Here is a 72,089-nt window from a genome sequence, read left to right on the forward strand (position 1 = left end):
GGCAGGAACAGGAAGTCACTGTTGCAGTAAGAGTTCCGGGGCAGGCCGAGGTTAGACATCTCCACTGATGGATACAGCTCCGCGGCTATAACATTTAAAATAATAGCGATCCAAAGGGGGAGGGGAGAAGGTGCGAGGAAGTCTGGAGCTGCAGGGCCGACATTAGAGGGAGTAAGAGTTGATGGTGCCGCAGGGTCCCGCGGGGGGGGGAGGAAGGAAGGAAGAAGAGGAACCGAAGCATGGCAATTGTGGGGAAGTGCAATCCCCCCAATGCGTCCCCTTACCTTACCTCCCCTTACCTTTGCGACGCGTGTGTGCGCTGTGAAGAGAAACTTGTGCGCTGCGATGTAATATTTTGTGCGCGAACGCAGGCCAGCGCAACTTAGCGGGAACACTGACAATAACAGAACTTATTTAGAGACCAGACTGGTCATAGCGAAGAGTACTAGGAGAAGTCTATTGAGGAGGCAGTTTCTAATGGCCCAATTGGCGGAAGAGGAAGGTCATTAGCGAGTCTAGCGACCTGATCTGTGTGGGTAGTCGGTTCCATAGCTGAGGTAGGAAATGGCTGTAGGATCTTTTGTTCACCGTACTCATTCGGAGGGATCTCCCTGCGGGAATGCTGAGTCTTTGTTCTGCTTTGGAGGGGAGGGAGTGGTTAGGGGTGTATAGGCTTAGCTTGAATGCTTTTTCTCTCTTTCCCTTTCTCTTTTTCTCTTTCTTTCTCTTTCTCTCTCTCTCTCTCTCTTTCACTTTCTTTCCCTTTCTTGCTTTCTCTTTCTCTTACTCTCTCTCTTTCTTTCTTTCTCTCTCTCTCTCTTTCCCTCTCTCTTTCTCTCTGTTTTTCTCTCTTTCTTTCTCTCTCTTTATTTTATTTATTTATTTCGATTTCTGTCCTGTTCTCCCAGAAGCTCAGAACGGATTACAAGTGGACATTCACAATCGTTTGAAAACAGACTAGTCATGACAACAAATAGGTTACAGTAGACAATAACAGAACTTATTTAGAGACCAGACTGGTCATAGCGAAGAATACTAGGAGAAGTCAATTGAGGAGGCAGTTTCTAATGGCCCGATTGGCGGAAGAGAAAGTTTCTATGCACTATGTGAGTTAAGCAAGTATTTACAGCATAGTGCATAGAAAGAATTTTGGCATTTATGCATATATATGCACACACACACATGCCATTAACATTTATGAATGCAACACTCCTGTAAATTTGAGAGCTTGAATTAGCATAAGTTTTATGTTTGCAAGAGGGTCGTGGCAGTTATCCACCTGGCTTTAGACTGAATATTCTTCTAGAAATCTCTCACAGAAAAGAGACTGCAAAATTAAAACAGTGAGATGTCTGGTGAAAAGCAAATATATTTATTATGCACTTCCATATACATAGGGATCTTCGCTTAATATAATACAAGGAATAAAATAACAATTTTACAATGTGAAATTTAATTACAATATAGGCTATTTACAACTTCAAAGTATCATGGAAAACAGTCAAGCGCAGATCAAGCTAGCTGAAAAGTTCAGACTGATGATGTTCATTGTAAGCAAAACGTACATTTGCATAGCAGAATAACTGGTGGTAAAGAGTTATTTTCTAAAATAAACAATCTACTGAAATAGATCAGTGGTTTTCAATCCAGACCTCAGGGACCACCTGATTTCCGGATACCCACAATGAATATGCATGAGAGAAATTTACATGCCACAGAAGATATGCTTGCTTATAGATCTCGGTCCTTCAGGGCTGGGCTGAAAACTACTAATATAGTTAAACAAAAGTGTTTCTTATATTCTGGCATCCTCACTGATTTTGGGAAGTTGTGAGGTGTTATTCTTTGAGAACTCTGCTAGTCTTACATCTGGGTGGATAAGGAAAACACTGAATTAGACTACTGGAAACATGATTTGTGAGCACAAAAGTGGAAATGGATAAAGTCTCTCCAACCTCAAGTAAATGTCAACAGTTTGGAGGGAATGCTAAACTTTTTCCTTCACCTAACTTGCAATCCAAAATTGTCCATCTTTTGTGAGAACCACCACACCTTTGCCCCACAGACACAAGGTGCATTTAGTAACAAAATCCATAAATTAAATATGTATACTCCTGACGACGAGAGAAAATCTTTATACAGATAAAAACACTATGAACTAAAGAAGAAAGCACCATCTTTCAGGAACAATGCCTTGTAACATGCCTTTGTTCTCGTCTAGGTTTTCTGATCCTTTAACATTCTTAAGGCCATTTTGCAAGAAATCGTTTTTGCCTATTTTATAAATACTGGATGTCCCACAGGGACAAGATATTGAACACTTTGATAATATATTACACATCGCCTCAGCTGAGGCCATATTATGACTATACTAGAACTTAATGTGAATTTACATGGTTTGTTTGTTTCCAAGAATGAACTCTGATCTGACCACTGTCAGCATTGAAATTAAACTCCGCAATATGTGTGCTGATGCTCTTAATCTGATAATGAATGAGATAATATCTAGTTTAGTAAAGATTACCTTAGTAACTAAAGGTCTTTCCATGACTTCAACTGGTCATTTGCACTCCATAAAAGATAAGGAGCAGATATTCAGCATTTCTGAGTGAAGGATCGTTCTGGGCATCCTGAGGGAGGCAGGGCACAAAGTCCTCTAGCCTTTAGAGGTAAAGACTCAATGCATAAAACTTTTATGCGGGTAAATACCCGTTTGCTGTGTAAAAAGCAAGTTGAGAAATTGTTAGCCTCCAATGTGGGTAAATCTATCTGTGTGTTTGGAGCACAGGAACCTCTGCTTTCATGAAAGGGGATGAGGTTAGGTGGGCGAGGGGGCAGGAAAGAACATGTGGAGGTTGCATTTGTAAATCTGCATGCAGCTGAAATTCCACTTGCAGGCATCTGAGCACAAAGCCCATGGAGGCCGGAAAGCACAGCCCTTAATATAACATGCCAGGTAGACAACCATTCATTGATGACCTAAATCGCTCAAAGCATGCGAGAGACATCAGCAAATCCATGTGCCTTTGGGATAATCTGCTTATGCTACAGATGCTTGTTTCGTTTCTACAAAAAAAGCAGTTTCTTCTTTCCCCCTTTTAAAATAAGAAAAGAAACTCCCATAGGAATCTAATAGATATTTGAGCCAATGTCAAACGATATATATGGAGAAATAGATATTTGTTCACTTTTCAACACATCCAATTGATGTATTTTGACTATTTTCTTTCCGTTTTTTTTTGTACCAGAATGAACATAGTTGTCCTTGGGATGATTTGTAAAGCAAGATGTGGGTTTCTTTTTCCGAAGTTTGAAATATATAAGAAATTAATACCATATTCCATCACAGTAATGAAAATGTTATATACATTGTAAACGTCATGTCTTTTGTCATATAGAAATATAAAACAAATATAAATATAATTGCCCCGCAATATAGTTCATTGTAAGACATGCACATTAAGCACGGTATCAATTAAAATGTCTTATTCATTCCATTTTTTCTGCTTTTGTCAAGGAGATACGCTGCGCTCGAGAGTTCAGAGCAAGTGCTTACGTTGAGTGTCAAGTAACAGGTGCACAAAAGAAACTCCTGAAGATAGACAATGAGAAGAAGGCAGCCTTGTGGGCACGTTACGATTGCCAAGAAAAGTGGATCTACAGGGCTCCAACCTATCGGTCGATGAATCACGTCAGACAGAAGTTCCACTGGTATCTCCTAGTCTCACAGGACTGACCTGAAAATGCAAAATCCCCGGTTAATGCTTCATATATACCAAACATACGGTGCCTTAGCCAGTGGACATCAGTTTTTTACATCTCCCCACCCCTTGGACTTCTGAACCCCAAATGAAAGAAAAAGAAAAAAAGATAGAAGTATTGGGAAAGGAAGAGAAGGACAAAGAAGGGGTGAAGAGGTTTGAAAGGGGTTACTGAGTTTCTCTTCCAGCTATTTACAGTGTTCCCTCCCTTTCTTCCTTCCCCCTTCATTTGAAACATTTCCTCCTCATCCATGTGCAGCATTTCCTCCCTGTCTTCCCTTCCCCTCCATCCATATATAGCACCTTCCTTTTCTCTTCCAGCTATTTGCAGTGTTCCCTCCCTTTCTTCCTTCCCCCTTCATTTGAAACATTTCCTCCTCATCCATGTGCAGCATTTCCTCCCTGTCTTCCCTTCCCCTCCATCCATATATAGCACCTTCCTTTTCTCTTCCAGCTATTTACAGTGTTCCCTCCCTTTCTTCCTTCCCCCTTCATTTGAAACATTTCCTCCTCATCCATGTGCAGCATTTCCTCCCTGTCTTCCCTTCCCCTCCATCCATATATAGCACCTTCCTTTTCTCTTCCAGCTATTTGCAGTGTTCCCTCCCTTTCTTCCTTCCCCCTTCATTTGAAACATTTCCTCCTCATCCATGTGCATTTCCTCCCTGTCTTCCCTTCCCCTCCATCCATATATAGCACCTTCCTTTTCTCTTCCAGCTATTTGCAGTGTTCCCTCCCTTTCTTCCTTCCCCCTTCATTTGAAACATTTCCTCCTCATCCATGTGCAGCAATTTCTCCCTGTCTTCCCTTCCCCTCCATCCATATATAGCACCTTCTTTTTCTCTTCCAGCTATTTGCAGTGTTCCCACTCTCTCTTTTTTTCCCCTTAACATGAAACTTTCCCCCTCCATCCATGTTGTGGCAGACATGCTGCACACATTGATGAAACATTCCTAGTGCTCAAGCCATCTGCTATGTTAAGAGATAAAACAGCTTATATTCCTTGTCTTAGGATGCCTGCTAGTATCCTGAGCCCCAATAGGAACAAGGTTGGGGGAAGGGGAAAAAAGAGAGAAGCTAAGCAGAGCTAAATCGCCTGCATAAAACTTTCGCTGACTCAGGAGAATTCAGGTGGGGGAAGGGTAAGTTGCCCTTTACTAGCACTGTGGATCAAATGAGGGAATGCCTGAAACACCTGAGATCTGGTGGGCCAAAGGAGGTTGGGTGAAATCTGGGCCCACCTTTAGCAGCAGGGAATTTAAAAGCAACTCAGAGAGTTCAAGAGGGGAGAAGTTAAATGTGCACCTGTTTCCAACGTCCCTCCTGGTAGCTGACCTGAACTTTGAGCCGATGCAGCAAGGCTGAAATGGGGCCAGAAATCATGGAAAGGGTCTGAGCAATATATGCTGCAAGTGCAAGGCAAGAATGAAATTTAAGCTGTGTTTTTCTGGTGTTTTTCCTATTTCTTTTTTTCTGCTCAGCCATGCTGGATGGGGCGGACAGTGTTGGCTACTGGAAGCCTCGCCCTGTTTGGGAAGAAGCTTTTTGTTTCCTTTTGAACTACTGAATTGGCTAATGAACTGCACAACTACCTTAATCCAGGAAGGTGAATGAAAGGCATTGTGGGAATTGTGGTTTGGCCTAATCACTGGAGTGTTTTTCTTTTTGAGTTGAAATGAAGCATGTTTTTGTTTGGAACTGAAAAACCCAGGGTAAAAATGGGAGAAACCCTGGTGTGCAATGTTAACTGACAACAACAATTATAATAAGAATAAAACTCTGCTGAACTATGAACCGTCTGTACTCAAGTTTATGGAAACTACAGTGGCCTGTTAGGGAGGATTCCTAGGGACACACTGGCAGTAGTCGCAATGTGCAGGCATGCTTCCCCAGTATTACCCCTCTGTATCTCATAATGGTTTTGCTGTGTCCAGTTTCCCCTCTTTCCTTCCTCCCTGCTCCCCCCTCCCTGGGGCCAGAGAAATGCCTGTCGCTGTGGGAGGAAAGTTGACTCGACTATAAGCCGAGATCCAAATTTTGGGGCTTTTTTTTTGGGGGGGGGGGAGGCATAAATCTTGGCTTATAGTTGAGTATTTAAAGGTATGTGGACATCTCAGTTCCTTTCTCTACATTCTATATAAAATGAAGCTTTAAGTTCATGTTAACTGAAGAGTTTATCTACATTCAGCCGAAAGCCTGAAGTCATAATGCCGTTGTACAGGGCCATGGTGAGACCTCATCTGGAGTACTGTGTGCAATTCTGGAGGCCACATTACAGTAAAGATGTGCGCAGAATTGAATCGGTTCAACGGACGGCCACCAGGATGATCTCGGGGCTCAAGGGTCACTCGTACGAAGAGAGACTGAACAAATTGCAGCTCTACACTCTCGAGGAACGTAGGGAGAGGGGAGACATGATCGAAACATTTAAGTACCTCACGGGACGTGTCGAAGTGGAAGATGATCTTTTCTTTCTCAAGGGACCCTCGGCCACAAGAGGGCACCCGCTCAAACTCAGGGGCGGAAAATTTCATGGCGACACCAGAAAGTATTTCTTCACAGAGAGAGTGGTTGATCATTGGAACAAGCTTCCAGTGCAGGTGATCGAGGCAGACAGCGTGCCAGACTTTAAGAATAAATGGGATACCCATGTGGGATCCCTACGAGGGTCAAGATAAGGAAATTGGGTCATTAGGGCATAGACAGGGGGTGGGTAAGCAGAGTGGGCAGACTTGATGGGCTGGAGCCCTTTTCTGCCGTCATCTTCTATGTTTCTATGTAACTTCAAACAAATAAAGTAACACTTGAGAGCATGCTAGGTACACCAACTGGACCCTTGCATCTAGCTGCACACCACTGACAGCAACCGCAATGAAGGGTCCAGGTGGCAAGATCCTCTGATTAAATGCGGCATTGAAAAGGCACGACCAGCACATGTAAACGCTGCACGGGTTAAACACAGTATGTGATTCTATGCCCATGTGGAAGAAATAAACATCCTATTAAAGAATGAAGACAAATCCCGTATTCATACTGAAAATGCACATACACCACTGGTTTGGCATTGGCAGGATAAACACCATACAGTTGAGAAAGGCAGATCACTGAAAATTATGAGCAGCATTTATATTCTAAGGCAGGGGTGCCCAAAACGTCGATCGCGATCTACCGGTCGATCGCAAAGGCAATGCCGGTGGATCGCTGAGCCAGTGTTCTACCTAGCGTCTTTACCATCTTTTAGCCAGGCGCTCTGCCCAGCTAATTAGGTGAGCGCCCGGCTATCTTGCTCAGATGACATGCTTCCCCCTCAGCGTCCTCCGTTCTTCCCTCTGGACCTATCACAGTTGAAAGTTAATTACGGCAGCCTGCAGAGCAAACGTAGCAGGCTGCCATTGGTCTCTGTAGCACGTTCCCTCTGCCGCGGTCCCGCCCCTGATGTTAGAGGAGGTGTGGGACCGCGGCAGAGAGAAAGTGCTACAGAGGCCAATAGCAGCCTGCTACGTTTGCTGTGCAGGCAGCCGTAATTAACTTTCAACTGTGGTAGTTAGACCTACAGGGAAGAACGGAGACAAGAACAGTTGCAATCAAGAGGTCTGAGGTCCTGACAGTCACTGTGTGCGGGAAGCAGCAGAGGTAAAGCTGTGCCCATCACGAAGGCCCCGGTGGGATGGGGTTTCCTTAAAGACGCTGGATCGGGGGGAGGGGGGGAGATAAAAGGACCTTAGGGAGGGGAGGGAGTAAGCAGCCTTGACCCAAAAGGGAGGGGGAAGACAGGGCAGATCCTGGACTACTAGAGGGGTTAGTAAACCAAGGAAAGAGAGATGCCAGACCCTGGGGAGGGGGAATACAGAGTGAGAGAGAGAAAGACCTGAACCAAAGGTGGGAGGACTCAAAATGTTAGCAGAAGGAAGATAGGGAAGGAGAAACCTGAAACAAAGGGGAGGCAGAAAAGAGTGGGGCAGATGTTGTACTATGGAAGGTGCAGACTGAGGGAGAAGAGAGGGATGCACAATCATAACAGAGGAGGAAGAGAGAGGGAGACATGTTGCCAATAGGGGTGGAGGAGAGAGGAAGCAAAGTTGGACTCCTGGAGGGACAGAGGAATGGGGAATGGAACGAGGTCTCTGGAGGACAGAAGAGGTGCACACAGTATATATAATAAATAAATATGGGGGGTCTTTTACTAAGGCGCGCTAAATGCTAATGCGTCCATAGAATATAATGGGCGCATTAGCACACGCTAAACCGGCTAGCACACCGTCATAAAAGAGGAGGGTATATGTTTCGTATTTTTATGGTTGGTAGATCATTTTGACTTGGTCATTTGAAAAGTCGTTCACAAGCCCAAAAAGTGTGGCCACCCCTGTTGGATTTGCTGACTATTGTGACAGCATTTTGGGCTGAACCGAGTGGATGACACAGATCTGCAGCTTTGGCCAGCCCTAGGGCAGAAAATCAGGGCTAAGCGCATGACTTTTTTCCCTGCCCTAAATCCACTCACTTTTTCTGTTCCTAAATTTTAAACTTTAGTGACATTTTGAGCATAAATTTAGTCAGCTCTAGCAAATTTTGTCAAAGAGGCCAATTTAGAAGTTTATCTCAGAAGTTCAATATTTTTTACACACTTTTCTCTTAAGTTGTAAATATTTATTAATAGAAAGGAAAGTACCACTTATACTCTAATATAAGCCAAGGTTTTAGGGCCCACAAAAAATTGGGGTCTCTGCTTAAAGTTGAGTTAGAAGTCTCAACTGTGCCTCCCCCCAGGTGGCCGGCCATCTGGTCTCTCAAACTCCCCCTTCTGCCGTGGTTGCTGCAGTCACTACCTCTTTAAGATTAAATCTTTGCCGGCAGCAAGCAGTCCCCATAGCTCTTCCTTCTGACATAACTTCCTGAAGGGCTGTGGGTCTGGCACAAGCAGCGTCATCAATCACGCTGCTGGCAAAGATTTAACCTTTAAAGAAGTAGTGGCTGCAGTGGATCTGATGGCAGTGGGAAGGGGATGACTGTAAAGATCAGATGGCCTGGCTGCCTGGGTAGAAAAGGTCGACACCAGATTGCTGGTCACCTGTGAGGGAAGGGACAGTGAAGTGCCAATCATCTTTGTGGGGTAGAGGAAGGAAGGGAGAGAGACGTGCCGGCCACCATGGTCACCTGGGGGGGAGGAGGGAAGGAAATGAAACAAGAAAGAAGTGCCAGGGGGAGGGAGGAGAGGGAAGAAAACGAGAGAGAAATGCTATTCACCGCAATGGGGTAGGGGTAGGGGGCAGAAGTGAGCGAAATGGAGAAAAATACAAGATATTACAGGGTAGAAGAATTATGATAACCCTCTCCCCAGGTTTATACTCGAGTTAACAGTTTTGTCCCCTTTTTGAGGGGAAACTGTTAACTCGGCTTATACTTGGAACAGCTTATATTCAAGTATATATGGTAACATTTAAAAATCTAATATAAAAGGTAATAAAAATTAATATCACAGTTATATTTCAATTGTTACCAAGCAGGCAGTGGACGGAACCTACAGAGTATCTAGCCCCAAACATAAGTAGCAGCATATGTCTTCAATCTTATCACTGGCATAAAAAAAAAATTACAAATCACCTTGGTTCTCTCAGTTAGACTTTGCTTACTTCTATAGCGGCGTTTCTTTTTTGTAGTTGAAGCTTGGGTCCGTCCCCTCAATTTGCAGCTTTAGGGCTTGCTTAAGGCTTAGTTCAGTTTCTGCTGAAGGATAGCCATCCAAAAGTTCTTGATGTCCTTTATCCTGAACGGCTCGTGAGACAGAAACTCTTCCAAGGAAGACCTGATTTCCCTGAAGATGATAATTTGGATTTGTCATAATTCCGTTCCTTTTTTTCTGTTCTGAACTTTGCTGTTGAATTATGAATTGTTGCTGAGATCGACTAATTTCTTGCTGAGAGGGTGGGACTAAAATTTTACAGTGGGGGTCTGATGGCACAGGTTTAAGTGGTATATTCATACTGGTCCCAGATTTGGAAACTGGTGCTCGCTTGTCAAAATGAGTCATTTCATATTCCAAGACCTTAGGCTGTGAGAAGCAGTTTTGTTTGGTTTTCTTTCCTGATGGACCAGACTTGGTTGAATTTTCTGGCTTGCTTCCTTTATTTGTTTTAGTTGATTTCAAGCTGGCCTTTACTTGGCTCCATTCAAACTCACTAGTTGGTGAACTATGGCTTTGTCCTATGGATTTTGTTGTGGAAGAAGGGGACACAATAGACTGCCTACTTCGACTGCGCGGTAATGAATGCTGCTGTATTTGTTCTGTGAAAGATAAACTATGGAGATTATCAATAGGCACAGTCTGAGCAGTTGCTGTAGATGATGTGGTACGAAGGGAAGAGTTTTTCGAGCTTTTCAGGGAATTATTTGACTTATGACGGTCAACTGTTGAATCGGGGGATTCTGAAGGAGAACTGAAGGCATGAGCAGGTCCGTTAGGCAAACCACGCAGAGCAGGCTGCACATCGCCTCCAGTGCTGGATGAACTATTAGATTTTGTGGTCAATGATGGAATTTTTGCCGAGGATGGTTGTAAGGCTTTTTGCTCCATTGTATGGACGGGAGAAGGCGTGCAGCCATTTAGAGTAGTTGCTCCATATTTTTCTAGTAATTTAATGATTTGGGAATGCCCATTTTTTGCTGCAACACGCATAGCGGTGCGCCCAAATTGATCCGCATGATTTGGATCAGCACCATGCTCCAGTAACAGTTGTACAACATCAGTGTGTCCTTCCTGGGCTGCGATGCAGAGTCCTGTAGCACCTTGGTTACATGTATGATCAACCAGGGCTCCATGCTCAATTAAAAGCTGAACCACTTTTGTATGGCCTTGCCACGCGGCAGACTGCAATGCAGATCTTTTTTCATTGTCTGAAGCATTGATATTAGCACTGTATGTGATGAGAAGCTGTACCATTTCCAAATGTCCCTGCCAGCAGGAAACATGAAGCGCTGTCCTTCCCTCAGCATCACTTGCTTCTACATTTGCACTGTTTTCTAAAAAGTACTCAGCCATGCCAAGTTGATTTTCTAGTGCCAAGATGTAAAGCGTTGGACGGCCATCCGCATCTTTGTAATTGACATCTGCCCCGTGGCTGAAAAGCAACTCAACTATGTCTCTGTGTCCTTCTAAAGCTGCAACGCGCAATGCATTTCTTCCATCGTAACCCTTCTGATCAACGCCAGATTTGTTTTTCAACAATATTTGCACACAGTCATAATGGCCTTCTTGTGCAGCTAATATTAAAGGTATACGCCCATCATTATCAGTCTCATTTGTACGAGCACCTTGTTCAATAAGTGCATCACATATTAATCTATGCCCTTCAAAAGCTGCCATGTGCAACGGAGTCCATCCTGCATCATCTCTATGGTTTTCATCCAATCCTCTGTCCAGCAGAGTGCGCACCACTTCAACATTACCCTGAGCTGATGCTATACAAAGAACCGTTCTTCCTTCACTGTCAATACTGTCCACAGCTGCACCCCAAAATAACAGTGTGTTCACAACTGAAGCATGACCCATGGAAGCAGCAGCTAAAAGTGGTGTACGACCGTTGTTGTCTGTGTGATCTACATCAGCTCCTCCTTCCAAGAGCAAATCCACAACATCTACATGTCCTTCATATGCAGCCACAAGCAATGGGGTCATACCATCTTTGTCACAATGATCTACTTCAGCACCACGGTCAACTAAAAGACTAACTACTGAGGCATGCCCTTTGCTAGCAGGTACACAAAGCGCAGCAACAGAGAGCGCTGTTCTCCCATCCACGTCCTCATGATTTACTTCTGCACCATGGTCCAATAAATGCTCTACAATCTCCCTGTGACCCATGTATGCTGCTGCAATTAGGGCAGTTCTACCTTCGTTGTCCGCTTTGTTGACCTCTGCACCATGCTGAAGTAGATTCAACACAATATCTTCGTGCCCTCCCCATGCTGCTGCTCTTAATGCCGTTCGACTATCAGCATCGGCACAATCCACTTTGGCGCCAGCATATAAAAGTGCAGAGACTACTTCCGTATGGCCACCCCATGCTGCAGATCGTAGTGCTGTCCAACCATCATGGTCTGTATGATTTATATTAGATCCACATCCAATTAAACAGTTAACGACTTTTGTATGTCCTTGGCGTGCAGCTAAAGTGAGCGATGTCTGCCCATGAGTATCTTCAATCTCTAAATCTGATCCCCTAGAAATAAGCAGATTAACTACATCAAGGTTACCACTGTATGCGGCATTAGCCAACAAAGTTCTTCCATTGGAATCCGTTTGATTTACAGAAGCTCCATTGTCTAACAGGGTTCGAATGGAGTCCTCTCTCTCCAGGGCTTGGCGTATAATACAAGATGTACGGTCATCTTCGCTGCTGACATGAGCACCAGCTTTTACAAGCAATTGCAGTACTTCTTGTTCTTTAGGAACTGAAGTAGAGAGAGAGTCCTTTACAACTGTGCCATTCCAAATCATCCATAGTGCTAACTCAGAAGTCTCCAACTGAAAATTTGAGTTAATTAGGTGCAATGCAAATTCTTGAACTTCTAATGGTGTTAATTCCTTTGCTCGGCAAGTGGAACTCATAGCTAGCATTCTGTGTCCTTCAGCAGCATTGCACAAATATTTCTGAGTACAATGTTTTACATCAAGCAACCATTCTGCAAAACTGTAATGAAATAAAATTTTAGTATTTTCTAGTCCGTCAACAAGAAGTTTAGACAGCACGTCTAGTTTCCTTTGAAAATCCTCCATAGTCAATGTTGTGCTTTTGGTCCACACCGCATGATATAGTTCCATTGTTGTCAAGGGCCTGCAGGCTGCCAGGATTACATTTAGAATTGGCTGGACCTTGGCAAACTGTTTTCTCACAAAAAGTCGTTGACAAAGCCAGAGGTATAGTCCGTTTAATGTTCCTGGGATATCACGAATTTCTCTAAGCATAATAAAGTTTTCCACAACTCCATCCAAGACACGCTCTAGATACAGAAAGCATCCACTGCTTTTGATATGAAGCTGATTTAACATTTCTGCTGTTTCCTTTGTGAGGTGCTGCCTCAGTGCTTCCTCTTGGTCCAAACGATGAAGAATATATTGTTGCACATCTTTTACAATATAGGCTTTTCGGAGGTCATCTAAACTTATTTTTCGAAAACCTGTAAGAAAAAAGTTGAGAAGAAAGTTAGTGGTTAAAGGAAATAGAAAACAAAGAAAAATAATGTTACTACATCACACCAGCTGACTTTGCCTTTTGTTCCCATCTCCTTGACACAGAAATTTAATCATATGCATGGGCAGAGGGATAGAAGGGATGTCAGAAAGGCCAAACACATAAATGTTGCTTACATACTGTGATAAAATAGGGTAGTTGCCATTTTAGTCCCTATAAAAGCACATTGAGTAAACATATAAAAGCAAAGCACTGCGACAGTGACCTTGTGATCAGGATGCTTAAAGAAATGTTAAAACAATCCAGAAAAGTAGGAGTTCTGATGCTAAAATGTCATAAATCAAAGAACCGACAAGGATGAAGTCAACAAAGATCTGGGTTTTTAAACTCATTGGGATAGATTCAAGAGACAATGCACTAAACGCAAATTCTATTACGGTAAGTTTTGTGCCTAACTTTAGACATGAGCACTTATGCCCATATCAAAGACTGGTGAAAGCGCTCACGCTCCCTGTATTCTATAATTTATTTATTTTACTTAAAACATTTATATTCCGCATATCCTGCAATTCTGTGCAGAGTACAATAAGACATCCAAATGAGAAATAACAAATTACGACCTGTGAAGGTACAATAAACATATTACAATACACTTCTTCCTCAGTATTCGCGGGGTTTAGGGGCAGAGCCAGCCCACGAATGTTGAAAATTCGCAAATAACTTTTTGGCTGGCTCTAATCAACCCACACCTCCCTCCCGACTTCCCCCCGGTATCCCGACCTTACCTGGTGGTCTAGCGGGCTTTTGGGACAGGAGCGATCTTCTTATGCTCCTGCCCCGTGCAGATCACTCATAGGAAATGGCTGCTGCAAGTTCCCGTAGTCTCTTGAGACTACAATGTGAGTTCATGGCAGCCATTTCCTATGAGTGGTCTGCACGGGGCAGGAGTGTAGAAAGATCGCTCCTGCCCCTAAAGCCCGCTAGACCACCAGGTAAGGTCCGGGATGCCGGGGGGAAGGCAGGAGGGAGGCAGGGAAGGACCGTAATGCAGTTAAAAAAAAAAATTGCGAATAACCGAATGCGTGGATACTGAAATCGCAGATTTGGAGTCAGAAGTGTACAACCAACAAACAGATACTACCGACAATAAACAGCACAAACAGAACTACTTAATTGCTGTTACTTGACTGAGACCTGACTGCTGTGCATAATCTATGCATCGGACCTGTAGGCATGCCCCTCCCATGTCCATGCACCACTAGAATCAGAGCATGCAACCTAAAATAGTGACTAAGACCCAGATTCACCAAAGATAGTGGAATCAATCGCTGTTGGCCGATTCCTGGCTGATTTTAAAACAGCGATTGATTCACTATCAAGTTTGCATGCAAATGATTTGCATGCAAACTCCGACTCAAAACTGACTGAGTCGGGGCAGAGCCCTGACAATAGTGACGGGAGAAGCAGCCTCCTGTCACTGCTGTCAGGGGTTCTGCCAGTTTTTAAAAAAATTTTTTTTAATCAGGCAGATATTTAGTGTGTTTTACAGACGCAAAATATCAGCCCCATTTAAATTTTTTTTTTAAAAAAAGCCCCCCACCCTCTTCTGTTAAGTAACTCTTCCGCCTCCCTCCCCAAACCTCTGAAAAAATGTGCCCCCCCCACCACTTTAAAATGGCAGGAGGGTTCCCACTTTCTCCTGCCATCTGTAACACACTCGACTTCCCCACCCCCATAAACAAACGGCAGGAGGGACGTCGACTTCCTCCTTCCACCCAAGAACACCCCCTCGTCATTAACGGAGCAGGAGGGGTGCGCCAATGCCTCCCGTGATGATTCTGAGGCCTTAGGCCCCTCCCCGGTGCATCACGTGAAGAATTCCTTTTTTAGATATTCTGCAAAAGCGCATTGCCAGTCTGTGCTTTTAAAGGGCAGAAGAGTCGGTAAGGAAGTGAAGCGACTCGCTTCACTTTGGATCGGCAAGCCTAATCGGTGTTCCTTCTGTTTAGTGAATCGAGGGCTTCCTACTTTGCATGCCGTTTCCCCTCATTTGCATGTGCGGATCAGATCGGAGATTGATCGAACAGCTGTTTAGTGAATCGGGTCGGGGAACGATCACAAAACCATCAGTACACGATCGGTAAGTTTTGTGAATCTAGCCCTGTATGACTTGTGATTTTTTGTTGTAAACCGCCTAGAACCATTTTTTGGGTAGGCGGTATATAAAAATAAAATTATTATTATTATTGTGAGTGTAACTGCTAATTGGTATCAATTAGCGCCTATTAACAGCCAATTATTCAATTATGTTGTGTGTGCAAACGCCCTTATTCTATAAGTTGCGCACAAACATTTAAGCATTAGACAAATTTGGAAGCACAAATGCATAGAATGTGGGGGATTATGAAGTTTCAAATCCTAGGTAAAGTACAGTTACAGATGGAAAACGTCTTTATAAAATTACACGAGTCAAATTCGTAATTGTTAACTACAATGTCCTGTTGGCTCTGATATTGCTTATTAGGATGTGTCAATTTTGGAGATGTCATCATTTTAAAAAGCACTAGTAAAACAATGGCACAATTTAATGTGGAAAGTTAACCACCAGTTTTAAATTTCTAGGAAAGTATGTAAAAATACACAAATTACTGAAATATGTTTAAGCATGCTGATAATAGTTTTTATGGGTTTGCATTGCACATTAATGCCTTTCGTGCCCCAATTATCAATTTATCTTACTTATTTACCCACATTGACACTAACACGTTAATTTCATTTTGTCATTCACAAGTTTTCTACATAGTGTCGGCATACGCTCTCCTCCTCTACTTCCTGGTTTGACACTTTCTCCCCAACCCCTGAGCAAAAGAAAAACAAGAATGCAAGTTTGGATTTATTTACAACATTTGGTGGCATCAGACAACCTTAACTCCAGAAAGGTGAGATCATCTTTGAAGGGCCGGAAATTTGATGGTTTTGCAAGCTCTCTTGTGCATTAACAACATAAGAACAGCCTTACTGGGTCAGACCAATGGTCCATCTAGCCCAGTAGCCTGTCCTGACGGTGGCCAATCCAGGTCACTAGTACCTCGCAAAAACCCAAAGAGTAGCAACATTCCATCAGCTGGTTATATGTACACTTCTCCCTCCGGATTCACTGTGATAGGGGATTAACAGAACCGCAAATAACTTTTTCATATGTTATTCACCGTTTTTTTTAAATTAAAAACCATCGTGACTATGGTGAAACCGCGAATAACATGGTGGGAGACCTGGTCTGTTCCTGAAGGAGAGGCAAAACATTGTGAAGAAAGTGCTGGGAAACGGCGATTTTCTCTGTAAACGCTTGGAATCGGCGATTTCTCTATGCAAGCTGACGTAATTTGGGGGGAGGAGCCAGCAAGCAAAAAAACGTGAATAATCGAAACTGCGAATATGAGGGAGAAGTGTAGGTGAGAAATGGCTTCTGCCACAAAACGTCCTTGACAATGCTAGCTGAGCAGGAGGCAAGCAGATTTCCATGCTGTCCCACAGCATTGTCTGTGATGAGCTGAAGGAACCTGGAGCCCACACACTGTAATTTATAATTCAACACATGTACTCTCACAGGGATCTCATTCGATATGGATTGACTGACATCAGCGATTAAGAAAGACAAAATTATAGCACTGATGAACTGGCCAATGCCCTAATGCAGGGGTGTCCAACCTTTTGGCTTCGCTGGGCCGCATTGGCCGAAAAAAAAGGTTCATAGACAACCCCGCGAAAGACAAAGGCGCGCGCCGAAGAAAATTACAGTTTTTAGGCGCTCCGACAGGGGGTTTTGTTGGGGAGCCCCCCCCCCCAGTTTACTTAATAGAGATCGCGCCAGCATTGTGGGGGGTTGTAACCCTCCACATTTTACTGTAAACTTAACTTTTTCCCTAAAAACAGGGAAAAAGTGAAGTTTTAAGTAAAATGTGGGGGGTTACAACCCCCCACAACGCGGCGTGATCTCTATTAAGTAAAGTGGGGGGTTACCCCCCACGCCCCCTCCGTTGGAGCCCTAAAAACAGTAATTTTCTGCGGCGCGCGCCTCCCACTGCGCTCAATTGTCTGCGCGCGCCTTTGTCCTGGCGCGCTTTTGACCTGACACCGAAAAAAATGTTTCTGGGGCCGCACAAACATGCAGACTCTGCAGCAAGACAGAGGAGGGAGCCGGCATGATGGTAACACCCGGGGGCAGCAGAGGAAAACACTGCATCGCCCTCGACCGGGGCCGCACAAAATACTTCACGGGGCCACAGGTTGGACAACCCTGCCCTAATGTTTTGTATCATGATTTTATTATGTATTTTACTGTGATTTTTTTTTTTTTTTTCTCATTTTGCCTTGACTGCTTTGAAGTTAATTAAATGGAAGGAAGATTATAAAATTTTAACAAACAGAAACATGGTTATAAAAAAAACTTTTATAACCGGCAGTATTATTACGCAAAGTATTACCAAACTAAGCAACATGTACATACCTGTAAACAGTTTTGTAACAGCTTTACTTTGCTTCCGGGCAGAACAGATGAGGAGCAGCCAGGGAGGAAAGAGCTCATGATGAGTAGCTAAGAGCTCGGCTATAGTTCCCGAAAAGCCAGCAGGTCTCTGATCGGCCTCTGCAATGTTGCAGCCCTCGTCAATAGAATCAACAAGTAGAAAGAGGCTCTGAGAGGGTCCCTTCATTGCCAAAAGAGGGAGAAGCACACACCTGCAAGAGAAATAGAACAGTTCAGTGTTCTAAGACGGATGCCAATAGCAAATACGCCTTCAATTCAGAAAAATATTGGAAACTGAATGGAAATGAGAAATGCGTTTTATTACAATAGGGAAGGAAAGCAGAAAATATGCACTAAAGTTAACACACTTGTGAAAGTATGAAAATAGAATACAAATGGGTTGTGATCCAAAAACATGTACTAATGTGGGACAGTGTATCGGACAGTACTAGTGAAGAAACGCACGCACAAACAAATTAAACTAGTTCTTGGAACTGCATGTTTATATATGCCCATGGACTGGAATACTATTTCAGGCATTCAATTTTGCAGTACATTCACAGACATTTGGGTTACATGTGCCAATATATAATTTTTTTAAATATCAATTTTTATCAAAAGTCCAGCACTTCTTTGGTCTAGCACAGTGGTCTCAAACTCGCAGCCCGCCAGGAACTATTTTGGCGCCCTCGGTATATTTATCATAATCACAAAAGTAAAATAAAACAGTTTCTTGATCATATGACTCTTTAGCTATAAATGATAATATTATTATTAAGCCTTAGCCAAAAGGAAAGATTCATCAACTATAAAGAGTTTGACTATTTTTTCTGAGGCCCTCCAAGTATCTTACTCTCTTAGTCTTTAAGACATTAAAATCTAATACTCCTGCTTTCATAGATAGGCTCCTGATTCCATATAGTTCGTCCAGAGTTCTCAGATCAGCTTCACAATCTACTTTAAATGTTCCCTCTTTAAAAGTTATCGGAACCCGCTGTGCTTCAATTTTCTCCGTTACTGCACCAATGTTATGGAACTCTCTCCCTTTGTACTTAAGATTAGAACAAGATTTGCAAATATTTAAAAAGAACTTAAAGTGTCTTCTTTTTAAAGAAGCCTTTGACTGACAGTTTACTTATACAATATTATCAGTTAATTTCTTTTCCCTTAAATATTGACTATAAACACTCATTCTTATGACCTTTCTTGATCTCTTACTTTTCCCCCTTATTTCCCTAATTTGTTTCCCTTTTATGTACCTTTTTAACAAATATTGTATTTCTTCCCCGTTTTCCCATTGTTTCCAGTTTTCTTCTTGTCTAAAGGATGTAACCCTTGTTCGTTTAGTAGAATATTATGTATAAGTGAGTCCATTTTAAATTCTGTTTTATTTTATGTAAAACGCTTTGAAATTGGAAAAGCGTTTAATCAAACAATTTAATAAACTTGAAACTATCTACAAATCCAAAATGTGGCCCTGCAAAGGGTTTGAGTTGGAGACCACTGGTCTAGCACATACTGCACTCTCTCTCCCTCCTCCTCTTCAAGGAAGCCAGAACCAGTTGCAGGTCCTGTTTGTTCATGGTAAAGAGAAAACGCAAGCAAAAATTCCTCAGTTGACCGCAGAAGAATGAGCTAACCCTTTACCTCTCCTGGGGTTTGCGCTAAAACCCCAGCATTAGGCAACCCTGTCTTCAGCCTTCTTCTAGGCACCTATCTTCATTACCATGGCATTTAAATGTGCTGTCTACTCAGTTCACACTTAATATACTGCAAAGTAAACAGTTACAGTATTTAAGTGGTTTACAAGCAAACATAAATTGTTTTTGGAAAAGGGGAAGAGAGAGATACAAAAGGATTCTGAGGCTATATGGGGGAAAATATCAATCAAAGAGAAACATAAGGATTGCTGCTGCTGGGTCAGACCAGTGGTCCATCGTGCCCAGCAGTCAGTCCGTGGCGGCCCATAGGTCAAAGACCAGTGCCCTGTTTGAGTCTAGCCTTACCTGTTTACGTTCTGGTTCAGCAGGAACTTATCTAACCTTTTCTTGAATCCCTGGAGGGTGCTTTCCCCTATAACAACCTCTGGAAGAGTATTCCAGATTTCTACCACTCTCTGGGTGAAAACTTCCTTACATTTGTACAGAATCTATCCCCTTTTAACTTTAGAGAGGGTCCTCTTGTTCTCTCCACCTTGGAGAGGGTGAACAATCTCTCTTTCTCTACTGTCTATTCCCTTCAATATCTTGAATGTTTCGATCAGGCTTAAGAGTGATAAATCCCCGGGACCGGATGGCATCCATCCGAGCGAGGGTCATCAAGAAACTGAAAGGGACTATAGCTGAACTGCTTCAACTAATAGTCAATCTGTCGATCAAATCGGGAAAGATTCCGAAGACTGTAAGGTGGCGAATGTGACACCGATCTTCAAAAAAGGTTCGAGGGGAGATCCGGGAAACTACAGACCGGTGAGTCTCACCTCGATACTGGGAAAGATGGTAGAGGTGCTGATAAAGGACCGCATCATTGATCACCTTGACGTGCACGGTCTGATGAGAACCAGCCAGCACGGTTTCAGCAAAGGCAGATCTTATTTGATGAACTTGCTGCACTTGATCGAGGGAGTAAACAGGCAATAGACAAGGGAGATGTGGTCGACATTGGATCGACTACTTCGGAAAATTGTGAGCCATGGAATCGAGAGTAAAATACGTGGATTAAAAACTGGCTGGAGCATAGGAAACAGAGAGTGGGGGTAAATGGACGATATTCAGACTGGAAGAGCGTCAACAGTCCTGCATTAGTGATTTAACTGGTCAGGAGCCATTTCTGGCTGGTTAAATAGCTTTAAATATCGACCTTTCTAATTTTATAGACATAACTTTGAGTATTTTGGCCATATTATAGAACCTGCTAAACAGGTTTTCTAGACCTGGGTAAGCCATCTCATTGTTCTTTTTATTTTTAAGGGAGCAGCTCTGTAAGCCTGTAGCAGCTATAAAGAACTTGTGTGCCATAGCTCCTTATGGACTAATCAACTTATTCAGGATGAATTTTCAAGAAGCATCTGAGAATTCATGTTTCAATAAATCACTTAGTTTAAATGGACCACAAGCTCTCTATTAGGGAACTGGAGGGAGGTGTTACAGCCTAACACAGGGATCTCAAAGTCCCTCCTTGAGGGCCGCAATCCAGTCGGGTTTTCAGGATTTCCCCAATGAATATGCATTGAAAGCAGTGCATGCAAATAGATCTCATGCCATATTCATTGTGGAAATCCTGAAAACCCGACTGGATTGCGGCCCTCAAGGAGGGACTTTGAGACCCTTGCTAACATGTTAACAGGTTGTTTTCAAACACTAACCTAACTAGTTTTGTTTCTTTTTTTTTTTGGTAGGAACAGCATAAACCACATAAAAGGAATTGCTAAACAGGAAATTAGGCATAGGAGCTGCAGGCCATTAAATGTTTGCACAGCTCAGATGCTTCACATTTCTTCTACGTGTCCTTACATCATCTCCTCCCAATCTGATCTGTAAGGTCAGAGAGAACTGATGAAGCAGCTTGCTCACACCAACAGTGAAAAAACCTGCTAAGAAAAATGCAAAAATGGATAAAAATCAGCGATTCAAAAATTAATAAAATCAGATTTTATGATTTAAATCAGAAATTTTTTATTTAAATTGGATTTTTAATTAAAATTAAAAATGTTGAGGATAAATCTAGATAGTTTTCTATTTAAGATATATTATTGTCTAAAAGTTATCCATCATAAGAAATAAGAATTTGTTTTTCACTATGTAGCATTCATGTAACGTTTAAGGGCTCCTTTACCATAGCCACAGTAGAGAGGTTTGTACCGCAGGCTGGCGAGGTAAATGCTCCAACGTTCACGGGAATTCTATGAGTGTCGGAGCATTTACGTTGCTGGCCTATGGTAGAAACCTCTACCGCAGCTTTGTAAAAGTCAGCCTAAATTTTTTGGTAAATAAATTCCATTAATCCATTCATAATGTCACGGGCAAATTTTTTATCTAGAAGATATCACAGATGCTTGGTTTTCCATTCTCAAAACTGGATTTGTGTCTGTAGCGATAACATACTGCTTCTTCACAGCAAAAATGATATAAAGTATACAGAGCTGAGAAAAAGACCTTAGCCCCATTGTTCCTTTGCAAATCGATATACAGTCAAACCTCGGTTTGTGAGTGTTCTGCAAGACGAGAAAACTTTAACTCGCAAACCGAGCATTGACTCGATCAACGAGCTACCTGGCCTGCCTGAAAGGGAGGTGTGTGTCTGTGGGTCGCCTCTGCGGGTCTCCTTCCGCTTCCGAGAGGCGTGCAATCGTATAATCTCTCTCCTTGCAACAGCCAAACAAACTTTTAGAACTTTGAAGTTGGAATCGGATAACTCCGTCAGTTGCCATTCCAAAAGCTTCTCCACTTTCTCTCTCCTAGTCAAACTTGATTTTTCCCAGCCGAGGACACGCGCCCGACTGTGCCCCTGCTGTAGCTTTTCCCCTGCGGTGTCGTGCTCTGAGAGTGCAAGTCGGGCGATCGCTCTTGTTCGGGTGCGAGAGGGGGGAAGGAATCTGCCACACCTCCTCCTCCATGCCGTCTGCAACCGATTAAGAAGCCATATCAGGAAGGGGAGAGGGTGAAGCTGCAGCAGACCCAGTTTGGGATGGCCATGGACCGCAGATGTCAGAATGCTGCCGGAGAATGGCTCAGTGCTGCCTGCCCCCGAGTCCCGCCTCTCCCTCCACTGCCCATGCGCCCCTGTCGCTGCTCGATTATGATGGCCGCGTACTGCAGTGCCTGCTCCTGGATGCCGGCGCTCATCGACTTCACCCAGTTTGGACAATTTTTTGCTTGACTTGCTGGAGAGACAATGACAGCTACCTTCAGCACCCGTGAGGGAGGTGAGGAAAAAAAAAGGAGGGATGGGGTGAAGCGAAGAGAGAAAGATGATTGGGAAATAAGAAAAGGGAAAGATTGTCTGTGGTAATGGAAAGAAAGGGGAGAAAAGGGAGAAATGCTGAAACAGGGAATGGGAGAAGTGTTGGACCACAAAAAGACATAGGCCTGTTTTGGGGATCAGGAACGAATCAAGCAAGCTTCCTTTACTTTCTATGGGGAAACTCGCTTTGATATACGAGCACTTTGGTTTATGAGCATGCTTCTGGAACGAATTATGCTCGTAAACCAAGGTTCCTCTGTAACAGAGTCAACTCCTTACTGCTTAAGTGATAAGTTTATATATCTGCACAAAGAGATAAGTGTGAGGAAGGAGAGGCAAGCAGTAAAAATGAAAAGTGAAGCCTTTTAAGCAGAATACTCCACAAGTCTTGGGATCTTTGTGTGTGCAGCCTGAGGTTTATCATATTATTGTCTCCTTAGAGGAGAAAACCTATAATGACTGCAGTCTCTGCTCTTTTTGTTCTTCAAAATATGGCCATCAGATAACTTTGTCATGCTTGTAAATATGATGTTTCCCCATTATTACATCGCCATCATTTGCTCCCTGTTAAACCACACATAATTTTTAAGTTGCTATCGCTGACTTTTAAAGCCTATAGACTGACACTTGCAGACTATAAAGCAAATTTCACTATCCTTTACACCCTGTCTGCCTGCTCCATTCAAGGAATGGGGGATTATGTCAAGGAATTGTCCGGATGGAAACATCTGGAAGGAATAGAAATGGGGGAGAGTGTGGCGCAGTGGTTAAAGCTACAGCCTCAGCACCCTGGGGTTGTGGGTTCAAGCCCACACTGCTCCCTGTAACCCTGGGCAAGTCTCTTGATTTCAGCAAAGCTTTTGACAGCGTCCCACACCGCAGGTTACTAAACAAGATGAAATCAATGGGGTTGGGTGAGACGATAACTGCATGGGTCAATGATTGGCTAAGTGGTAGACTTCAGAGGGTGATGGTCAACGGTACCCTCTCTGAAACATCAGAGGTGACCAGCGGAGTGCCACAGGGCTCGGTCCTGGGTCCTCTCCTTTTTAATATATTCATAAGGGATTTGACACGAGGGCTACAGGGTAAAGTGACATTATTCGCCGACGACGCAAAACTGTGCAACATAGTAAGTGATAGCGTTTTACATGATAGTATGACACAGGACCTTCGTACGTTGGAAAACTGGTCCTCGACATGGCAGCTAGGCTTCAATGCTACGAAGTGTAAGGTCATGCACCTCGGTAGCAGAAATCCGTGCAGAACTTACACCTTAAATGGAGTAACATTAGCTAGAACCTCAGTAGAAAGAGATTTGGGAGTAGTCATCAGTGCAGACATGAAGGCTGCCAAGCAGGTAGAGAAGGCCACATCCAAGGCAAGGCAAATGATGGGATGTATCAATAGAAGTTTTGTCAGTCGGAAACCAGGAGTCATAATGCCGCTGTACAAGACCATGGTGAGACCTCATCTGGAATACTGTGTGCAATTCTGGAGGCCACATTACCGTAAGGACGTGCTTAGAGTCGAGTCGGTTCAGCGGATGGCCACTAGGACGATCTTGGGATACAAGGGTCTCTCGTACGAAGAGAGACTGAGCAGACTGCGGCTCTACACTCTTGAGGAGCGCAGGGAGAGGGGGGACATGATTGAGACATTTAAATACATCACAGGACGTGTCGAGGTGGAAGATGACATCCTCTTCCCCAGAGGACCCTCGACCATAAGAGGGCATCCGCTTAAACTCAAAGGGGGGAAATTTAGGAGTGACACCAGGAAGTATTTTTTCACGGAAAGGGTGGTAGATCACTGGAATAAGCTTCCGGTGCAGGTAGTCAAGGCCACAGGCGTGCTTGACTTTAAGAGCAAATGGGACATGTACGTGGGATCCCTACGTAAGACAATTCACTAGCATCTAGACTTATTGGGGTGGGTCAGTAGTGTGGGCAGACTTGATGGGCTATGGCCCTTTTCTGCCGTCATCTTTCTATGTTTCTATGAACTCATGGTAGCCATTTTGTATGAGTGATCTGCATGGGACAAGAGCGTAGGAAGATTGCTCCTGCCCGGAAAGACTGCTAGACCACCAGGTAAGGTCCAGGGAGGTCTGGGAGGCGGGAGGGAGGTGGGGGTGATTCCAGTTTTAGGAAATCACAAATAATCAAAATTGCGAGTCCTAAAACCGTGAATCAGGAGGGGGAAGTATATAAACTATAATATATCTACACAGTGGTCCTCTGAATGAGGATGATTTATTTTCTTATTTCATGGTAAGATAAGGACCAGATTTTTTAAGCTTTGGTAATTTTTATGCTGGTCCAATAAAAAATATCAAAAACTTCCAAAAATTGAATTCCCCAAAGGCAAAGGTGAAACATCCCATATAAACTTCCACTGAAAAAGAAATATGTTTGCATTTTACAATATTTTCCACTGCAGTAGAGGAAAAAGTTCACAATTATAAGAGGATGCAAAAGGAGGAATTCCCATGCCAATCCCTTACAGCAATTAAAGACCCAAAGATGGAAACAGACTCCTAAATTATACTTTAAACTATAACATAGAAATGACTGTGAAAGCTAATTTTGCAGAGGGATGAGTTTCCTTTAATCTTAAGGTTTATGTGTCCCATAGCAGAGCTAATTTGGTTCAACAAAATAAAATATCTTGTCTCAGTTGCTTGCTCCGTTGGTCTCATTTATAGGAGACTTCTTTCTCTCCTTTCTCACCCCCTCCCCAAATGTAACAAAAAAAAATCATTAAAAACAAAAACTTCTATTTTTTTTCTAAAGATCGACAAATTTATTTCTTGATATAATTCAGTTTGTAGACTGTTCCACAACTGACCTTAATCAAAACCTAACATAGTTATCATTAATCAAAACATATAAAAGCAGAACAATACTTCACTTATATTCAAACAAACCTATTTTTTAAAGCAATTTCAGTCCCAGAGGAGCCAAAGTTGGGCATCTGTAGCCTGGAAGTACAAAGAACAAAAGAATAGCCCTCCTGGGTCAGACCTATGGTCCATCTAGCCCAGTATCCTTTTTCTACAGTGGCCAATTCAGGTCACAAGTACCTGGCAGAGACTCAAAGAGCATGCTACCGATCCCAGGGCAAGCAGTGGCTTTCCCAATCCATCATACAATGTTTTGCCATTTTTTGTCATCCTATAGGTCGTATTTACCATGCTACTACTATGACTTTGTACATTTGTATAGTCCTACCACCATGTAAGTTAATATTGTAACCCTGCAATTTTGTATAGCCATAGAAACATAGAAATATGATGGCAGATAAAAGGCCAAATGGCCCATCCAGTCTGCCTATCACCAAGTAAGATAAGATACCACCACATGCTTTGATCTGAAAGTATCCTTAGGTGATGATGCATTGTAATGCTACGACTATTAATTTGTAACTCGTTCTGAGCTCTTTGGAGAAGACGGGATATAAAACTAAATAAAATGTTTGCCATACTATTATTATTATTATTATCATCATCCACTCAAGGATTTTTAACTAAAAAACCCTGGTACACACAGTATGAAATAGAGATATACATTACCAAGACAAAACTGTACATAGTAAAGCAATTTCCCTCCCTCTAGTATAATCTCTAGGCTTGGCATGTAATCATGTGTACAAAGAATGAGGTTACCAAATATAAAAAAACAAATCATAACACAAATAAAAATATATAGTACTAGAAGGACATCAAAGAAACATCAGAGCAATTATTGGTTCACTGATCAGTTCACCAATCTCCTAAGCAAAGGGGGTTTGGATCAGTATCTATAATTCAAATACCGTCAAATGTGGCACCAGAAGAGTTAGCTGACAGCCCACCATCAATCATAATGCAGCTCAATCATAGAAACGATCAGTTAGCTGCTTTCAAACTGCCTCTAGTCTAGAGCGAGAAAACATCAAAGTGCAGTCAGTAATACATAAGCGTTATTTTTTTCAGGCTGGTGGATATACAGAGTATTATAGTCTGAAACCTATAGGTAAAAGGTACACATATAAGGCTCCTTTTACAAAGGTGGGTTAGGGCCTTAACACGCTAAATAGCGCGCACTAGCCGCTACCGCATTCTTTTGAGCAGGCAGTTTTTTGGCTAATCTGGTGCGTGCGCTAAAAACGCTAGCGCATCTTTGTAAAAGGAGCCCATAGTGGACAATTCTATTAACTTGGAGGGGTATCAGGCCTCCCAGAGGAAACTCCAAAGGAAATCCATGAATGTATAATGCAAAAAGTGAGTGACAAATGCTCATCATATTTCACATGAAGAAGTGGTGTGCAAACTTTCAGCGTGGAGATTTCAAGACCGAAGATGTAGCAAGGTCTGGGAGGCCTCAAACGGTGTCAACTCCTGAAACTGTTGGCCATGTCCATAATCTGATTTTGGCAAATCAGCAAATATCAGCTAAAACAATTGCCGAGACATTACAGATATCCAGGGAACGTGTTGGGTGTATAATCCACGAGCAGAAGCTGTCAGCCAAGTGGGTGGCCAAATGTTTGAATGCTGACAAGAAATGACGTCGAGTGAAAACTTCCCAAGTTGATTTTGCAGCATTTTCAGCAAGCAGGTGCCAACATTTTGGGAATGACTAGTTACTACATCACTATGATCCTGAGACAAAGCAACAGTCCATGCAATGGCGTCACCCAGGTTCTTCAAGGCCAAGGAAATTCAAGACCCAAAAGTCAGCAGGAAAGGTCAAGGGCACAGTATTTTGCGATCAGGAAGGCATTGTAATGACTGACTATCTTCAAAGGGGCCAAATGGTTAATGCAGAATACTACTGTAACTTGCTGTGCCGAGTAAAGGAGGCATTGAAAGAAAAAAGGAGAGAGAAGCTGTGGAAAGGAGTTCTTTTTGCAAGACAATACACCTGCTCACAAGGCTGGCCAAACAACGGATGTTTCTGTGCATAGTCTATCCACCCTACTCACCAGATCTTGCTCCATCTCACTATTTTCTGTTTCCAAACCTTAAAAAGAGTTTGAGAGGGCGACAATATTGGAGTGATTCAGAGATGAATGCAGCAGCCGAGCAGTATTTCAGTGACCAGACATCAAGGTTACAAAAACTTCAGACATGATATGCTAAGTGTGTTGAACTTAAGAGCTGAATATGTGGAATAACTTGTAAATGTCAGGCTCCATGTCATTCCCTTCTTGGTTGGGCTGACAATTTTTCAACACCCCCTCGTAAACTTGCTTTGCACACACAAAATGCTTTATAAAATTAAACTGATAAGAGTAAGTTGACTTTCAGAAATCATTTGATAACGTCCCTCATTAGAGACTCCTGAGAGAATAAAAAAAAATGTCACGGGATAGGATTCAATGTCCTATGGTAAAAATTTAAAAGATAGGAAATGGAGTGGGAGTAAATGGTCACTTTTCCCAATTGAGAAAGGGATATAGTGGATTGCTCCAGATATCATTACTGGGACCAGTGCTGTTTAAATTTCATAAATGATCTGGAAAAAAAGAGCTGATCCAATATCCAGACAAAACAAAGCTATTCAAAGCAGTTAAAACACAAAAGAGTAAACATGCAGTAGAATAGCCACAGTTTAAAACCTAATCATATGGCTGGCCATTCAAAGTTTAATGTATTGATATACAAGTGCTGCCTCGAATGTACAATTTTTGGACTGGAAGTCATGAATTTAGAAAGTACACCTGCTATTTAGCTGTCAGCACTTTGAAGGATATGTTATATGCTCAGTGGCTGAATTTCATTTGCCACACTTACCCCAACCCTGCATCACGTCCCTTTTTCCAGATTTGATCATTTTGGAAGTACATTTGTAAATCAGTTTTCATATGTTAAACTTTTCACCCCGTCTATGGCATATTTGATATTGATTTCACTGAGCACACATCCTATATAATAAAAGCTTACCGGTGCATGCGCTGTTAAAACAGCCTGATCCCTGCCGCTGTGGTGTGTGATCTGTGGCCATGTTCCATTTTAGAACCCAGCGGCAAGGAACATTCTGGCCACTCCCCTCCTCCCGCCCTCACTCACCAACCAGAAGCGCAGGCAAGCTCACTCCCTGCCTGTATCCTCGGCAGGGAACACACCTCTCGCCCTCACTCACCACTGCCGCTGATGATCCTCCTCTTCAGAGCAGCCTGCGATCGTGGCCGGCTTTAAAGAACCTCGCAGGCCGCTCTCCAAACCTCAGTAGCACGTTCCCTCTGACGCACTGGATCGCATCAGAGGGAACATGCTACCGAGTTGGAGAGCGGCTTGTGAGGTACGCTAAAGCCGGCAACCACGATCGCAGGCTGCTTTGAAGAGGAGCAGGCCAGAAGATGCCGGAATGGATGGAGGGTAAAAAGGGGATCAATACCGGGGGCCAGGGGGAGAGGGAAAGGGAAAAAGGGCTGCTTTGGAGGGAGGGGTGTGCTGGGGGGAGACAAAAGGGGCCATGGAGAGATAGGAAGAGGGAAAGGGGGCTGCTTTGGGGGGGGGAGGTTTGCTGGGGACAGACAGCTTTGCTCTGGGAGGAGACAGAAGGGGCCATGGAGACAGGGAGAGGGAAAGGGGGCTGCTTTGAAGGGAGGGGTTTGCTGGGGGGAGACAGAAGGGGCCATGGAGCGATAGGAAGAGGGAGAGGGGGCTGCTTTGGGGGAGAGGTGTGCTGGGGACAGACAGCTTTGCTCTGGGGGGGAAGACAGAAGAGGGCCATGGAGAGACAGTTAGGGAGAGGGAAAGGGGGCTGCTTTTGGTGGAGGTTTGTGCTGGGGGCAGACAGCTTTGCTCAGGGGGGGATAGACAGAAGGACACAGACAGCGGCCAAGGAGAGAGAGAAAAACAGACAGATAGACACATCTATTCTAGCACCCGTTAATGTAACGGGCTTAAAGACTAGTCTATAATAATAAAACCCTAGAGCGCGCATGCGCTCTTGAAAATTCATGATTCCTGGCGCCGTGAGGTGTGCTTCTGTGGCAGTATTCTATTTGACACCTCATGGCGCTTGCAGAGGCTGGAGGCGCGTGCAGTGGCTGAAGGTGCGCGACTGTGCTCTCTCCCTGCCCGCATCCGCGGCGCGTCACCGCCCGCCCTCACTTGCCGCTGCCTCTCACTCGCCGCCTGCCCTCACTCACGCAACTGTGCTCTCTCCCTGCCCGCATCACCTCCCGCCATCACTCGCCGCCGCCACCACCACCGCTGCTGCTGATCCTCCTCTTCAGAACAGCCTGCGATCATGGTAGGCTTTAAAGAACCTCGCAGGCCGCTCTCCAACCTCAGTAGCACGCTCCCTCTGATGCACGGGATCGCATCAGAGGGAACGTGCTACCGAGCGGCCTGCTAGGTTCGCTAAAGCCGGCCACCACGATCGCAGGCTGCTTTGAAGAGGAGCAGACCAGAAGACGCCGGGAGAGAGGGTAAGAAGGGGATCAATACCAGGAGCCAGGGGGAGAGGGAAAGGGGGCTACTTTGGGGGGGAGGTGTGCAGGGGACAAACAGCTTTGCTCTGGGAGGAGACAAGGGGCCATGGAGAGATAGGGAGAGGGAAAGGGGGCTGCTTTGGGGGGAGGTGTGCTGGGGACAGACAGCTTTGCTCTAGGGAAAGACAGAAGGGGCCCTGGAGAGACAGGGAGAGGGAAAGGGGGCTGTTTTGGGAGGAGGGGTGTACTTGGGGCAAACAGCTTTGCTCTGGGGGGGGGGGGAGACAGAAGGGGCCATGGAGAGAGAGGAAGAGGGAAAGGGGGCTGCTTTGGGGGGGAGGGATGTGCTGGGGGGAGACAGAAGGGGTCATGGAGAGATAGGGAGAGGGAAAGGGGGCTGCTTTGGGGGGAGGTGTGCTGGGGACAGACAGCTTTGCTCGGGGGGGGGAAGACAGAAGAGGGCCCTGGAGAGGCAGTTAGGGAGAGGGAAAGGGGGCTGCTTTGGGGGGAGGTGTGTGCTGGGAGCAGACAGCTTTGCTCAGGAGGGGGGGAGACAGAAAGATAGAGACAGCGGCCAAGGAGAGAGAGATAAAGAAACACAGACAGACAGACACATCTATTCTAGCACCCGTTAATGTAACGGGCTTAAAGACTAGTTTAATATAATTTGCTTAATTTTTCTTGTATGCGTGTTTTTTTGAATTTACTTGAATTCTTTTGTTTTGTGTAAACTTATTTTAGAAGCAGAAAAGAGTCCTTAAAAAACACATAGGGGTGCAGGTACATCAAAAGCACACACATGCAGGGGTTTAGTTTGGAGGAACAGAGGCAAAGTTCAACCGATATACATATTTTATCTTTATGTGGATACATGCATAGAACATACAGTGTCTTCAGGACCGAATATTTCCATATTATTAGTGTACGACTGGATGCTGACCACCACATAGCTAGTATGCTCTGTGGGTGCTACCATATGCATCTGAATTCTAAAAATGGTGCTTTGGGTTGCGCTTCGTTGGAAACAGCGTCTAGCAATGCAAAAGTTATCTGGTGCTGGCTTGAAGTACATCGTCCGAAGAGAGCCTTGTTTCAATATCTGCCTCAGAGACTTTAAAGCTCAAACCAGCCACATGTTTCAATAATCTACAATTTGCCGGTAGAGGTTGTGGCTGTTTGAATTCAAAAGTGGGATAGTCACATGGGATCCCTTAGAGAGAGGAAGAGAAAATGGTTACTGTGGATGGGCAGACTGGATGGGCCATTTGGCCTTTATCTGCCATCATTTGGCCTTTATCTGCCTAACCCTAACCTTAACCCATGGCAACAAGGACTGCAGCAGAACAAAACTTGGGAGTGATCATTAGTGAAGATATGAAGGCTGCCAATCAAGTGGAGAAAGCTTCATCCAAGGCTAGACAAATCTTGGGTTGTATCCGTAGAAGTTTCGTCAGCCAAAAGCCCAGGTCATAATGCCTTTGTACAGATCCATGGTGAGACCTCATCTGGAATATTGTGTACAATTCTGAAGGCCACATTACCAAAAAGATGTGCTGAGAGTTGAGTCGGTTCAGCGAATGGCCACCAGGATGGTCTCAGGACTCAAGGATCTTCCGTATGAGGAACGACTGGGTAAGTTGCAGCTATACTCACTCGAGGAATGCAGAGAGAGGGGAGACATGATTGAGACGTTCAAATATGTCACGGGCCATATCGTGGTGGAAGAAGATATCTTTTCTCTTATAGGACCCACGGCAACAATAATAATAATAATAATAACTTTATTCTTCTATACCGCCATAGTCGTGAGACTTCTAGGCGGTTTACATTGAAGAGAGCTGGACAGTCAGCGAGTTATAATATGCAATGATAAGAGAAATACAGCATACGGAATCTTTAAAAAGGTAGCAAAATACAATATACAAATAGTTTAACAGATGTTAGAAATTTCAGACTTATACGCAGGAGTGGACATGTTTGAAATATTAGAAATTGATTTAGAGTTTTGTGTAGATATTTTTTTAGGTGATATTTCTGTCGAATAAGGCAGGGGTGGGAAATTTCATGGCGACACCAGGAAGTACTTCTTCACCGAAAGGGTGGTTGATCACTGGAATGATCTTCCACTAAAGGTAATTGAGGCCAGAAGTGTGCCAGATTTTAAGAAAAAATGGGATAGGCATGTGGGATCTCTTCATGGAGGAAGTTAGGGGGTGGGTCATTAGAGTGGACAGCCCTTTTCTGCCGTCGTTTCTATGGTCTATGGCCCCTGACCAGGGTGATGACCTCTTTATGTGCCAGCTGTTCTTTAGTTTGTATTTTTCATATGGGCATTGAATAAAACTATGGGATGGACACTGAGATGTTGATATTGAACATTGAGCGTCATGATTAGCATACAACAGTGGCACATGAATGAAAGTACTAATAAATAAAAAAAGAGAGATCATTTATGATGTAACTCAAGCATTTGCGATTCAGGGATTTTCCTGCATGCAGATATACTAGTGCTGCCCGATTCAGGAAAAAAATTTGATTTGATTCAGCCTATTGAATCGATTTTTCGATTCAATTTTCCTACCCAGTTGGGTGTTTTTTTTTTTTTCAAACATCCTGGTGGGTTTATTTAATAGCCTCTTCACCCCCTTTGCCTTCTCCTAACCACACTGGTGCTGTGGTGTAAACAAAGTAAACAAACAAAAAAGACTTTTCCTCTCTCTGTTAATCCTACCTCATGTTTGCGGTCTAACACCAGCTCTGGCAGCATACACATTTCAAATCTGACATACTGTAATCACAAAACAGAAAATATAATTATTTTTTCTACCTTTTATTGTCTGGTCATTATTCAAATCTTGTTGGTCCCAGGCTCTGGTTGTCTTTGATAACTCACTTGCCAAGGTCTCCTTATTTCTTCTTTCTCCGTGCTAACCATCCATCTTCCATCTCTGTCCTCCCCTTCCATTTCCCTTCCCCGGAGGTCTGGCATCTTCCCTTTTTTCATCTCCATCCACACAGCTGCAGCGATGGTCCCCACCATCCCCAGATCCACCATCTCTCTTTTTCTAAACTAAACTAAACCTTAAGTTTATATAACGCATCCTCTCCATAGAGATGGAGCTTGGCACGGTTTACAGGAACTTTAATATAAGGAGGGAAAAACATAAGAGTTAGTGATTATAAAGAGGGTAGCGAGATTTACATTTTTTAGAATAGCCAAGTTTTCAGATGCTTTCATAATAATTGGAAGGAGCCCAGATTCCACAGTAGGGCAGAAATGTTATTCCAAAGCTCAGTGATTTTGAACAAAAGAGATTTACCTAATTTTCCAGCACAGATAACGCCTTTTAGCGAGAGGAAAGATAGTTTAAGTTTTTGGATGGATCTCGTAGTGTCACATCTCGTAGAAATCCAAGATAGTGGAATTAGAGGAGGAAGAATGCCATGCAAGATCTTGAATGTTAGACAGGCACATTTAAAGTGAACCCTAGAGATTACTGGAGGCCAGTGAAGTTTTGACAGATGCAGGAAAACATGATCAAATTTACTTGTTGCGTAGATCAACCTAGCCGCAGTATTCTGGACTTTTCTTGGTTAGACTTAGACAGATGGAGTTGCAGTAGTCCAGCCTGGAAAAGATGATTGATCGTTCAAGGAAAGCAAAATGTTGTTGGTGGAAGCAGGAACTCACTTTTCTCAACATGTGGAAACTAAAAAACATTTTTTTATCAGAGTGTTGAGATGGTAGTTAAATGAAAGTGTAGAGTCAATAATGGCGCCCAAAACTTTGCTTGAGAATTCAATCTGCAGTATGGGACCAAAAGGTAATGAAATGAGTGTGTGTAGCTGATCTAATTTTGGGCCAAGCCAAAGTAATTTTGTTTTGGACTCATTCAGCTTCATTTGTACAGTGAGGGCCCAGGTTTGGAGTTTCGTTATGCATGCTTTCATCCAGCATCTCTTCCTCCTTCCCCAGTGTAACATTTCTCCTTCCCTCCTTTCTGCCTCCCCATCCATCTGGCCCTCTTCACGAGTCCAATACCTTCTGCAGCCTGCACACTTTCTCTCTCTGTCCTTGCCTCTTCCCTCGAGTGACAACCCTCTTTCCCACCCCCAACCCAACATGCTTCTCTCCCCATGCACCATCTCCCCCTCCCCCTCCAGTATGTAGCACCTTTTCTTTCCCTCCCTTTCTACCAGGTCCAGCAGTACCCCTTTCTCCTTTCCCTGCTCCCCCTGTCCAGCAGTACGCCTTCCCCCTTCCCTGCTTCCCCTGTTCAGCAGTACCCTTTCTCCCTTCCCTCCATATATTTCTAGACCAGAGGCCCCCTCTCCCGAAGGCCTGCATGTTCCCCCTCCCTTCTTTGCAGGTCCTCCGGCTTCCCCCAGGCCTCCTGCTCTTACCGCAGCCTGCAAAGAGGATTGCCAGTGCTCTACGCGATCCTTGCAGGCTACCACCATCCCTCTGACGCGGTCCTGCCCCTGATGTCAGAGGAGGGGCGGGACCGCGTCAGAGGGAACGTGCTTCTGAGGACAGTGGTAGCCTGCAAAGATCGCACAGAGCACCGGTGATCCTCTCTGCAGGCTGCAGTAAGAGCAGGAGGCCAGAGGGGGAAGCTGGAGGATGCAGCAAAGAGCGCCAAAGCAAGGAACAACATAAAACCAGGATTTCTGCAGCTCTTCCCGACTGACCCTCTCCCCCTAAAGCAGGAGTGGCAGCGGCAGGCCAGCAAAAGGCAGTGTGCTGCTCCTGCTTTAGGAAGGCACGGGGAGGAGAGTCAGTCACTGAATCGGCTAGGCCGATTTTTTTAAAATCAAAATCGATTCACCCAAAGTGAATTGATTTGAATTGGAAATTGGGCAGCACTAGTATATACTACTGAAGTTATTGAAGTTCTATTAGCAGACACTTTCGATATCAGTATTGTCTAGTGCTATGCACCTTTAAATAGGAGTGTACAGCATTATGAGCTAGTATTTTACTCTTGAGATTTTTTTGAGACTGAAACAAAATTAAAAACAGACATCTTTCTATAAATTATAATGCATGATTACAATTTGCAGATTTTAACAGACTGAAAATAATAAAAGTGAATATGGGAAGTGCAAAGGTTTGGACATATATCTCATTACTATTTCTTATTAAAATTTGTGCTAAGGGCCAGCATGTTAATGACTCATTAAACCTTTAATAAGTAAAGCAGGGGCAGCAGAATGCCTTTTGTTTGAAGGACCCAAGCTCTTCCTCAATTCCATCCCCCAATCCTACAACAACCCTGCTCCTAACCCCAGCAAACCCATTCCCTACCATCCCATAGTCCCCCCATGGTGTCCAGCATCTTTCTCCTTCCATATGTCTCAAATCTCTCCCCTCACTGTGATATACATTTCTTTCCTTTATTCACTCCCCCAAAATCGTATCTCTCTCCTCTCCCCCTCCAATGACATCCTACATTTCTCTCCTTTCATCTTTTTCAACCTCCCTTCCCATGTCCAACATTTCCATCCTTTCCTCTAAACTCACCTCCACCTGTGAAAACCCAGGGCCTGCTGACTTCCGCCCCCTTTGAACTTCCTGTTTCCAAGGAGGTAGAAGCTGGCAGGGCCTTGAACATGCGCAGACGCTTGAGGTCCCGCTTCTGCAGCTTTGTCATGAAACATAAGAATAGCCTTACTGAGTCAGACCAATGGTCCATCAAGCCCAGTAGCCTGTTCTCAGAGTGGCCAATCCAGGTCACTAGTACCTGGTCAAAACCCAAGGAGTAACAACATTCCATGCTACAGATCCAGGGCAAGCATCCTGGAGGAAGGAGGTAAGGGACGTAAACTATTCATCAGCTATTGGGGGGGGGGGGGGGGTTAGAAGGAAGAAGAAAGATGTGGAGAGCACAGAGAGGGAAGGAAATTAACACTTTACAGGAAAGGAACATTTTAGGGATTCCATAACAGCTACTGCTCCCCCTCATTCCAACACCTATGATGAAAATAATTCTTCACTGAATATTAGCAGTTAGCTGCTAAACCTTAGCTGGCTATATCAAGCAATAACCACCAATTTTAAGTGCTGATCAGCCAGGTTTAACGACCAAATTGGGCTGCACAAATAGCTGGTCTATCTTTGGCCACTATAACAGCTGGCCAGTACTTAAAATCAACTTAACAAACATAACTTTATTCTTCTAACCAGATATTCAATGCTGGTCACCGGAAACGGCCTGGCACTGAATATCTGTGATCAGCGCTGACCATGGAATGGAATGCATTGCCAGAGGATGTGGTAAGTGTGGATGACAAAGCTGGTTTTAAGAAAGGTTTGGATAGGTTCCTGGAAGAAAAGTCCATAGTCTGTTATTGAGAAAGACATGGGGGAAGCCACTGCTTGCCCTGTATTAGTAGCATAGAATATTACTACCTTGGGTTTTGGCCAGGTACTAGTAACCTGGATTGGCCACCGTGAGAATGGGATACTGGGCTTGATGAACCATGGGTCTGACCCAGTAATGCTATTCTTATGTTCTTAAAGAAGCCATTATCCAGGCCCTCAATTGTTTACAAAACTCTTTCTATCTAAGACCAGGGGTTTTCAAATGATTTTTCCTCCATGCTCTGCTTTCTATCCTTATCAGTAAAAGAAGTGTGTCAACTATTACACTGGCAAACTTTTACAACTTAATTTTGAGTGTGGATTAGCTTTTAGATAAAATGGCAATTTGTACTATTTGTAGTAGAGCTCGATGCAACTTACACCCCTATATGTTACCTATCTGAGGGTTTAATTTAAATGATTACCTTATGGCTTCAGAATTCTGTCTTATATAGATATGTCATTGCCTCTGGGAAAAAGTGACTAAAGTCTCAAGATCAAAAATTTTGAAAGGTCAGTTATTCATGGTCATGGGTCAAAAGCAATTCAATAAAGTTATCGCATGTTTTGCACTCTAAGATGCACCTGACCATAAGACGCACCTAGGTTTAGAGGACGAAAACAAGAAAAAAATATTCTGAGCCAAATGGTGTACTAATATATTTATACCAGGCTCTGCACCCAGCCCCATCACTCCTTGCCAGGCTCTGCACCCTGTCCCCACTCCCTGCCCTGTACCCTGTCCCCCCTCTGGTGGTCTAGTGGTAGGCCAGGACAGGAGGGCTCCGTCCCAGCTAACAATTTTTTACCACCAATCCTCCCCCCGTACCTTTTTAAATCACCCTCCCTGGTATCTTTTTAAATCCCCCTTAAATCCTGGTGGTCCAGCGGTGTATTGGCAGGAGCGAGCTTTTCGCACACCATCCTGGGCCCGCGCCACTCCTTGAATGGCTGCCATCAGTTCTCGCGGGGCTTGCTCCTGCCGATACACAGCTGGACCACCAGGATTTAAGGGGGATTAAAAAATTTACCAGGGAGGGGAATTTCAAAAGATACGACAAGGAGTGGTGTAAAAAAAATTGTTACATTCGCTCTATAAGACGCAAACACATTTCCACTCATTTTTGGGGGGGAAAAAAGTGTGTCTTATGGAACGAAAAATGTGTTTTATTTGAAACATTAAAAAAAAGAAGTTACAAACATTCAAAGGATGGGGTTTGGACTGTTGTATTACAAATTGTTTGCTCTAACAGAATTCATTAAAACCTCATTTTTTTGTTTCTGGTGACTTTAGTTGCCTTTTCCCAGAGGTGGTTACATGTGTGTGCATAAACGTGTCTTTAGTAAGGTCTTAGCGTATCAGGCAGCAGTATGGGATAAACAAATTAGTATGTATCTTTCTATCTCTGCTTTTTATCTGGCATTAAAAAAATCTATGAAGACTGATCTATTTGGCAAATATTTTGATTAATTAACTGTGCTTATACCGTGTACACTTGTATTTTAATTTTTGTTAACTGCACAGAACCACGAAGTAGCTGCGGCATATAAGAAATTTTGTTATGTTACATTATTTATTTATTTATTTCTGTCCCATCCTCCCAGTAGCTCAGAACGGGTATAAAATGGAATGGCTCTAATTCAGTGGTCTCCAACTCAAACCCTTTGCAGGACCACATTTTGGATTTGTCGGTACTTGGAGGGCCTCAGAAAAAATAGTTAATGTCTTATTAAAGAAATTACAATTTTGCATGAGGTAAAACTCTTTATAGTTTATAAATCTTTCCTTTTGGCTAAGTCTTAATAATAATATTGTCATTTATAGCTAAAGAGACACATTAGCAAGAAACTGTTTTATTTTACTTTTGTGATTACAATAAACATACCGAGGGCCTCAAAATAGTACCTGGGGGGCCGTAAGTTTGAGACCACTGCTCTAATTGCTATGCAGTAGGGGCTCACAATGGTCCCTGCTGCCCACTGAGGTCTAAGCACGATACAAGGACTATTTGCAGTAACAAATGAAAGCTCTAATTTACGCATATGAGCTTCTGAAACCATTAACACTTGCCACAGAGGTTCAAGCAACATGTCCCTCCTCCTGCCTGACTACAAAACTGGCACCGTGAGCATTTTCAAACAATGTGTCTGCCAGCTGTGATCTCATGATGCATTACATAAGCACAGCTGGCCAGAAAATTCCGAAAATGCTTACTATGGCATCAGCATTGTGCAGGATAGAGAACGGTCACGGAATTACATATGCTGAACCACACAGCTCTGACAATGGAAACTATTTCCACACTGTGAACTGGAAAAAAAAGCACACAAAAATGATTTTTTTGTCATATCTTCCACAGAACTCAGCATATTCTTATGAAATTTAGTGTGTCGTGTCCTGAAGTTGATGTAAAATTTTATAAATATTTCCCACCACACCACAACACTACTTTGTGAAAGTGAACTGTTGCTATGGGATATTCGCAGAAGCAGACAATTTTGTAAACAGTCTCTGCATTAAAATGATTTTCACTGCAGAAGACCAAATTATGATAAAGAACTCGTTACTGCTAAAAGGTTACAGAAGTCAATAATTGTTACATTACATTAGTGATTTCTATTCCGCTTGTACCTTGCGGTTCAAAGCGGATTACATTGGAAGAGGGCTGGACATTTCCAGGAGGTTGCATTACATTGGAAAATTGCTGGTACAGTTTACAAATTGGGGAATTCAGATTACATTACAATTGGAAAATATTTCAGGATTCGTTACATTGAAAAATATACGGCTTCATTACATTGATAGATAGCTGGTTTCAGGTAGGAGATATTAGGTTTCAGGTTGATTACTTGGATTTCCGGTTACTTTTTGAAGATATGGTACCAGAGGAGTGGGCTATACATTGGAAAATATAGAGGGGAAAGGAAGAGGGGGAGATTAAGTTGGTTGAATATACTTATTGAATAGAAGTGTTTTGATTTCTTTTCGGAATGCTTTGAGGTCAGATGTTGTGGTTAACATTTTGGAGATGGAGGATTCAAGGTTTGCTGCTTGCGTTGCTAGGAGGTTATCATATAGGTTTTTGCGATGAGTGCCTTTGAGTGGTGGGTAGGAGAATGGGGTCCGAGTTCTCCTTGTTCCCACAGAAGAGTTGGAACAAAAACAGCCTTGATGTGCTGCTACACAAGAACCGAGCAACTGGCACTGTGGATCGACCGCACTCGATTTGCACACAAGAGCACATTGATGTTGTACATAGAAGCATGATGGCAGATAAAGTCCAAATGGCCCATCCAGTCTGCCTGTCCACAGTAACCATTATCTCTTCCTTTCTCTAAAAGATCCCACATGCCTATCCCATATGTTCTTGAATTCAAACAAAGTCTCTGTCTCTACCACTTCTTCCAGGAGACTGTTCCACACATCTACCACCCTTTCTATAAAAAAATATTTCCATAGAATACTCCGGAACCTATCACCTTTGAACTTCATCCTATGTCCTCTCATTTCAGAGCTTCCTTTCAAATGAAAGAGACACAACTCATGTGTATTTATGCCATGTAGGTACTTAAAAGTCTATCATATCTCCCCTTTCCTGCAAAGTATATAGATTGAGATCTTTAAGTCTGTCCCCATACGCCTTATGAGGAAAGACCACACACCATTTTAGTAGCCTTCCTCCGGACCGACTATCCTTTTTATATCTTTTTGAAGGTGTGGCCTCCAGAACTGTACACAATATTCTAAATGAGGTCTCACCAAAATCTTATACAGGGGCATCAATACCACCTTTTCCCTACTTGTCATACTTCTCCCTATGGAACCTAGCATCCTTCTAGTTTTCGCCATCACCTTTTTCAACCTGTTTGGCCAACTTAAGATCATCACATACAATCACACCCAGTCAAAGAAATTGCAGAATAATGTGTATACAGCAAAGAGTTCCTGTGATCCCTTCAACCTGCCTTTCCCGATTAATGTACATGAGAAAACACCTGGTGGCACCTGAGGAACTTGAGCCCAGTTGATTAAGAGTTCCTGTGTTATGTTATTGCTAAAATACTTTGGAGGAATGGGAGACTTTGAAAAAGCCAGAGTTCTTGCTTCTGGGCGAAGAAAGTGCACTGGAGGGCTAAGGCTTCAACACTAGGGCATAATCGTAAGTGTTCACTTGGGAGGAGAACATGGCAGGCAGTACCTTGTAAAAGAAAGCCTTCATACACTTGTACAATTTTCACCGTCTAAAAAAACAAACCCCCAAACCCACATCTGCATGCCTCACCGATGTAGGCGTCTAAGTTAATTAATAAGCTTAATTGCTAATTATTAGTGACAATTAACACTTCAAAATTGACATAATTGGAGTTAATTGAAAAAGTTAGGCACTTAGTTCAAAGCGCTGCCCTAAAAGTGGGGGTGATTAGGGGCACAATGCGGGCATGTGTTGCAGTTAGGCATCCGTCTTTAACTTGGCACAAAGTGCTTCTAACTTAGGTGCACACATTTAGACCAAGAACACCTTAGCAGAAATACAGTGCACCTAAAAGTTAGGCTGCCTAATGGCCCGTAGGAGGCGCTAAGCATGATTCTATAAAGTGCATCTACCACAATTTAGCACTTATAGAGCTCTGAAAGGCGTACGCAGTCCTGTACATTTTGACATTTAATAGATGGTCCTTGCTCAGAACTTACAATCTAACTTGGACAGACAGACATGACATAAAGCAGTGGTCCTCAACCCCCAGCCAGTTAGGTTTTCAGGATAGCCCTAATGCATTTGCATGAAATAGATTTGCATGTAATGAAAATGATAGGATGCTGATCTGCCCCATGCATATGCATTAGGGCTATCCCAAAAACCCGACTGGCTGGTGGTCCTCCAGGACAGGGTTGGGGACCAATGACAAAGGGTTAAAGATGCAGAACCCAAGGTGAGAAGAGCTAGGAGTTGAAAGTAGTCTTTAAGAGGTGGACTTTTAACTGGGCCTTGAACACTGCCAGAGACGGAGCCCACTGTAGGGATTCGAGCAGCTTGTTACAAGCATACGGTGCAGCAAGGTAGAAGGGGCGGAGTCTGAAGTTGGCAGAAGAGAAGGGCATAGACAGGAAGGACTTACCGGCTGAGTGGAACACTTGGGGGGGGGGCATAGGGGGAGACAAGTGAAGAGAGATAGTGAGGGTAGCCAAGTACATGCATTTGTAGGTCAGTAAGAGGAGTTTGACTTGTATTCGGAAATGGATGGGAAGCCAATGAAGCAACTTTTAAGAGAACGGTAAAGCGAGTATAGCGGTATTAGTCGGCACTGATTTCTTTTAGGTGACCTATATAAAACTGAGCCCAAGGTTCATTAAGATACAAGTTTGTTTTGTTCATCTGCACAACATACTTTATACCAGGGGTGCCCACACTTTTTTGCCTTGCAAGCTACTTTTAAAATGACCAAGTCAAAATGATCTACCAACAATAAAATTTTAAAAAACACAAAGCACACTGTGCGCAGAGAAAATGTCAATTATCATTTGTATTCGGGGTTTTTTTCAGAGGTCAAGGTAGATGACTTTAAAATATGCAATGTCACCCCAGTAACAATTATACAAAAATAGACAAACATACCCCCTCCCCTGCTGAATGCCCTGCACTGCTCTCGATGCTCATAGGCTCCCTGCGCTAAAAACCGCTATTGCGGTTTAGTAAAAGGGGGCCATAGTGCAAAATATAGACAGTAGATATAAATTCTCAGAACGAACACATTTTGATCACTAAATTGAAAATAAAATCATTTATCCTACCTTTTTGTCTGGTGATTTCATGAGTCTCTGGTTGCACTTCCTTCTTCTGTAAAACCAATATTTCTTTCTTTCTGCCTTTCTTTCTCTCTCCCCCCTGCCCTCCTCTTTATTTCTGCCTTTCTTTCTCTCTCCACCTGCCCCCCCCCCCTTTGTCTGCCTTTCTTTCTCTCTCCCTCTGCCTGCCTCTTTCTTTTTCTCTCTCCCTGCCCCCCCCAAACCATCGTGCCAATTTCTCCACTTCCCCAATTCTTTCCCAACCTCCACCCCACCAAGTTGATTTCTCTCTGCTGCTTCCCCGAGCCAGGTCTGGCACGTACAAGCGCCAGGCCCACAACACTTCACCTCCGACATCAGAATTGACGTAGGAGATGAAGTCTTGTGAATCCGGTGCTTGTATGCACCAGGCCTGGCTTGGGGAAGCAGCAGGGAGAAAAAGATCGCAAAGGCAACGCGATCGACTCGCATTGCCTTTGCAATCTACTGGTCGATCACGATCGACCATTTGAGCACTCCTGCTTTATACATTGAGCATGAAAGAACAAGCACAGAAATATTCAAAAAGTAATTAATCTTAAAAAAAAAAAAAAAATCATCTTCACCTTCAACAATTCAACACCTGTGCCTCTTTGGAACCAACAAAAGCTCCAAGTCATTTAGGATAAGTGTTTACTAACTCTGCAAAGAATGATGCCGTTTTTGTCAGTTCTTCTTAGACTAGATAACCACTTTTAAATTGGCAGGGGATTGTCTGTAGGCTGCGGTCAAGCCTTGGCACAGATCAACTAGTGAATTCAGGTCTGAGCTTCATCTGGACCACTCAATGATAGTCACTTTTTTCTTGCTGAATCGCACCAGCAATGGTTTTGCTTTCTCCTTAGATCATTCTTCTTCTGAAAAGTGAATTTTGGGTTTGGTAATACTTCAGTACTGTGGACATTGCATCATGCAACACTTCATCATATATTCAGGCTAAAGGTATTCAAATTATATGCGTGGAAAGCTTGTGCAGAGATGGGGGCGGGAGGAGGCATACCAGCAACATCTGCACCTGTTCTTTTGCACCTAAATTTAAGCGTTGATAAAAAAAAAAAAAACTTCTTACACATAAGATCTTCACGAAACTCATATTTAAACAATAAACAATGTTTGTCACCTATCAAATGCAGAAATGTAAACATACTTAGCATATATGTGCAGTAAACTTGCACAGCAAATTGAGCAGACATTTACATTTAAAATAGCACCTATCACCTAATGCACAATGAATATGCGTCCACAAGCCCAGTATATACTGGATGGTCCAGATTGAGTAGTCTTCAAAAATGGCTATATAGTATTGAAAAGGACGCCTCAGCCCCACCACTCCACCGCAAAACAACGACTCACATCGCGGGAAGCATAGTGTGATGCTTCATCATTGGCTGTCACTTCCCATTTATTGGTAACTCAATATTGCTAATCTATATTTCTTTATTTATTATTAGTTTTACCAGCAATGTTGATAAGACAATTAAAATATATATTTTTGATATAATCAGTATAAAACTATTAGTGTGGTGCTTCATCATTGGCTGTCACTTCCCATTTATTGGTAACTCAATATTGCTAATCTATATTTCTTTATTTATTATTAGTTTTATACTGATTATATCAAAAATATATATTTTAATTGTCTTATCAACATTGCTGGTAAAACTAATAATAAATAAAGAAATATAGATTAGCAATATTGAGTTACCAATAAATGGGAAGTGACAGCCAATGATGAAGCACCACACTAATAGTTTTATACTGATTATATCAAAAATATATATTTTAATTGTCTTATCAACATTGCTGGTAAAACTAATAATAAATAAAGAAATATAGATTAGCAATATTGAGTTACCAATAAATGGGAAGTGACAGCCAATGATGAAGCACCACACTATGCTTCCCGCGATGTGAGTCGTTGTTTTGCGGTGGAGTGGTGGGGCTGAGGCGTCCTTTTCAATACTATATAGCCATTTTTGAAGACTACTCAATCCGGACCATCCAGTATATACTGGGCTTGTGGATTTCGATTTGAGGCTGGATTAATATTGTATGACTAGTGGCCAAGATACATTTAGCAATGAATATGCGTGGCACACTTGGGCACAAAGTTAATGAAAGGTCAACACCAAAACAGTTCAGCAGGTTGGGTTCAGAGATATGGGAATGGCGTGAGGAAGCATCTTGAGACCCATGTACAGTTAGGTAAAAAATTAGGACACCCCATGAAATAGTCAGTTCTTTCTTAAGAAATATTCACATATCGATGTCAAATCTTTTTCTTTTAAATTCTTTATTCCTTTTTAATCATTCAACAAGTGTATAATAAAGATCGTACATAGGCTCAAAAATAACACTTGATAAATCCATCAAGATAATAACAATTGTATATATATATAAACCCATAACCCACCCTCCCTCCCAACACTAGTCTTCTTAATTATTTTTCTTATTTATCTCTGGAAAAGAAAGTGATGTAATTGTAGGTAGACAACATTTTTCCTTGATTTACTCATGAAACAAAAGATATCCACAAAAAGGTGTATTCTGAGGAATAAATTAGGACATCCTACACCCTAATAGCTAGTGTTACCCCCTTTGGCTGAAACAGTCATCTACCGGCCTCTGACATCGGTCTGAGGAAAGTTTAGCCCATTCATCAATGCAGAATTCTTTCAGCTGTGAGATGTTTGAGGGGGTTTCATGCATGTACAGCCCATTTCAAATCACCCCACCGCCAGTGTTCCCGCTAAGCTGCGCTGGGGTGCGCTGACGCACAAAATATTACCTCGCAGCGCACAAGTTTCTCGTCACAGCGCACACAGTGTAGAGCACAGTTCTTCAACCGCCGGTCCGCAAACAAAATCTTGCCGGTCCGCAAAGGATTCGGTCCCCGCCGCAACGAAAGGCCGGCGTCAGCTGACTTGCAACTTCCTGTTGCAGTCGCTGTGCCGGGACTCCTGCCTTCGCCGGGACTCCTGCCTTCCACCGCGTTTGCCTCCTGCCTTGTCTCCGCACCTCCAGACCAGCAGCGGCAGCTGTGTATGCTTTTAACTTCGGCACAGAGCTGCCCCTAATCAATAGTTTAGCGCGGTTTCATAAGGCAGCCTCGGGGCCTTTGCTAGGCCGGCCCACATCGCATCATCGAAGCGGGCCGGCTATCAAAGGCCCCGAGGCTGCCTCATGAAACCGCGCTAAACTATTGATTAGGGGCAGCTCTGTGCCGAAGTTAAAAGCATACACAGCTGCCGCTGCTGGTCTGAACTCTTGGGCCGCTGAAGGAGGGCAAAAAGCAGCTGTCCTGGAGGTTTCCCTTCCTCTCGCCTTTACAGGTTCCTTTTTTCCACCTTTTTTTTTTTCCTTCAAACGGCAACGGGCCCCAGCATCGACATCAATCAAGTAAGTTCCACTGTCAATCAAGCGGTTCTGCTCGGCCAAAGCTTCCCCTGTGACATGAGCCACCCTCAGGGGAAAGAAAGTGACCCACAAAGGTGAGGGGAAGGGGGCAGATGATGGAAGTTGGGGGGGGGGAGAGAGAGAGAGAGAGAGAAGGGGCAGATGATGGAATGGAGGAGATGAGAGAGAGAGAGAAGGGGACAGATGATGGAAGTGAGAAGAAGGGAGAGAGAGCAGAAGGCAGATGGATGTCAGTTGAGAAGGGAGAGCAGATGCTGAATGGAAGTGGGGAAAGAACACATACTGGATGGAAGGAGGAGATAAATAAAGGGGGGAAGAAAATAGTAAGATAATGGAGGGGTGAGGGAAAGGGGTGACAAGCTGTGTGTAGACACAGTGAAAAGAGGGAAACGGGACTAAATAGTAAGAAAGAATTTAATTTAGATGGAGGCAGAAAATAGAGAAGGAAGACCAGAGAAGAAAAGGGAAGAGAGAGCAGAGAATGATCAGATCTGAGTGGAGGAAATGAGAAGAGAGATATGCTAAAAACCACAGGGGGGAGGGAAGGATAGAGATGCCAGACCATGAGGGGAACAGAAGGAAGATGATGGATGCTAGACCAAATTGGGGGGGGGGGGGGGGCAGGAGGAGAGATGGCAGGGAAAGACAGACAGTGAATGGAAGGGGCAGATGCTGGACTGAAGAGACAGAGAAGGTTATCATGCTGCTGTACCGGGCCATGGTACGCCCTCACCTGGAGTACTGCGTCCAGCACTGGTACTTTAAGAAGGACACGGTACTACTCGAAAGGATCCAGAGAAGAGCAACTAAAATGGTTAAGGGGCTGGAGGAGTTGCCGTACAGCGAAAGATTAGAGAAACTGGGCCTCTTCTCCCTTGAGCAGAGGAGATTGAGAGGGGACATGATAGAAACATTCAAGGTACTGAAGGGAATAGACTTAGTAGCTAAGGCAGGGAGAACGAGAGGGCACTCTCTAAAGTTGAAAGGGGATAGATTCCATACAAACGTAAGGAAGTTCTGTGGTAGAAAGCAACATATTTATTTGGCTCATAACTTGCTGGCGCCCGATATTTTTAGCTCACAGTGAAAAAAGTTTGCTCACAACACCCGCCCGCTTAGAGGGAACACTGCCCACCGCATCTCAATGGGATTAAGATCAGGGCTTTGACTCGGCTACTCCAGAACTCTCTAGTCCTTGGTGGATTTACTGGTATGTTTTGGGTCATTGTCATGTTGCAGGGTCCAGTTCCGCTTCAGCTTTAATTTTCTTACAGACGGTCTCACAAGTTCCTCAAGCGCCCTCTGATACATGGTAGAATTCATGGTGGATTCTATGATGGTGAGCTGGCCAGGTCCTGCTGCGGCAAAGCACCCCCAAACTATGACACTTGCACCTCCATGCTTCACAGTTGGTTATGAGGTTCTTTTCCTGGAATGCTGTATTTGGTGAACGCCAAACTTGTCCTCTTTTCTGGTGTCCAAATAATTCAATTTTAGACTCATCTGTCCATAGAGCACTATTCCAGAATAATAATAATAATCAGTTTATATACCGCAAGGCCGTAAAGTTCTATGCGGTTTACAATAGTTTAAAAAAAAACCAAAAAAAAAACAATAAAAGAAGTTGAATAAAACTTAAAAAGTTAAAAGCCAATAATTAGAGACACTAAAATGATCAAAATAGTGCATAATAAAATTTTTATGAATTAACTGCCTAAATACTTCGAAAACAGATATGTTTTTACATGTCTATTAGTCCTAGTGTTTATCTACATTCTCTCTGGCAAACTTCAGTCTGGCCTTGATGTTTCTCTTAGAGAGTAAAATGTTTCCTCCTTGCACACCTTCCATGCAAATTAAATTTGTGCATTCTCTTTCTGATTGTAGAGGCATGCACTTTCACATCAACAGTTGCAAGAGCCTGTTGTAGGTCCTGTGATGACATTTTAGGGTTTTGGAGACTTCTTTTAGCATTTTGCAGTCTGCTCTGGGGGTCAAGTTGCTTAGCTGGCCAAACCTGGGCATGTTGGCAGTTGTTTGGAAATCTTCCTAAATATCTTACCAGCATTATAAGCTGCTGAAGTCTTCTTTCTGAAGGCCTCAGACAGCTCTTTTGATCTCACCATGATGTTCACTCTCACCACATCAGTCATGAGCACACCAAACTAAATGTCTGAGGTTTAAGTAGGGCAAACCTCCTTCAAAATGCTGAGTAACTATGTTCTAATCATGTGAGCCCGATGTGATATACCTGTATGTGATTTGAACCACTTTAAGTGGGAGGATATGTGGGGGTGTCCTAATTTATTCCTCAGTTACAGTACACATTTTTGTGGATATCTTTTGTTTCATGAGTAAATCAAGGAAAATATTTGTTGTTTAACTGCAATTACATCACTTTCTTTTCCAGAGATAAATTTAAAAAAAATATTCGACATCAATATGTGAACATTTCTTACGAAAGAACTGACTATTTCATAGGATGTCCTAATTTTTTCACATGACTGTAGATACAAATAAGGACAGAATCAAGGGTGTGTAGCTTCAGTATATATTTAGCAAGGCTCAAATTTAGGTGCAAAACAACAAGCACAATGTGTAACAGTATTTTCAATTTCTTTTGGACATGTGGACAGAGAAGACACTTTTACTGGCAAGAGGCCTCCCCCCTCCTTCAATTTATTGCAAGTTTTCCATGCATAAAATTTGAAAGCATTTAGCTTGAATATGTGATGAAATGTTGCATGATGAAAGGACTGCGGTGATGAAGTTGTAGTTTAAGGTGATGAAAATGATGTTCTGCATTAACCCCCAGCTTTTACAAATGCGTGAAAGCGTTTTTTAGTGCTGGCTGGTGCTTCTCCCAACACTCAGAGTTCCTATGAACGTTGGGAGCAGCACAAAGCATTCAGTGCACCGGCCTGCGCTAAAAACCGCTTCCGTGGTTTTGTTAAAAAAAAAAAAAAAATAGGTGGGGGGGGGAAATGAGTATTGCAAATATTTTGTGTGTAAGAAATTTTAGTGAGGCTCATATTTGGGTACAAAAGAACAGGTACCTCATTGTTTGGTCACTCTAGAGTTCATCTGGATTTGACACACATTGGAACAGACTACCTGAGTCATTACGTCAAGCTCCATCTCCAGCAGTATTCAGATCCAAGTTAAAGCCCACTTTTTCAAGGTTGTTTTCAACTTCTAACTCCCACTCACCTTAAAATTACCCATGTCCATACCTATCATTCTCACAAGAAATCCTCCAACCCCTATATCTCCCATCTGTCTGTCCAAATTAGACAGTAAGCGCTTCTGAGTAGGGACCGTCTACAGCAGGGATCTCAAAGTTCCTCCCTGAGGGCCGCAATCCAGTCGGGTTTTCAGGATTTCCCCAATGAATATGCACTGAAAGCAGTGCATGCACATAGATCTCATGCATATTCATTGGGGACATCCTGAAAACCCGACTGGATTGTGACCCTCAGGGAGGGACTTTGAGACCCTTGATCTACAGTATTACATGTTAAATGTACAGTGCTGTGTATGCCTTTCAGCATCATAGAAATGATAAATACTAGTAGTAGGAACGTGTCTTCCCCCCCCATTTGTCACAAGTTTTCCAAGCATATAATTTGATGGTCTGGCTTGGTGATGAAGTGTCTGTGCATCATAAATCTTCTCCCAGTCTCAGATCTATGGCAGACTGAAGAAGGTTTTCCTCTAGCATCTTCCTGAACTTTGCACGATTCATCTTTTCTCTGATCTTCATAAGCCTCCCACCATAATGCTGACACCACCATGCTTTACTGGAGGGATGGTGTTTGCACATTATTGTATCTGTTTTACAACACACATACATCTAGATTCTGCTTAGGTCACCCAAATTTGGGTGTGGTTCCCAGATCCAAATGTAAACTAGTCAATTAAGTGCCATTAAAACACACAAAAATTAGGAGTTACCCACAGATCTGCCCTACATTCTACTTTATAACAGGCATGTCTAAATTTCATCAGGTGTAACCCCAAAGTATAACAGGCATGTCTAAATTTCATCAGGTGTAACCCCAAAGGGGGCGTGGCCATGGCAGGCACAGAGGGATTACCAAAAATATATACAGGAATGAGAAAGAACGACCAAATCTCACAATACCTTTCTCCCAAAAAAATTTTTAAGTCTTTTTATAGGTCTTAACAGAATCATTTAGGAATGTCAATCTGCAGTAACAATACTTTAAACCACATTAATAGTCTCTTAAGGGGAGAGCCTCAGATCCCTGTGCGTTGTAAAACATTAACAAATCGCACTAGAAAGGGAACGGACCTCACCAGCTCTTGATCCCCCTCCTGCCTTGCCAAATGAAGTGTTTTTCAGTTCGCATTAATCAAAAAACAAAGAAATTAAAAAAAAAACCTTAGCTTTAACTGCAAGGCAGAATAGATAGTTAGCAATCACTGAATTTTCTGCATCCCCGCCTGTCCTTTCGCCTTGCAGTTAAAGCTAAGTATTTTTTATTTCTTTGTTTTTTGATTAATGCAAACTGAAAAACACTTCATTTGGCAAGGCAGGAGGGGGATCAAGAGCCGGTGAGGTTAATTCCTTTTCTAGTGTGATTGTTAATGTTTTACAACGCACAGGGACCTGAGGCTCTCCCCTTAAGAGACTATTAATGTGGTTTAAAGTATTGGCCAGAGGGAGTCCCAGAAATTAGGCACAATGTTAGATTGAATAGCTGCACATCAGTTAAGTGCCATCAGTTAAGTGCAAGCATTTACCCAGCTTTTAGCAGGCATAAATGGTCACGCACAAAGGGCAGGGCTCTATAAACGGCGCCAGTAGCGGCCTAAGAAATGGCCGTTGATCGCCTGTCAATCAAGCATAGGCGCTGTTCATAGAATCGCAGCTGTTTTTTTTTTAAAACAGGTGCCTTAAATGTAAGCTAGCATTTTAAAGGCCTACATTTAAGGAGCCAGTCTCATGTCCTTGGAGGCGCATAGGGGCGCCTACGTATGCCTAAGGCCACGTCCAGCGTAAACCACGCCTCTGCCAGCCTTAGATGTCCCTATGCGCCTCCATAGGCACGAGACCGACACCTTAGAATGGCGCCTTCAATTAAAAGAGAAAAATAAAAGTGTCCCCTGATTGATCAGTCAGGCAGAAATAGGCACCCTACCACCACCTAACTGCAGCGTGTCGTTTACAGAATTTGGACCAAAGTTTGCGCTAAGCTAATAGTTTATAAACAACTTCACGCAGAGCACCATTTACACAATACTAACTTAGCACAGATGATTCTGGTGTCTAACTTTGGGCCTCATTTACAAAGCCACGCGAGTGCCGCATAGTCAATGCTCCGACGCCCAGTCAATTCTTATGGGCGTCGGAGCATTTGCCGCATTGGCCCACATTACCGGGCTTTGTAAAAGAGGGAGGTTGGGTGCTATTTGCTGAATCTAATTCATAGTGCTTTGGTCATCCACAGCACGAGCATCGAGTACCCCAAGTGAACTCTTCAGTCTGGCACACTGCTCCATTGACTTCAAGATCTCTAAGCCCTCCCTGAGATTTTGATATACTGAGTTATGATCATTAACTTGGCTCACTAAATTTTATAAAAATACATTAATTGGATCATACATTTAAATATGAGGATGCATATAGTGTATATCTAATCATAGCAATTTTCAAAAGCCTAGATCAATAGCCGTTTGGAAATTTCCACTCTCTCTGTGAATAAAACTTCATGCTTTTGAGTTTGTGTGGCTGCCAGATTATGGCTTTGCTTTGACTGAAGCTACGTTTTGCTGCCTCAGGCCACCACCTAAATCTTGTCTAATGGTTGGGCCAGTCCTGATAAGCCACACCTTCTCCGACAAGTGTGCAGTGCCCTTTATTTCTTTGCAAACATCGTGAGGCACATTATATGGCTTTTCTCCAGTAGGGGCTTCCTTCATGCCAGTCTCTCATGCAAGCCATGTTTGTGGAATAAACTTCAAACTGTTTAACAGTCAATATTTGTCCTAGTCTCCGCCAGCAGCCTTGTAAATAATCTTTGTCAGGAGGTCACAAGGAGACTCATTTCCTTAACCCATGGCTACTGCCTAAGGAGAGAGAGAGCATCATGCTCATGCCAAGAAGTCGTCCACTTTATAACGAGAGATTTCAGTGTTCCAAGGAATACTGAATCCTATTTAATTGGTTTGCACTATATGTTTAATGTTTGTTTGCTCTAATATCTATATGCTTCATGGTTTACCTTGAAATAATGGGATTTGCTAAGGTTTTCTTTGTCTAAATGTGTGCACCTAAAAAAATACTCACACATACTGAAAGCTTCCAATAGCCACCCCCAAGTTATAATTTGAATAACTAATCTGGAGTTCCTTTGCCAGCTGTTCTCAATTTATTTCAATCTCTCCTTCACACACCAGAAAAGCAGTTTGATTCATCACTTGGGGATATTTTAAACAGCTCAGCTACTGTAAATAAATATAGGTAGGTTCTAGAGCAGGGGTGCGGCCCCGGTCGAGGGCGATACAGTGTTTTCCTCTGCTGCCCCGAGTTGTTTACCATCTTGCGGGCTCCCTCCTCTGTCTTGCTGCAGCGTTTGCGCATATGTGCGGCCCCAGAAACATTTTTTCCAGCCAATGCGGCCCAGGGAAGCCAAAAGGTTGGACACCCCTGTTCTAGAGTATCATGCGCCTAGGTAAGGCAAGTTTGGGTTGGGAGCTAAATCGGTGCTTGCTGGGACAAAGATTTTGTGCATTCAAAACTTTTCGGTTTCTTAATTGTGTTTTGAATATATATTTTTCCTGTTAAAAATGTGTCATGTTTGCTATATGGATCTGTGGTACAAATTCCTACTGTAATGCATTTTGAACTCTTATTTCTAAAATTTCTAGACCGCCTATAACTAAGTGGTTAACAATAAAAACATAATAGTTTGTGGACAATATGGTTACAAAATGTCTTCAGTTACATCGCAGTCACATAACTTAATTCATTTAAACTACATCAACGAATTTGCATATGATCCATCCCCACTTAATAAGGTGCAGTAATCGCAATTCAGATTTCTTATGAAATATACCTGCTAGCCAGCAGAATGATCACAAGACAGCTGTGTTTGTAAAGGCTCACGCTTGCCTTTTTGCGAACACGGATAAAGCTACAGCCATTGGAACCCCATTATAATCACAGCAATAACTACAAGGCAAATATCTGGGGAGGAATAGTTCCCGACTGCTTACTGTAACGGCAGAGGCTGATAAAGAGTATTCGCCCTTCCCCTAGCCTTCAGAGGGACTCTGTACGGAAACTCAGCAGCCCCTCTCATCTAACTATTCTCTACTCTTTGGTCGACATCAAGAAGAATCCTCAACAGAAATCAACTAATCCTGCCATCCCCCCAAATACCTCCACTACAAGTGAATTTTCCACTCTATGCTAACTTATCTGGCGTAAAAACCTGGAATGACCTCTCAGCAGCAATCAGGAAAGAGACAAACCACACAGCATTCAGGAAAAACCTAAAGACCCACCTTTTTGACATTTAAATGTTTTGCACCCCCCCTACTTCTAGGCCCCTCCCCTTGCTTCTCCATGCCCCCCCCTCTACTTTCTCTTTGATCTGTCGCCTTGAGTTTGTATAGGTTCGTGTGACTCACAAATGGAAGATTAGATTAGATTATTTTCTCCCTCCCCTTCATACACACTCCCAAAATAGCTCCTTCCATATCATGACATACCATTTTTGCTTCATTATGCCACCAGCTATCTAAACACTTAACTGTGACTTCTTTTTTATACTCAGGTTGTTCTGAGCTTGTACTTAATTCTTCCCATATAATACTTTTTATTTAAAGTTCACAACACATTTAGAAATATTTGGCATTTTGAAGGCCTAACATATACAGTGGTAGAACCCCAAAAAATAAAAATCCAAACTAAAATAAAAAGTTTGTCCTTACTTTCCACACTAACAAACAATTCCAGACTTTCACAGCTACACACCTACAAAGATCTGTCACATGAAGGCAGAGTTTATGATTACATGAAAGTATACTATAACAACTTTATCAAAGGCATAGCATACCTCTTCAAGGCCTCAGCCGGATTCCTTTCACATTCTCCAGGTTGCAAAAGACTTTGCAAAGACGCATCTTTTAATTTATCTTCATAACCTTGCATCAGTCCATTACGACAGATCTGAGAAACTAATCCTCTGATAAACCCTCCAACACAGAGTGTGTCAGAATCCTGAGCCCTGCAAAAGTGGAAGGCTAAAGCCTGGCGATGTAAGCCCTTCTGTGTGTCTGTGGGTGAACTGGGCCACAACAACTCAGTGCAAAGGGCAGTCTTCCCACTTCCAGGCCCCCCAACCAACAGCACCCCCCATGTTGCTCCTTTCCCTGTGGCTGTGCAAGAACCAGCTGCCAGGGGTGCGTTGGTAACAGCATTGTTACTGCAGTTTCCTTTCTCCTGAAGGCAGTGTTGAAGCTTGTGGAAAACCCACTCTCGACAATAAAACTGTTTCCCTTGCAGTAAACTGGTTTGAGCCATGTTATATAGCCACTTTTGTTTCACAGGCTGGTCACTTGAAGTTGAACATTTTAGTCATCTTTAAAAAAAGAAATGTACATTTTCGAATATATTCCAACATTTAATCCAATACATCCACATTAAGAACTGACCACAGAAGTTCTACTTTCCATCAACTGATCCCTGCAAAAGCCAGTTTCCACGCAGCTTCTTTCAAGATAATGTGCATTCTTCCATGCTAATGCTATATATCAAACAGTTTCAACATATCTGTTTCCAGGGGTTGATAATACTGTTCATGCAGCTCCATCAGTACATCTGGATTTTATATAATAGTGCATGTTTCCAGCACGTACATGAGGCAATGTAGCTGGAAAATCTGAGAAAAGACCAATCATTCAGCAGATACAAAGCAATTTTAAGCAGTGAATTAGGTCTAGATGTTATACGCAGGGATGCCCCAAGTGAACAAAGATTCCATATATATATATAAAAATATTGTTCGTCCAATGATTTTTTTTTTTTTGTAGATTAGCAAGTCTTTGCAATGTTACTACAATTAGCCTCCCAAAACAGTAGACCACGTAAGCTTCAGAACATCTGGGGGCAGGCCAGAAGTTGTGCTTTAGAACAGGACTCTTGATGTGGTGCAGTTGACGGGAAAAAAAAAAGTTAACGCCTTCTTAATCCAAAACATTCAAAGTACATTTGCAAGACTCTGAATTCGTATTCAGCTGGTTCGCAGGTATCCCAGATATTTTCCATGGCAAGCAAAACCAAATACTGCCTGTAAAACTGAACACACACACAACACTGTTACATACAGGTTGTTTAAAGAATGTGCAACACATCAACAGTGCCTTTTGACCAAATAAACAAATAGAATAATGTTATAATTCCTCTGAGAAACTCAAAATCTTCACCGCCCCAGCTTCTTGAAAGTCTGTACATTAGCTTAGCTCTAACAGATGAAAACTATTTTCTAAATCATTCTCACTGTCAGATCTTTTTCCCTTCTCCCTTTGCAGTTCAGGATCTCCAGTAATTAGTGACATTCATGTCTGCTCTTGGATTTTTGTAAAACTGACCTGCAAAGATCAGAGGGAAAATACTCTCTGGGGTCTCAATGTTATCAGAAAAACATATCTGACTGCTTAAATTCCATTTTAGCAGGAATGTCAGATCATTTTAACGCTGGCTCCACAGGGCTGCATCTTTATTTTCATCTCTAGCAGCTTTGCAGTAATTGTCAAACAGCTAAGAAAAAAGTGGTCGGTATTTGTCTTGCACAAATGGAAGAAAACCCATTCTGGAGGGATTTTCTTTTTTTTTTTGCACATGACACTTGGCTACTGTGTTTCAATTATTAATCCAAGCTCTGCTCTATCACCCTGCACAATCACACGCTGCACTTTCTCCCCAAATAAACAGAGACCCAGCGAGTTTGCACGCTTTCCAGGTAGATCCCCTGTTTTGGAATGCAAGTTTTTCCTTTATTTTGTTTTTAATGCCACCCAAAAGTGCAATGCAAATAACGATAATCAACCTTGCAAGCACTTATAATCAATCAGCCTCTGCAGGAAAGGTAACAATCCCCTCCCCCCATCCGTCATTACCATCAGGAACAGGGACTTTGGAGCAGGTCTTCTCTCTCCACAGCTAGCACCGTCTCTTTAGCTTCAGGTTTTGCTCCCAAGTGTGCAGAGCCAGGACCTCTTCTCGCCCTCTCGCTGCCTGTCTGGCGCACATTTCATTTGCACATAAAACAGCAAGCGCAGAATAAGGCTAAAATGCGAACTATGCTGCTAGTTTGCCCCTTGCAACCAGAAAGGAGGAACATTTCCATTGATAGGGGGGGTCGTCCCCTTTCTTTCCGGTTGTCTCTTCATTTAACGCTGAGAGAAAGGGGTGTTGGAGTGTAGGGCACTGGGACAGGAATTAAGAAGGCGCTGAGGAGAAAGAGGGGTGGGCGGGAAACAGCGCCCCATTACCTGGCCCGGCCGCTCCTCGGGGAGAGTCCCGTCCCCTCCGCCGCTCCTTATTGTTCTCCCCGCAGAGCCCGGCAGCTCCTCCCGCGCCCGCTTCCTGCCTCTCCGCGGCGGCCCTGGGACGTGTAGTTTTTCTCGCGCCCTCCGCGCGTTCCGAGCCTCGCTGGGCGGACGCCAGAGCGAGGCGTGGAGCGCGCGGCTCCGCCCACTCGGCGGGCCGCTGTGTTGTTGGGGTTTTTTTTTCTCGTCTTGGCGAGTTCTTCTGAGGACGGCGCGTGGAGGGGGAGGGGCTTGGAATTGGAACTAGGCGGCCGACGGGTTCGGAGAGCGTCGCGCGCGAGGGAGGAGGAGGAGGAGGAGGGGGCTCGAGAGAACGTCCTGGGATGGAACGCGCGCGCTCCGGAAAGCGTTTGCTTCGGGCTCTCTGTGGCGAGGGCGGAGGGTAGAAGCGGCCGTTGAGACCGTTGGATCTTGTTTTGCTTTGCTTTTTTTTGGCAGTTGGCCGTTTGCTTAAAAGTCGCGATGTGGCCAGTGCTGCTGCTTCTTTTTTTTTTTTCCTCTCTCATGAAGGGAGAGAGCTGTTTCTCCCGCCCAAACCTGAGGGCTGGAAAAGTGACAGGACTTTTGGCTTTAGCTCTCGCAAACTAGGTCGCTCTTCATGTCAACTGTTGGCCAAATAGCGTTTATAGGAAAATGCCCATCCCACCCACCTTCAATTGACCCGGGGCAATGAAGGGGTTAAGTGACTTGCCCAGGGTTGCAAGGAGCTGCAGTGTTCCCCTGGTTATTAGGCTGAGAATTAAACTTAAATCAAAAAGTAAAGGCAAAATACATTTAAGGACTTTAATCGAAGAAATTGAGCGTATCGCTTTTCCACATAGTCCCCATGCCGGGTGACACATTTCTTGTATCGTTCCACTAGCTTCAGCAATCCTGCAGAGAAGTTTTTTGGCTGCTCCTTAAGCCGGGTGAGCGCCACTTCCTTGCTTTGACTTTTGCTCCCTGGTCTCAGTGATTGCAGCCGTGTCTCGTCGCCGGTGACGGTTCTCTCCAGAATACGTGGATCTTCATACCGTCTCGGGAACTGGGTCGCAGCCTCCACCCACTGTTGCTTGTGCAGATCAGTAAACTGCTTGGGAACGCAGTGGCGTACCACGGGGAGGGCGGTCCGCCCCGGGTGCCAACCATGAAGGAGGTGTTCCCGGCCTGGGAGTAATGGTCCGGGAACTTCCCTTCTCACGGCCCGGTGCCAAGGCTCTGGATAGTCCCCATCGTAGCCCAGCATGTTCACAGCCTTCTCTCCCTTTACCTTCCGTGAAACTGGAAAAACTGCCAGTCTCAGCAGTGATTCAGCTGTGTTGCCCACGGCTCCCCTTCCTGCTTGCCATGTCTGCCAATGATGCAACTTCCTGTTTCCACCCAGTGGATTGCAGAGACAGACACGTAAAGCAGGAAGGGGAGCCACGGGTGACGTAGCTGAATCACTGCCGAGGCCGGCAGTTTTTTCAGCTTCACGGAAGGTAAAGGGAGAGAAGGCTGGGCCACGGGGACTATCCAGAGCCTTGGCACAGGGCCATGAAAAGTGAAGTTCCCGGACCATGACTCTCAGGCCGAGAACACCCCCATATGGCTGGCACCTGGGGGGGGAACATTACTAAAAATATTTTTTTACATTGGGGGGGGTGTCAAAAATGATGGCAGGGGATGTCAAAAAACAATGGGACCCGGGTGTCACATACCCTAGGTACGCCTCTGTGGGAATGTATTATGGCAAATGCAGATCCATAGCTGATATGATCCATGCAGATGATACCAAGATTTGTAACAGAGTAGACACCGAAGAGGGAGTGGAAAATATGAAAAAGGATCTGCAAAAGTTAGAGTAATGGTCTAATGCCTGGCAACTAAAATTCAATGCAAAGAAATGCAGAGTAATGCATTTGGGGATTAATAATAGGAAGGAACCGTATATGCTGGGAAGAGAGAAGCTGATATGCATGGACGGAGAGAGGGACCTTGGGGTTATAGTGTCCGAAGATCTAAAGGAGAAAAAACAGTGTGACAAGGCAGTGGCTGCTGCCAGAAGGATGCTGGGTTGTATAAAGAGAGGCGTAGTCAGTAGAAGGAAGAAGGTGTTCATGCCCCTGTACAGGTCATTGGTGAGGCCCCACTTGGAGTATTGTGTTCAGTTTTGGAGACCGTATCTGGCGAAAGACGTAAGAAGACTTGAGGCAGTCCAGAGGAGGGCGACGAAAATGATTGGAGGCTTGCGCCAGAAGACGTATGAGGAGAGACTGGAAGCCCTGAATATGTATACCCTAGAGGAAAGGAGAGACAGGGGAGATATGATTCAGACGTTCAAATACTTGAAGGGTATTAACGTAGAACAAAATCTTTTCCAGAGAAAGGAAAATGATAAAACCAGAGGACATAATTTGAGGTTGAGGGGTGGTAGATTCAGGGGCAATGTTAGGAAATTCTACTTTACGGAGAGGGTAGTGGATGCCTGGAATGCGCTCCCGAGAGAGGTGGTGGAGAGTAAAACTGTGACTGAGTTCAAAGAAGCGTGGGATGAGCACAGAAGATTTAGAATCAGAAAATAATATTAAATATTGAACTAGGCCAGTTACTGGGCAGACTTGCACGGTCTGTGTCTGTGTATGGCCGTTTGGTGGAGGATGGGCAGGGGAGGTCTTCAATGGCTGGAAGGGTGTAGATGGGCTGGAGTAAGTCTTAACAGAGATTTCGGCAGTTGGAACCCAAGCACAGTACCGGGTAAAGCTTTGGATTCTTGCCCAGAAATAGCTAAGAAGAAAAAATAAAAATTTTAATTTAAATTGAATCAGGTTGGGCAGACTGGATGGACCATTCGGGTCTTTATCTGCCGTCATCTACTAATGTATGTTACTATATCCAGATTTGCAAACGATTGAGACACCCTTATCCATCGATCTTCTCTAATCAAGACATCCACTCTGTCAATGTGCTCTCTTGTGTGTGTATGATGTTGATGGGTGACCAGAATGACCTTTGTAGGTTACACATGTTCTTCCCACTTTAAACATTTTTACCCACTCATAAACCTTTTGTTGATTTATTGTGCTATGTCCATACTGAGTCGATATTCGTCAGTGGATTTCCACAGGTTTCACTACCACTGCCCAAAGAAAGTATACTATTGCAGTGTTCTCCCCAGCGCTTTTCAGCCGGGCGCTCCGCCCAGCAAATTTAGATGCCCGCCCAGCTGTCATCTGCCGAATCCTGTTGCTACCACCGCTTAACGCACAGCGTGGAGAACCGCCGAAAGACTCCCGCCAGACTTAAAACAAAACCCAGCAAGCAACTCGAACCCGGCTTCCCTCCGAAACTGGAAGTTACGTCGGGGGGGGGGGGTAGGGAAGAGAAGCCGGCACGGACCATTAGAGCACCGGAACATGTGGGAGATAGGCCAGCCACAGAGGGAAGCTTACTTGCTCTTGCTTACTTCAGGCATTTCTCGCTGCCGGGTCCTGCCTACTTTCTGTTTCCGCGAAGGCAGGACCCGGCAACGAGAAAGGCCCGAAGTAAGCAAGAGCAGCAAGTTGTAAGCTTCCCTCTGTCGCTGACCTTTAGGAGATAGGTCAGCGATGAAGGGAAACTTGCAACTTGCCTTTGTCTGTAGCGAATCTGCCGGGTGTGTGAGACGGGGGGGGGGGTGAATGGGAGGAGAAAAGCTGCTGTACCCAATTAGAGGGGGAGGGGGAAGAGAAATGCTGGTGCTTCTGCTGTACCCAATAGGGGGAGGGGGAAGAGTCATGCTGCTGTACCCAATGGGGGGAAGGGGGAAGAGAAATGCTGCTGCACCCAATTGGGGAGAGAGAAGGAAGATCAGGAAAAGGAGAAAAGAGATGCAAAGACCATGGGAGGGAGGGAAAGAAGATACCATACCATGGAGTGGAAGAGAGAGATGTCAGGGCATATGGGGGGGGGGAAGCAGGGCCAGATTAAAGGATAGGCCCAGTAGGCACAGGCCTAGGGCCCAAAATGGTCAGGGGGGGGCCCGCCAGTGCTGTGCTTTGGGGCCTTACCCTTGCTGGATTCGCTGGAAGCAGCAGCCTCATCATCATCCCGGGCGCCCCCCAACCTGATCCGACCCTCCTTTACCTCCTTCCCTCATCAGTGACGTGCCAGAGGGAATCATGGCAGGAGAAAGCCCTGAAGCAGCCTGCTTAGAGTAGAGAAGTGCTGTTTAGAGTCTCGTGATGGGAGGGAGGGAGAGATAGGAGGGTCGTGGGGGAGGGGGGAGAGTAGCAGTCTGCCTCGGGTGCTCGGCCTGGTGTCATGAACTTCTTTGGCTAGCAACAGCATTTACAATTCACTGCTGTTGCCAGCTTCAGGCCTTCCTCTCTGCCGGGTCCTGCCTACTTCTGTTTCCATGAAGGCAGAACCTGACAGAGAAGAAGGCCCGAAGCTGGCAACAGCAGTGAATTGTGAATGCTGCTGCCTGAAGAAGTTCATGACGCCAGGCCTTGGGTGACAGAAGGAGGAAAGGAAGAGAGGGGGAGAGACTTGCTGCACCCAACTGGAGGGAGAAAGAAGATGAGGGAGGGAATGAAACGAAATGCCAGGGATTGGAGGGAAGGGAGGGAGGAAGAGATGCCAGGGCATGGAGGGAAGAAGGAAAGTATGCCAGACCAAGGGAAAAGGAAGGGGGAAAGGAAGGTGGATATGTCAGAGCATGGAGGGGGAGGGAGAAATGGAAGAAAAGGAAAGGAGTGAGATGCCAGAGAATCAGGGAAGGGAAGATACCAGACTGTGGGGTGTGAAGGAAAGAAAGGAGAAGAGAGAGATGCAAGAGCATAGGGGACGGGGTGGTGACAGAGAGAGAAAAATGGAGAGGTGGCAGAGCAGAAATCAATCATGTACAAAGGAGAAGAGAAGGGGCACAGGATAGACAGTTTATTGAAGGAGCATAAAAAGAGGGAAGATGCCATATGGAACGGGGAGAGGGCAGACAGTGGATGGAAGGGGCTGATGCTGCATGGAAGACAGCGGACAGATGCTGGCTAGAACGAAGAGTGAAGACGATTAAAGCAGAAACGACAAAAGGTAGAAAAAAAATTTTTTGTTGCTTTACGTAGAATCAAGTAGTATTGTATCTATTGATTAAAGTTTATAAATAGGAAATGGAAATAAGGCAGTTTTTTGGGGACTAAACCCCTTTCCTCAGGTCAGAACAGGATACTGTAACAGCAGGGGTGCCCAAATGGTCGAGCGCGATCGACCAGTAGATCGCAAAGGCAATGTGAGTCGATCACGTTGCCTTGGCAATCTTTTTCTTCCTGCCTCCCTGAGCCAGGCCAGGCGTGTACAAGCGCCGGACTCACAAGACTTCACCTCCGACGTCAATTCTGACATCAGAGAGGAAGTTCTGGGCCAGCCAATCGCTGCCTGGCTGGCCTGGAACTTCTTCTCTGACGTTAGAATTGGCATCAGAGGTGAAGTCTTTGTGAGTCTGGCGCTTGTACATTCCTGGCTTGGCTCGTGGAAGCAGGGAGAAATCAGTATGGTGGCTTAGGGGGCAGGGAAAGAATCGGGGAAGTGGAGAAATTGGCGTGATGGCTTGGGGGGGGGCAGGGGGAGAGAGACAGAAAGAAAAGGGGAGGGGCAGAAAGAAAAAAATATTGGATTTATAGTCAGAAGAAGGAAGTGCAAACAGAGACTCATGAAATCACCAGACAAAAAGGTAGGAAAAATGATTTTATTTTCAGTTTAGTGATCAAAATGTGTCTGTTTTGAGAATTTATATCTGCTATCTATATTTTGCACTATGGTAGGGCAATAGCGTTTTTTAGCGCAGGGAGCCTATGAGCATCGAGAGCAGCGCAGGGCATTCAGTGCATCTCCCTGCTCTAAAAACCGCTATTGCGATTTAGTAAAAAGGGAGGGGGTATATTTGTCTATTTTTGTATAGTTGTTCCTGAGGTGACATTGCATAGAATCGTCTGCCTTGACCTCTTTGAAAACCCGCGGAATATAAATGATAATTAACATTTTCTCTGCGTACAGTGCTTTGTGTTTTTTTAAAATTTTATTGTTGGTAGATCATTTTGACTTGGTCATTTTAAAAGTAGCTCGCAAGCCCAAAAAGTGTGGGCACCCCTGCTGTAGAGCCATTTCTTGTATGACTGGGCTATATTTATCTTTTCTTTTAGTTGTTTAAATTCATGCAGAAATAAATGGCTAGACTGAACCTAATGACTTCATTAACACCTTTCCCTTTTTTAACCTCTATACCATTTGAAAGAGGGCAAATACTTCTTAAATTTAGTAAAAATATTCTGGCACAAGTGTCAAACCTTAAAAAAGGAAGTCATATTGAGCATTGGAAAATAATAATAATGAACTAATAAAAATAGTACACATTTAGGGCTCCTTTTACTAAGTTACGATAGTGGTTTTAGCGTGTGCTTAGCACGCGGAGGAATTGCCACGCGCGCTAGATGCTAATGCCAGCATTGAACTGGCGTTAGTTTTCCCACGTAGCGCAGGGGATTGCACGCGCTAAAAATGCTAGCACACCTTAGTAAAAGAGGGGGTTAATTTTCCTCACCACCAAATTTCCTCATCCCGCCCTACCCGGCTACTTTTTCATGCCACCCGGCTGGAAAAAATTTCTGGGGAGAACACTGTATTGTTCTTCAAAGGTGCAATCTTGCAATGGAGCGTCCATGTTTCTGCTATATGACTAAAGGCTGGGTCTGCACTGTGCATGGACGGAACTGTCCAACAGGCTATATACGAATACATAGAAACATAGAAATAGACAGCAGATAAGGGCCACGGCCCATCCAGTCTGCCCACCCTAATGACCCTCCCCTACCTTTACCCTGTGAATAGATCCCACGTGTCGATCCCATTTTGCCTTAAAATCAGGCACGCTGCTGGCCTCGATCACCTGAAGTGGAAGACTATTCCAGCGATCAACCACCCTTTCAGTAAAAAAGAACTTCCTGGTGTCACCTCGCAGTTTCCCACCCCTGATTTTCCACGGATGCCCTCTTGTTGCCGTGGGACCCTTGAAAAAGAAGATATCTTCCTCTGCCTCGATGCGGCCCGTGAGATACTTGAACGTCTCGATCATGTCTCCCCTCTCTCTGCGCTCCTCGAGCGAGTATAGCTGTAATTTTTTTAACCGTTCTTCGTACGGGAGATCCTTGAGTCCCGAGACCATCCAGGTGGCCATTCTCTGTATGTTGTATTTTGCTAGCTCTTTCCAGTTATTGTGTAATTTAACAATTGCCTTTAATTTTTGATTTGCCCTCATACATGTGCATGGATTGAGAGAAAGCCAACATGGATTTCCAGTGCAATAGGGATGGTATGCTGAATCAAGGGTCTTGCATCCACGAGTCTGCTGCAGGAGATACTGATCACTGTTTTCAGTACCTCCTCCTCACTGTTCTCTGCTGTCCCCAGTCAGTTATTTCTGCAAGCAAGCCTGCAGGAGCAACTTTGTTCTACTAAGTCTTCTTTTTTTGTTTTTCATGTATTTTTGCAGTTTTTCCACAGGATTTTTGTTCCTATTCAGTTCCAGTGACTACCTAGCCTGTGTGAGAGAAGCAGACTTCAGTCTGTAGCTGACAGTTGGATCCTGTGGGGACCTGCTCATCCAGCCTGCTTGAACTGTGGAGCTCAGAGGTTTCCCCTGCTGTTTGCCGACTCCTTGACTTAATCAGGAGTGCTAGCACAGGTGGTATGGGCACCAATTGCATTTCTTTGGAGCGCATACGGTATCGACTGCATTTCCTCCCCTGTAGAGGAAGGGCTTTGGCTCATTAGTTGAGCTGCTGTCTCTGCAACCAGAGGTTGTGAGATCAAATACCGGTGGTGTTCCTTGTGACCTTGGGCAAGTCACTTAATCCTCCAGTACCCACCACTTTGAATGTCAGCTTTGAAATGCCAAAGCGACGAAAAGGCAGTATACGAGTCTCCATTCCCCTTCCCTTCTCTCTTCATGGCATTTGGATTCTGGTCCCTGCGGTTGAGACACAATCCGCCTGTGGCTGGACTAGTAGCTGAAGAGTCAAAAGAGGCAGCTTTCCTGGTGGCAGAGGTCTTCTCTTAATTCCAGCTACCCTGAGAGAAGCTATGTGCAGGCTGCAGCACATCTGCCTAGCCGGGAATTACTCCTCATCATAAGGTCATCTTTATACATGCATTTTAGACAAAGACTAAAAACATACTTGTTCAACAAATTCCTAGTAGATCACTAAATCCTGTGCCCTCTTCACGTGTCTCTCGCACTCCTCAAGATTAAGAAAAAGCTCTAGGTACAGACTCTCTACTCTTACAGCCTTCCCCCCATTACTCCCACTCTTTTGGGTCTCCGTACCTGTACCGAGACTCTACCTCTGTTCACTTCTTGAGTTCTGTATTTCCCTACTTCCATTGTATCCGACGTCGACCTTACTATGGTCCTTTATTTGTACTCCTATGTTACTTGTAATTGTATCTTCACCTCTTATGTATGATATATATATATATATTTCCAGTTAACTCCTGTCAACCGCATTGAACTTCACAGTGTATTGCGTTATACAAATAAAATTTTATGTTATGTCTGGGCTGTGAGTAGGGCTGTCACTGCCCACAGGGCAGTTCGGGAGGGGTATAACATTGTGGTTTTAAAAGTTATATTTTGTTGTAGCCTTGTTCCCCCCACCCTAGATATCCTAAAATTGCTGGATTTTTAGGTCCTCTGGTGGAGTTACAGCTGTTTTTCAGTGGGAAATCCTGGTGGTGGCCATCTTGGATTTTTCCTGATTTTAATTCTAAGTTCTCAATCTTCTTCAAAAGCCTTGTTTTTACCGTAACAGTTGTTATCCAGGGACACTGTTCCTTGTGACACTGGGCAAGTCACTTAACCTCCCCATTTCCCCAGGTACATTAGATAGATTGTTGGACAGACAGGGGAAAATGGTTGAGTATCTGAATAAATTCATGTACTCCCTTGGGAGAATGGCATAGAAAATTGAATGAATGAATAACTGCTATCTTTCCTCTTCTTTAGTCTTCATCTCTTCTTCTTCTGTCCTACTCTTTTTCTTCCTTTGGTATCACTCCATCTGTGTGTTCATCAAGTTGTTTTTTTTGTCAATATCCTGATATTCCCCCCCCCCCCCCCACAGTATGGTTCAATCACAAACACTTTAAGGAAAATATAGATTACTAACCTTTATACCCTCTCCACCTTGGCTCATTTCTCCTTTTCTCTTGTACTTTTATTTAAAAATGTAGAGCCTGCCAATCCAAATAGCTTGTTTTTGGCTTGTAACAATAAAACATAAAACTATAGTTACATTTTAGGCTGTTGAAAAGGCAGGGTTGTTGAGGTTTTTTCCGCATAACCTTGTACTCTCATCAGTTGTGGACACTTGCATTTGCCCGCTCCCTTTTTTTCATCTTGTAAAGCATGCCAAATGCCAGACTTGGCTTACCCTCAAATTTTTCTTCTTACGTTCCTGAATGCAGTCCGCAGAGCATATCTGGCAAAAATCCTGTGCCCTTGCGGACTTCTCCCATTTCAAATTCATGTTGATCTCAATCCAGTGTACAGTTGCACTCACAAAACAAGACTATTCTGTTCATCTGGCAAACTCCCTTGCCTCCAGCTCTAGCTATCTATTTGCCAAACATCCCTCCTCAAAGTGCTTCTACATCCTACCTTTTATTCTCTGCCCAGATTATGGTCTACTGCTTTCATAACGAGGCTCTCAAAATAAATCTTCCATTCTCTACTGGCCATCATCACCTCCTTTTCCCACTCCCCCACTTTATTCCCAATCCCTTCCTGTGGCCCCTCCCATCCTTTCTTCCTTTTTTGAAACAAAGAGAATGAAACTGACCATCTTCTCACCTCCTACAAACTCATTACTGGTTCTCTGGTCAAGTTTATTATAAATTTGATTAATCACTTTTTCAAAATTCTAAGCGATGTACAAAACAGTAAAATTACAAATTTCTGGGGGAAGCAAAACAAACAAATAAGACTAACATGACAAAACATATTAAACAAAAGGAAGAAATGGGGAAAGAAATACAAGTTGTTGATAGTAAATAAGACAAGTAGGGGAAAAAAATAGGAAGGGTGAGAGCGGTGGGCTTCAAATAAGTTGGGAAATAGGATTCACTTGAGGCTCCTAATCTAGCTTTCTAGCTGTCAAATGCATCTTGAGTCTGTCTAGGTTGCGTTCTTCCCTTAAATGAATAGGGAGGGAATTCCATGTTTGGGGGGCTGTGAAAGAAAAGCTGAATCGCCGCCGTGTGTTAATGTTTTTGAGAGAGGGAACAATTAATAAATGTTGGTCATTTGACCTAAGTAATCTTGTTGGAGTGTGGGGAATCAATAATCTATTAATGAAAGTGGGAGTTTTATAAAGAAGAGATTTGAGAGTTAGCAGACTTTTTATATGTTATCCGGTGAGCGACTTGGAGCCAATGCGCTTTCTTAAGGAGGGGTGTCACATGGTCAAATTTCTTAGCTTTCATTATGGTCCCCTTCTCTTGCAGCTTTTCAGCTCTGTTTCCCTTGCAATCATCTCTTCCATCTATAAAATCACTCTAGCTCTTTCCACTGCAGCTATTCCTGCTACTATGTACATTACTTAGTATTTCTATAGAGCTACTGCATAGAAAAATACAGTACTGTACACTCGGTACACATACATATAACAGACAGCTTTGTTGAGCTTACACTTCAAAATGGACAAATAGATTAGAGTTTCATTTATTTGGGAAATGGGTAAAACAATATCAGTAAGGACAAGAAAATAAAAAGTTATGTTTTAAAAGCAGTATCAAAAAGGTGAAGTTTTAACCTAAATTTTAATGAGAAAAATCTGGGGTTGGAGATGGAGAAGGGCACTGACTTGTGGGCCAATGTAGAAAGCCATGTGCAGATGGCTGAGTGAACAATTCTAACTCAAGATTCCCACAAATTTTTACCGCCCAGATCAGGGGTGCCCACACTTTTTGGGCTTGCGAGCTACTTTTAAAATGATCAAGTCAAAATGATTACCAACAATAAAATTTTAAAAGACATAAAGCACACTGTACGCAGAGAAAATTTGAATTATCATTTATATTCCAGAGTTTTTTCAGAGGTCAAGGCGGATGACTTTATGCAATGTCACCTCTAATAACTATACAAAAATAGACAAATAATAATAACTTTATTCTTCTATACCACCATAATCGTGTGACTTCTAGGCGGTTCACATTGAAGAGAGCTGGACAATCAGCGAGTTACAATATGCAGATAGTCAGTGAATTACAGTATGCAGAATCTTAAAATGCAGCGAATTACAATATACAGTTTATTAAGAAATTCAGACTTATACGCAGGAGTGGCATATTAGAAATAATAGAATTGGATTTTGTGTTTGGTATAGTTACTGTTTAGGTGATAAATCTGTCAAATAAGGCAGTTTTTATGACTTTTCTAAAAGCGTCGTAGGTCAGTCTAACTCCATTAATGTAGTTGTCTATCCAGTGTTGTTTGTTTGCTTGGTACATAAAAGTTCTATCCAGAAAGGTTTTGTATTTACAGCCGGTAATGCTTGGGTATGCAAATAGATTGCAGTTTCTGGTTTGTCTTATAGAGCTGTATAGTACGAAGTGAGGTAGCAGGTAGATAGGAGCTAGTCCCCAAACCAGCTTGAAACATGCAAGAGAACTTGAATATTATTTGTGCCTCCACTGGCAGCCAGTGCAGCAGTCTGTAGTAGGGGCTAACATGGTCGCTTTTTTTCAATCCAAATATCAAGCGGACCGCCATGTTCTGAACAATTCTAAGTTTCCTCGCTGTTTTTTTGGGTATACCCATATAAACGATATTGCAATAGTCCAGTGTAGATTGCACTAGTAATCTAAATGATAATAGGTCAAAGTATTTTTTGATGGTCTTTAATTTCCTTTGCTGAATAGGCCGTATAGGTGATTAAAGATTGAAGCTAGGACTGTCTCGGTGCTAAAACCTTTTCTGAATCCTGATTGGTGTTCACTGAGTATGTTAAATTTGGCTAGATAGTTCACTAACTCCAAGTTGACCAATCCTTCGAGTAGCTTGGTAAATAAGGGGATGCTTGCTATGGGTCTGTAGTTGGTTTTCAGGGCTAGTGAGTTTTTTTGATCTTTAGGAATGGGTGTGATCAGTATGTGTCCCATTTCCTCGTGAAATGTTCCTTCAGTGAGAGTGGTTGTTATCCAATTAAATAGATCCTTTTTCAAATCTAGTGTAGCTGTTTTCAAGGTCTTGGAAGGACATTCGTCCAGTAGGCAGTTTGATTTAGTATGTTTATTGAACAGGGTTAGAAATTGGTGCCAGTTTGGAGGTTCAAAATGGTTCCAGAGCATGTCCACTCTGGGTTCTTTTTCGTGTGGTCCAAATTGGAATTCGAAGTTGGTTGAGGGTGAAGGTATGGTCGCTCTTACGTCTAAGATTTTATTGTTGAAAAAAGTGGCAAGGGTTTCTGTCGAGGGTATACATTCATTATCCTTTAGCAGGATTTGGGTAGTGTCTGTTAGTCAGTTTACCAATTTGAACAGTTCTTTGCTATTTATTTTGGGTGTTCCTATTTTTTGTGCGTAGTGTTTTGTTCGTTTTTCTCTAATCAAATTTTTGTAGTTTTTCATTTTTTGTTTCCAGTGTATTTTGTCTTCCTCTTTGTTTGTTTTTTGCCAGATTCTTTCTAGTTTTCTCAGTTTCTGTTTTAGAATTAGTAATTCAGAGTCAAATCATTCATTTAGTTCCCTTTCTTTTTGTATGTTTGGAATGTTGCTATTTGATCTAACACTTCTTTGCTAAACCTTCCCCATCTAGTTGGGAAGTCCTGTATTTCCTCAGTTTTGGGTTGTAGTTCGTAGTGAGCCCAGAATTCTATTGGATTTATAGTTCCTCTTCTGGTGATTGTGGTTGGTTTTGTGTTTTTTCTTTTATATTTTGGTTGGGGTGATTTCTTTTGCCAATATAGATCAAAATTACAGATGCATTTTTCCCAGGCCCCTATGCTATGTTGGATCTTTGGGTCAGGGATTTCTTTTTGCGAAAAGGTAACTATGTCTAGTTGGTGGCCTTTTTTGTGTGTTTTCTCTGGTTTTGGTATTATGAAACAAAGAGTTGTTAAGAAAATGTCAATTTCTATCACGTCTGGTTTTTCCACTTGCTCTAGGTGAACGTTTATGTCGCCCAGTAGTAGGTTATACGCCCCTTTAAGGGTGTTAATAGTGAGGTATTCGAAGAATTCTTCTCTAGTACTAGTCCACTTTTTGAGGGGAATGTAAAATAGTGTCACGGTTAATGCCTCTTCCAGTTGGGTGTTGGTGATCTTGCAAGTTAATATTTCCAGATCTTTTGTGGTTTTTGAGTCTATTTTGCTATAATCAAAGGATTCTTTTAAAATTATCGCTATACCACCCCCTTTTTTCCAGTTTCTAGATAGTGGTATTATTTTGTAACCCTGGGTTAACATTTCTTTCATAATCGTATCGGTGTCTGAAACCATCCATGTTTCAGTCAGAAATAGGAAGTCGGGGTTCGTTTGCACCAGCCAATCGTGCAGTATTTGAGCTTTGTTTCTTACTGAATGATTGTTCAGGTAATATCCCTTGAAATTATCATACTTAGTTGGGGTGGGTGTTCTAAAACATTCTATTTTTTTCAATTTTCTTTCCTTGATCTTGTTTCTATGGAGTTTGAATGAGTTGCGAGCTCTATTTACCACGGGTATTTATAACAGGCCTAGCTTTGAATGTGGGCCAGTTGGTGTGCTCGTCTTTGGTCTGTGCCAAGAAAAATGAATAGGAATTGGTTTGGGATTTTTTTCATCGTTACACCAGCTTCTATAACATTTTAAAATAAAATATCCCCAGTATCAGTAGGTATTTGTTGAAAGTCGCCATTTTTGGCTAATGTTTAAACTGCTTGGGAGGAGAGAAGTAGAATATCGGGTGATAGACAGGGGAAATGGTGCAATAAAATAATATCGGGTGATAAACCAGTGAGTTAGTTCAGCAAAGAAAATCAATGAACAGGTGAATGACAAGCCTTTTACACTCTCTGGGGGCTATTATGTAACTGGTCAATGATTAGTTATATTTTAAAATGTTATACTTATGAGCGGTCTCATTTTTAGCTTGTCAGCCTCTTCAGCTCAGTCGCTTAGTCATTCTGCTCAGTTGCGACGAACGGCTGAGCAACGTTCCCTCCGCTGAAATTTTTAAATCTGTTCCCGGCTGGCCTGGGGGGTTTTTAGCGCAGGGAGCTGCACTGAATGCCCCATGCTGCTCCCTGCGCTAAAAACTGCTATTGCAATTTAGTAAGGGGGACATAGTGCAAAATATAGACAGCAGATATAAATTCTCAAAACGGACACATTTTGATCACTAAATTGAAAATAAAATAATTTTTCCTACCTTTGTTGTCTGTTGATTTCATGACTCTCTGGTTGAACTTTCTTCTTCTGACTGTGCATCCAATATTTCTTCCCTTCTTTCAACCTCCTATATGCTTCCTCTCCTCCAGACCTCATTTCCTCTCCCAACTTTTTCTTCCTCTCTCCCTGCCCCCTTCTTTCTTTCTGTCCCCCTTCCCCCTTTCTTTCTGTTTCCCTTCTTTCTGCCTCCCTGACCCCCCTTGTCCCCTTTCTGTCTCCCTGTGCCCCTCTCTTTCTTTGTCTTCCTATCCCCCTTTTCTTTCTTTGTCTCCCTGTCCCCCCTTTCTTTCTGTCTTTCTCTTTCCAAGCCCCCTTTCTTTCTATTTCTGTCTCCCTATTCCCTCTTTCTTTCTGTTTATTTCTCCCTGCCCCCTTTCTTTCTGTCTCCCTATCCACCATTTCTTTCTGTCTCTCTCTCTCCATGCCCCCTTGTCTCCCTTTCTTTCTATCTCCCTGTCCCCTCCCAAGCGACCACCACCGAGTTCTGAGCTCTCCTTGTTTCCCGTCGCGGTAAACAGAACACAGAAGAGCCAGGCCAACCAGCCTTCCACCCCGATGTCAATTCTGACGTAGGAGAGGATTCCAGGCCATGTAGGCAGCGATTGGCTGGCCTGGAACTTTTGACATGGGACATATTTAGTCAAACCAACTTTAAGGTAGTTGGCCCAGATCCCCCACAAAAGTTTGATAACTAGAGACAATGCCTTGAATTTTTCTGGAGACATAATCAGCAGCCAACACAAATCATGCAGCATTACCCAAATGCTACAACCATGACCACAGCCTATGAAGAGTTTGGCTGCTGAGTTTAGTAACATCTGGAGACTATTTGTCAATTTCTTCAGCGATATTGAGTGCAAACTATTATGACAGTCCAAACAAGCCATGATTGAATTAATAGCAAATCTCTTTAGGTCAAAATATAGGTAGAGATGCCTCAGCTGTTTATGATGAAGAAACAACCCCCCCCCCCCAAAAAAAAAAAAAAATCTATTTGGATTTTCTATAACCAGTCATAACAGGCTCAGAAGACTGAGCAGAGTCAATAAGAAGTGCAAGACTGCACCCACTCTTGTTCAGTAGAATCACAGTGAAGCGGCGTTCAATTAAGCGGCACTCTCAATCAACTGACAAAAAAAAGATTCCCAACATCCAAACTAGAGAATGACACGATGACAAAATTTGTCACCATTCCTGTCCCTATGAATAACTATGGGAAACCATCTCCATGTCATTCTTTAAGGAGAGAGGGAAGAATCGGAGTATGAATGGGCATAACCACTGACCCTCAAGCCTTGCATTGACGAATGTTGGTGTAGAAGGACTGAGGTTGAGAGAGACACTAAAGAAGTACATGGGATAGTTTCCAGTCACTGACCCTCAAGCCTTGCATTGAAGAATGCCGGTGTAGAAGGACTGAGATTGAGAGAGACATTAAAGAAGGACACAGGATGGTTTCCAGCCACTGACCCTCAAGCCTTGCATTGAAGAATGCCAGTGTAGAAGGATTGAGGTTGATAAAGACACTAAATAATGACACGGGATGGTTTCCAGCCACTGACCCTCAAGGATATCCCGTACGAGGAACAGCTGGATAAGTTGCAGCTGTACTCACTCGAGGAACG

At 43.5% G+C, this 72,089-nt stretch overlaps 1 protein-coding gene across 3 annotated transcripts; it reads right to left on the reverse strand.

Moving 5' to 3' along the window:
• Window positions 1-1,351: 1,351 nt before the first annotated feature.
• ANKRD50 (ankyrin repeat domain 50) lies at window positions 1,352-56,199 on the reverse strand. Of its 3 annotated transcripts, none has more exons than XM_033938733.1 (5): window positions 55,994-56,199; window positions 53,557-54,797; window positions 17,457-17,686; window positions 9,392-12,935; window positions 1,352-3,737 (listed from the first exon to the last, which is right to left on the reverse strand). In XM_033938733.1, the coding sequence occupies exons 2-4, from the start codon at window positions 54,021-54,023 to the stop codon at window positions 9,394-9,396; spliced, it is 4,239 nt and encodes a 1,412-aa protein (XP_033794624.1). In that variant the 5' UTR covers window positions 54,024-54,797; window positions 55,994-56,199; the 3' UTR covers window positions 1,352-3,737; window positions 9,392-9,393. The 3 variants fall into 3 exon arrangements, with proteins under 3 accessions (XP_033794624.1, XP_033794606.1, XP_033794614.1); XM_033938715.1 differs by having other exon boundaries at window positions 55,619-56,199; XM_033938723.1 differs by having other exon boundaries at window positions 9,363-12,935; window positions 55,619-56,199.
• Window positions 56,200-72,089: the final 15,890 nt, after the last annotated feature.

The sequence above is a fragment of the Geotrypetes seraphini genome, chromosome 1 (assembly GCF_902459505.1).
Source record: "Geotrypetes seraphini chromosome 1, aGeoSer1.1, whole genome shotgun sequence".
NCBI lineage: Eukaryota > Metazoa > Chordata > Amphibia > Gymnophiona > Dermophiidae > Geotrypetes > Geotrypetes seraphini.

Bases quoted from the DNA above. Each gene is read 5' to 3' on its own strand.
- ANKRD50 (XM_033938733.1), bottom strand. From the start codon at position 54,023: ATGGCTCAAACCAGTTTACTGCAAGGGAAACAGTTTTATTGTCGAGAG. The intron at 17,687-53,556 runs GTATGCTATGCC...TTTCTCTTGCAG, and splicing joins CCGGCTGAGGCCTTGAAGAG to GTGTGTGCTTCTCCCTCTTT. The intron at 12,936-17,456 runs GTATGTACATGT...TTTTTCTTACAG, and splicing joins TGTTACAAAACTGTTTACAG to GTTTTCGAAAAATAAGTTTA.